This window comes from Ipomoea nil, unplaced genomic scaffold, assembly GCF_001879475.1.
Source record: "Ipomoea nil cultivar Tokyo-kokei standard unplaced genomic scaffold, Asagao_1.1 scaffold3069, whole genome shotgun sequence".
Lineage (NCBI taxonomy): Eukaryota > Viridiplantae > Streptophyta > Magnoliopsida > Solanales > Convolvulaceae > Ipomoea > Ipomoea nil.
The window spans coordinates 3,260,645-3,332,733 of NW_017619497.1; the positions used below are offsets into that span (position 1 = coordinate 3,260,645).

Sequence of the window (72,089 nt, forward strand, 5' to 3'; positions counted from 1 at the left end):
TATGCAAGTGACCCATACAGCCACAAAAGTAGCAAAACTTGTGCAGCCGTTCATATCTGAAATTTACCCATGCCGATGTCCCATCTCTCTTCATCAACCTCATCCTCCTTCTAAGTGGCCTATCAACCGAAATCACCGCTATATAATTAAATATAAATTGAATGTGATGTAAATCTTAAATGAATTACTCCGCATATTTTTGTTTTTTTGAATACTATTAACTTTGTTACAATGTAGTATATGTTTAGTGTCCATACATGCTTTCTCAACCTATTGAAACACAAAGAGTCAAATTATTCCGTATATATAATCGTAATTGTGTAATCTTTTTAAAATGTAAATATATGATATCATCCCTTAATATTTCAATGATGAAAGGAAAGCGTAATCTCTAGTAGCATAATTAATTTTTTATTATATAATAATAATTAAGAAATGTAAAATTAATTTGAAAATATAAGGAAAACGTAGATTCCACTCCCGTTTGCACTTATTGCACCACACAATTATATCAACAATCCAAAATCAAGTAGCAAATTAAAGCATGGGGGGCATTCAAATGTGGTCGGAAAAAACACGCTCAACCCGATGTCCCAACACACAACTCAAGGTGAAAAACATGAACTAACCCACATCACAAATTTTCACCAACCATTCATCTCCTCCACCCACCTATCACCCTATCACTAACATATAGATGAGTTTAGGGAATAATTAATGGAAACAAACCCAAAGAAAAATGTTAAAGTAAAGAATTAAAATCGTAATATTTTGATAGAGTTGATTCTACCGGAGATCCTTGTCTTTAGTAGCAATTTTAAATTTAGTCCCAGATTATTGTTTTTGTCATTTTACATCACAGACTATCGTTTTTTGGACACTTTTAGTCCTTCTCATGATTTTTTTCTATTTTTAGTAAGAGTATTTTTGTCTCTTCATATTTTCTTTTGTTATTTTTCCGATTTCAACCATTTTAATTGGTTTAGGACTTTACTAAAAATTGGTTGAAAAATATGGTTACTAAAAATCAGAGGTTACCTAAAGTTTTAAACCAATTAAACTGGTTGAAACCGGAAAAATAACAAAAGAAAAATATGAAGAGACAATAATGCACTTACTAAAAGTAGAAAAAATCACGAGAAAGACTAAAAATGTCAAAAAAATGATAGTCTGGGATGTAAAATGGCAAAAATGACAGTATGAGACTAAATTTGGAACTGCCACCAAAGACAAGGGACCTCCGGTGAATTAACTCTATTATGATATATAAATATGATATATAAAAATAAGGGAAGTGTTAAGGTATCAATTAGTATTAGGTTCTCTTGTATGTGATATCATCACAAAGTAAATGGTGAATGTTTTGAGTTTGTACTGAATACTCTAAGGATATTGTTTCAATATTATTCGAGATAAACTCAAAGTCTTTTAAAAACATTTGACTTGTACTCAATATCAATTAACACGGTAAAACTTTCCGTAAAAAGAACTATGTTTATAAAAGTGGATAATTAGTGACCGAACTGACTAGTCCTATATATATAATTTAGTGACTACAAGTATAATTTTTTATAATTAAAAAAAAATAGTTATTAGACTTTGAATTAAAACTGAATATAAGAATACTAACTTAAAATGTATTTCGAACCAATATTTATTTATTTATTTTGGATGCATTTGAAAAGTAATTGGGGATTAACATTTCAAGTATTCTCTATAAGACATTAAGACTATTTGAATGAATTGCAGTTATAACAATCTATCACATCAATTACGGAATTTTTAATTAAAGAGATAAAGGTCTCTTTACAAGTATTTCACAAAAAAAAAAAAAAAAAAAAAAAAAAAAAAAAAAGAAGAAGAAGAAGAAGAAGAAGAAGAGAGAGAGAGAGAGAGAGAGAGAGAGAGATAAAGGTGTTAGGGTGTGTTTGGAATTCAGAAAATGATTTTTGAAAATTATTTTTCGGGTTTTCAGTGTTTGTAACCGTCTGAAAATTCGAAGTCAACGAAAATCATTTTCCGATTAAAGAGATAACAGTGTTGTTTTTGGAGAATATGACTTCCACCAAAATTTGGCAGAAGTCATTTTTCACAAACCACAGCTACATCGACAAGCACAACCTTGGTCTGGTTTCCACCGGAAACCAAAGCACTGCTCTGGTTTCCGACGGAGATCGAAAACCAGAGGGTTTTTTTTTTTTTTTTAATAAATAACATTATTTTAAATATTATCGTAAATATTTTTATATTTTAAATAAAACAGTTGAAATGTTTAATCATACAATTCTACTTATTTTTTAGAAAATGAATTGAACCAAAGACATCAATACAGCTTTTCATAATGCAATCAAACACGGAAAATAGAAAATATTTTCTAAAAAATGACTCATTTTTCACAAAACATTTTCTTAATTTCCAAATGCACCTTCAACCACCCATTTTTAAAACCAAATATAAAATCGTTAATCAATCCTAGTCCCCAAAATACAAACTTAGAGCATCCCCATCAGAGGATAATATGGGGATAATAGTACACAAATATGCAGCTCAAGAGATTGGAGAAGGGAAGAATGGAGAATGGCAGGAAAAAAAAAAAAAGCGCAGTTCCACGCGTATCGCGGAACTGAGGAGAAATACTGCACGCGCCTGACGCGACTGATTAGCTTGAATTTTTTTTTGTTTTAAAAATCAGTTTTGTTTTTTTTTTCTCCCCTTCCCACATTCTCTCTCCTAATCACTCTTATATTATCCCCAAATCTCCTCAAGTGATGCGGATGCTCTTATAACCCCCGGACCAAACGACTCCAGAGAAACTGTCAATATCAAATGAAGCTAGCTAGCTAGCTAGGAGCTATGAACAACTAAAATTAGCAGGTCATTTATATAATCAGGAACAAAGAAAATGAAGAAGCAGCAACAAAGGGAGTAATTTAAGTTAATGACGCTTTAACTACCTACTACTAATTAAAGACAATGAACCTAGCTAGCTTAGCATAGCTTATCTATCCTACATTTTTCAAACATTAATTTCCTCAGGTTTGACACATAATCCAAACGCATTTTGTTTTCTATCCCTTGAAAGTTTTTTCTTATTCCTATTCCGTCACTCCAATTATTTTGTCTAAGTATCCCTTTAAGGGGAAGTTTTACAAGAGGAGTGCAAATTAAATATTCCGCCGAAATGAAAGAGTAAAGAAGATAACATTAATTATGGCTTAACTAATATTGGAGAGTTAGGTAATTGTTAGTGTTTTGCACGGTTAATGTAAATAGGAGAGTGTGATGAATGATGATGACACGCCATTGCATTACCTAGTTACCAACCAAAAATGAATTATGAGACATTTCAAATAATTGTAATTAATATAACTAGCTTATTAGCATGATTAAAAGTGAAAATTGAAACCTTATTAATGAAAGAATTAGCTAGGAATGGACATTGTTAGGGTAATACACCATCAAATTATCAGACCATTAGTCACTTGACGTATTCATATAACACATATATCTTCATATTTGATCAATCAACAATATAAATGTTACGATTCAAATCTCAAAGTCAAGGCTCACATTTGTATAGTGAATTTTCTCCAACTGATCAAGGAGAAGAGTAAACTAAAAGGATTGTACTATTATTGAACCACGTACTACAAAAGGCTCTCTAATTCTCACTGTTAACTTTAGAGTTTCACGCATTATTTATTGTTGGGATAAAGTACAAATAAGCCACTGAACTATTTGAGAAACAGCAATTAAGCCATCGAACTCAAATAACCCTCAAATAAGCCATTGAACCCGGAAAAAAAGAGCAAATAAGCCATTGGACCCTGAAAAAAAGATCAATTAACATTATTTACAGGTTAACTCCAGGTTTTTGCTGATTGGATTGCCAAATGTTTATTTTATTTACGTTTATTATTATTATTATTTTATTAATATTATCCACTTGGATAGTATTATATTTTAAAATAATTATAATCAAAATAGTTTTGTCTTGTCGAGATTTGACTTGTTTATTTATTATTATTTTTTCACTAGATCTTTTGTTTAAAATAATAATAATAATAAATAAATAAATTAGATCTAGACAATACAAAACTACTTTGATTATAATTACTTTAAAATATATTACTATGTAGATGAATTATAATAATAAAAAAATGTAAATAAAATAAACATTTGGCAATACAGTCAGCAAAAACCTGGAGTTAACCTGTTAAAAATGTTAATTGCTCTTTTTTTTCCGGGTTCAATGGCTTATTTGTGGGTTATTTGAGTTCGATGACTTAATTGCTTTTTCCCAAATAGTTCAGTGGCTTATTTGTACTTTATCCCTTTATTGTTTTATTACTTTACCGTGCATTTCAAGATTTACAAACAAAATTTTAAAGGATAAAATATTGATGTTACAATTTTCAAACATTCATAAAACAAGTTTAAGACATTCGGGATTTTAAAATTTTAATTTTCAAAGACTAATTAGTTAATAACTCGGCGTATACATAAGGTCGGGAAGCTGGGCTTTTAAGGTCGGGAAGCTTGCCTTTTAAGGTCGGTCATGGTCGGGTTGGGCTCGGCCCGTCCCAAAGGTCCATAACCGACCACAATATAGGCACGATGTTCGGAAAATAATCCCCATCAATTCTCATGGTAGCATGGCCCTATATGTATGTATGTATGTATGTATATATGTAGCGTCGGTGATATAATCTCATTTGTGCATGTCTTTCCTCTTAATTTAAATCTACTTTTTGGCTTTAATTAGTTCATTAAATTATCACTTTCAATGCTCATTTCCTTGCTTTCTAATGTAGATATGGTTTAATGCTTGATTTGAATATTTTTACGGTGTTTGTTAGTGTTTTGAAACCATTGTAGTGCAAATGTAAAAGCAAGGGAAGTCTTTAAAGCATGCATGGAGCCAAAAAGAATTGAAAATGTTGATATTGAAGGCTCGACGCGTCGAGAATTTCCAGTAGCTGTGGCTGAGCAAGATTTCAAGCTCGAAGCGTCGAAAATTTCCAATGTGCAGTTTGAAGAAAGGAAATCAAGGCTCGATGCGTTGAATGTCCGTACTGCGCGAGAGTTCAGCTGTGTAGAAATTCTTGTTCTACCCCTATTTGGCTCCCACTATAAAAGGCCTATCTTCCTCAAACCCTAGGGTCAAGCTGCATTTTTGGAGACAAAAAGAGTGAGAGCATCACTTGGAGAAGAGCGAGGAAAAGTTAGGAAGATTCGGGAGAATCTCTTCCCCTTTTCTTTTACTTTCTTTGTTTCTTGTAAACTCTCTTATATTATTGCAATGATTGCTAATCTGGCCATGAGTGGCTAAAATTAAACAACTTAGGGATTTTTGGGTGAAAGTGTTTATGAACCTATATGCCTAGTTCTTAAATTCATTAATATATTTACATTTGGGTTTTATGACTTGTGTTGCAATTTTGTTGATGCTAGTAGTTAAGGCCTAAATTACTTGTTTGATTGCTATCTTTATGTCTTAATGGGAGTTAGGGCATATTTTAGAGCACCACAATTGCACTTGACTATTGCTCATTGGGAGATAACATATTAATTAAGGATTTATTTTGAATGCTTGTTCTTGAGTTGTTTGAGTTTTTATATCATGGGAATGAATATTCACACGCATTATTTTATGTTTGAATTATGGGAGTAATTCCTTCCCTTGTATGCATTCTCACACTTGTTTGAACCCAAATAGATATTGCACTTTAGATTAGCACTAGGTGATTAAGCACTTGAACACCAAAAATCTCACTTTTACTCTATTGTTTTCATCAACTTGGTCACCTTGTTCCCTTTTAATTAGTTCTACTTTTACAGTCAATCAATCCCCCCTTTCGATAGGATTAGCTTATCGTGAATAGATTAGTAGCTAGTGCTTGATACGTCCCGCTTCCCTATGGATTGATAACCCGATACTCCAGGTATTTATTTATTTGGTAAAATATACTGCAACCAGTCGAGCTCCCATGAGAACACCCTCCCACATGAAAACTATAGACAAATCGTAGCTTTAGAAATAAGTAATCAACGACTATGATTAAAAATCAACAGCCTATATTTATGCGCCTAATAAAAAATATAAACCTGCCATAATATCAATTAAGGAACAATCTGTCCAAGCAAAATTCTAAACTTCCGTCAAAATAGGTAAGTCACCAACAAAATAGGAGTTTCTATTTATTAAATCCTTTCATTTAAACAATAAATTATTGTTATTATTATTAAATAAATATAAGAAAATTGATTGTTTTGTTAATGTTTGTTGCTTTAATTTAGTGAGACAAACACGTAGAGTAGAAGACATCAGAACAAGGTGTTGTGTTATGTTCTGGGTGATTGTGTACACTCCTGTGAGAACTGTTGTCCAGGAAAGAGTTAGGAACTATCGAAGCGCACCGCTGATCTAGAAGGATCAATGGATCATAAGCAATTTAATTAAAAAAAAAAAAAAAAAAATAGTGACATTTTTGTGAATAACTCGAACATTGAAATGCAAGTAACATGTGCAAGTGTGCAAGTAAACGGTGCAAGTAAATCACTTAAAAGTGCAACATTTTACACTATAAAGTACATGTAACTTACATTTCAATTGGTGCAACTAATGATAACGTCAAGTGCGCTTAATATTATTGCCCGGGTGTAAATTATATTGTTGCAATTTACAAATTAAAGTTGTTGCTACTTGCACTTTTAATACATTTTACTTATACTTTTAACACATTTTACTTGCACTATTGTTGCACACAATGAAGCTGCTAATTGCACTTTTAACACATTTTACTTGAACTTCAAACTTCGAGTTATTTACAAAAACACCAGTACATACGTTTTTTTTAAAATTGCTTCCAATCGGTTAGATCTTTCCAGATAGACAACTGTATGTATGTGATTGGTTCCTAATTCTCTCCTGCATGCTCGTTCTCATTTGATTCGGTATTAATGATCAAATGAGAACCACCCCTTAGGTGAGAACATAAGAACCTTCATGAATGACACAATCTATTACACAGATGCACATAAACTACTCCAATATAAATTGTGTGCATTCATGTAATAGTTCGAAAGTTCTCACTGGGGAGGAATTCTTATTGGAACATTAACCTATATATAATTTGATTAATATTTAGTTAAAAACATAATGAATGTGGGTTTCAAAAATTACATTAAAAATTCAGTAGAATTATGGCTTATTAGTTATTATAATAATGAATAGTAAATGTACAATTGGTATATCGTGATCTAGTGTTTACCATACGCACGATTAATCCTAATCCAAATTATATATATATATATATATATATATATATATATATATACCATTAGTATATTATGTATCTTCAATTTATTTATATATAATTTTACATATTATGAATTTAGACAAGATTATTACAAATTGAACTAGGGGCCACAATAATTTGTGGTAAATGTAATTGTGAGTCATTATTATCTTTGAAATTTACCTTGTAAAGTGAGTTGGGGGTTCATTATAAAATAATTTGCACGGAACAAAATGCTGCTTTGAGAATTGAGATGGAAATTCGAAAATATCTCGGTTGACTTAAATAATGACATGTTATTTGTCTTCTAATTAATTATAGCCTAATGGAGCTTTGAGCATTTTGCTTTGATCAAGTAGCAAACTCAGAAGCAGGTCATTTTGAGTTGTTAACCATTGACTTAGTGCACCTAATTAAGAAAACGACTTTTTAAATTCTTTCATGTTTGTGTTTTTACTTTTTACTTTTCAACATGGTTAAAAAATCGCTAGGCACTCCACGATAATCGAGAAGTATTTAGGCGGCAATTAATCGGTGTCTAGGTAATCGTGTTTTTTAAAAAAAAATATATTTTAATTTTTTTTAAAAACTTAATAATTATAAATTATTTAATACTTTAATAGTTAATATTAAAATATTAAATATTAACCCAACAAACATCTAGAGTTTGAACAGTTTTAGATTATTTTGCTAAAAATAATAGTCATTTTGAGTGAAATAACCTATTTTTTAAAAAAAGGGAACAATAGCTAATCGGACGACTGGGCAGCCTAGCCAGCGCCTGAGAGGCCTAGTCGATCCGACAGCCTAGACAACTTATTATGGTGATACGCTGGGCGGCCAGTCGACGCTCCTAACGCCTAGGCGTCGATTAATTGGTGTCTAAACAAGATTTTTGAACCCTGCTTTTAAAATAGATTGGTTATGGTCTGTCAAACATTTCTACAAGTAAGCCATGCAACATGTGTGCATACTAGTTGGCATCTTCATTTATTTCAACATAGCTTGAATTGCAAGTTCGACATATATGTCCTCCCTTATAATATTCTCTTGTTAATCTTTATGAATGTAATTGATGTAACTCATCACCTTATTTTATGTGATTTTATTATTTATTTCTCTTATATATATATATATATATATATATATATATATATATATATATATATATATATATATAGAGAGAGAGAGAGAGAGGATTATTTTCAAATACAAACCCCTCTTAAAATACAAATTGTGTGCATTGCATGTAAGTATGTTAATTTGTGCACGAGCTAATCCGAGATATTGTTGGCCGTGTGCCCAGTGTACATGTAAGTATGTTAATGTGTGCACGAGCTTTGATGGATGATTGCGATTTTTTCCTCCTAGGCGTTGTGTGCATGTAAGTATGTTAATGTGTGCACGAACTTTAATGGATGTTTGTGATTTTTTCTCCTACGTTCTGTGTGCATGTAAGTATGTTAATGTGTGCACGAGCTCAAGTTTGTATTTTAAGGGGTTTGTATTTGAATGCAACCATATATATATATATATATATATATATATATATATATATATATATATATATATATATATATTAGGTCTCCGCTTTGACACATTTGATCTATATATTTGTATTATTTCTTCATACAATTGTTTTAATATAAGTAACCCCAAACTTAAAGGAAGTGAAAATAGTAGGTAGAGAAGATAAATTACAGGATGTGCGACCTATAGGCCTATTCATACCTCCTTTTTTGGTAGGATCCGGATCTTGCACTATGCAACTCTAACAAAGCAAAGCTAGTGAAGTTATTTTGTATTAGTTGATCAATTGAGCTGTGTTGAGATTTGACGGTAGAAATAAACCTTTTGAACTAATTAAATATCAAACTTTACAAAGCCTATAATGATTATTGTGTGGATCATACTATTAAATAATGTACATTTAAGTACACAAATAATATACTTTTAGTATATTAAAATATACATTATATTCAGAAAAATTAAAATATATTATTTGAATGTTGAAAATGTATTATTTTATATAATGTATATTTAACATACTGATAACATATTTTTAATATATTAAAAATGTATTTTTGTTGTACCCACGCACGACAATTTGCCCAAATGCAATCTGCCAAAAAGTGCGGCTATTATCCCATTTGAAATATGACCAACCGGGCACCAGAGTCTTTGTATTAGGAAGGTGATTGATTGAAATATGCAAACCCAATAATAATAAATAGACATAATTAATCAAATGTCCCACTGGTCATACTACGTACTAGACAGACAATTATGTCCACACATTCGATCAACCTCGTCTATTATAGTGTGACAATTATGTCGCATTATATAAAACTTTTGTTTTCAATATTACACCCGGTATCATTACTATATATTGTAATATTAATTTAAATTTGACCTGAATTGTGCAAGCAAAATTTTGACTATTACACAGGAGACCTCCAATTTTACAATTGTATTAATAACCCACTTAAGAGTGTATATAAGTTGAGTCGAATCGATAAATTAAAAGGACCACTACAAGTTCACAACTCAATTGAATTGACTCAACTCGAAATTCGAAATTCAAAGTTCACTTCAAACTCAATTTAGATTTAAGTTTCAGGTTGTATAAACTCATCTGAAAGCTTGGTTGTGAATAGAATTTTTAATGTTTTATTATATTTTAAAGATTATTTTAAAGTATGTCAAACCATTTTTAAAGAATTGAAAATCTTCATTTCTTCATGAAAAATAATTATTCCTTTGATACGTAATAATGCAACAAGGATTGGGCCGTAAGGCAAGTTTTTGGGCCAACAAATACTAGCCCGTATTTAACATGTCTGGCAAAATCTTTCGCTGATTTTTTTAGTGGGAACTCTCCAGGAAGGAGGAAAACAACAATTTGTTCATTGTGCAAATGTCAAAGAGTTTCAATTCTTTGATTCAAAGTCATTATCAGAAATGATTATAAGGAGGTAAATCAATTTAAATTGTCCATAACTGATCGGTTCAAACTAAGAAGACCAATACACAATTCCTAGGGGGGAGTTGAACTTGGAACCATGAAGGCTAATGTACTCTATTACATTTAGATGTCAAAATCAAAATCTAATGAACATATATGCATGCATGTATCCAACCAATAAGGATACAGCAGGGAGAATTAACAGAATGGGAAATCCAATTCTAATATTAACTCCGATCCTGCATGCATAACTGCCTAATGTCTGGTGGTCATTGCTGGAAATTATGAAATTTTCGACCACCTGAAAATGATCTTAAATTAAGTCGAAAGCCTTGTTCCGACCACTAAAAAAACCTTAGTTGTTATTTCACACCATTTTTTGTTTTCTACTTGATATAAGATCACTTTCAGGTGGTCGAAAATTCCATAATTTCCAACAGTTGCTTAAGATTTCCTGATGGAATGGTGGCGAGGCGAAGAGGCAGCAGATAGCATGGAAACAATGGAGTGGAAGGCGTTTGCCGCTATTCTGGATTTTATCTGCCCTCTCTTTGGCAAAGGCTTCATGCTCCTTAACCTTTGAGTTGCTGGTGCAGACACCCTGCAGATTATCTTCTGATTCATGCTTCAAATTAAAGCTCAAAAGACTACTGGAGATTAATTCAGGAAAGAGATGGCTGGTTGAATAACTGTCTGTCTTGCTCTTCATTTGAGTGAGATGGGGGGGTTTATATAGAAGACCTCAACGCAAAACCAGGGAAGAAAAACCATTGATCTGGGAAAGTTGACAAAAGCTAGCGTTTGTTAAACATTGATGTGGATAGGGTGGCATGACAGCAGGACTGTCTGCCCGTACAAGATTCCCTACACACCAACTTGCACCAAATCAAATTCATCCATATGATTTTTTATTTTTTGATACATTATGTTACAACTTACGCCAGACTAATCCTAACACCCAAAAATCCCTGCTTAGGAGTCGCTGTAAAAAGTAAATGGCTAGTTGCCGAAGTAGCCTCCCAGTCAATCCTTGTTGTTGCACACCAGGGATCTGTTGGGCAGAGGCCACTAAAGGGCCAAATCCAGTAATTGGTGGTTAGGAAACTGTTAGGCCTGCGTAGACTTGAAGGATCAAGTCCAGCACTCTGCCTCTCGAAAATAAGGAAATAAAGTTATACATTCATTACGCGTTATAACTTTTCGCGTAGTGGTAAGCACTTATGATCTATTTAGGTGGTTGTAGTTAAACCCCACCCTATATAGTGCTAATTTTAGGTCAGGTCTACTACTTGAGCTAACCCCGCAGTGCTTCATATGATTTATTTACTCAGCGACGTAACTGATGACATGAGATGCATAAATAATATAATGATATGGAACGCGTGCGGGGGTGGCCTGCTCTCCGGTTTTCGCAGGATACCAGAAGACAAAACACGCAGAGGTAATTGAAAAACTATTGACAAGATCGAAGATTTGGTTGTTTTGTTTTTTCTGACATTTGACAGATAGGCTAAGGATTTAAATATGAAACGTGAAGGTTTGCAGGGAGCAGCGCAGCTAGCCAGCTAGGTTAATTATATATGATGGGGTCCTTGTTTCAAGGGTTTGAAGATCATATGATTGGGCGCAGCACATGTTCAACCCAACAGAAAAATCATGCAGCGGCTATCTTGGAAAGGGGAAGCTTAGTACGATGGTTCTTGTCAATAATATTAAATGTTTCCAATTGCGGATATATATATATCTTTTGCAGACCTAACTGGATTTGGAGACACACAGACGACGATGAAGCTGCTTTTGATCTCTTCAATCTTCATTAGTATATGCTACACTTGTCTCTGCAACATGTGCGGTTGCAGAAACATGCAGATTAAAATAAGAGCTGAGGTTGTTTTCATATCCTAATTTTTGTCTTTTGTACAGATTATAATGTACAAACATTCATGCACTTGAAACGGGGGCTTAAGTTAATTGCAGCTCAACTTTGAATTAGTCGAAACTTCATTTTACTATGAAATATTGAGGTTATGGTTCTAATATATACATATATATTTAGGGGTGTCTGGTAAATGGTGGTTAGCTCACTGATAGTTGATTGAATTAATGAGTTTGACTAGTTCATAGCATTAGCTCATTGTAGAAAAGTGTTTGGTAGATTAGCTATTAGCTGTTAGCTAATTACATTCAAAATGACTTTCTCAAAAAAAAAAAACAAACTACATTGAACAGTATTTGAAATTTTAGCATTTTGGAACAATAAATTGTTACAAAAAGCTAATTACTCAAAAACTCATATAGTCAAACAGCTAATAGTGGTCAAATAAGCCAAAGTTGACTGATAGGCTAATTATTTTACCAAACAGGGCCTTAATATGCAAGAGGGAAAATGACATACTTGATCCTTGAGTTATACCACATTATATTAAGTTTTGACTCAATTATATTCCTTAAGAGGACATTGATCGGACAATTGATTTGATAACCATAAAGTTTCAAGTTTAATTATGTGAGAATTGTCCATTGGTCTTCTCAGTTTGAGTTGGTCTGATCATTTGTTGACTAAAATCACAAGATGATTTTCACCCCAAATGCATTTTTAGTAGTGACTATGGACTAGTTATGCTATGCATCCGTATGCACCATTCATGGTGCAGGGTGCATATGGATGCAAAAACGACGTCGTTTTATTAAAAATGCGTGTCTCCCATTTAAAAAAAAAATTCAGGTTCGATTCCCAGCAACAACATTATGTTGTTCATTCATTATGGGATTTTTGTTCATAGATTATAGAATTTTAGTTCATTGATTCTGGAATTATAGTTCATCGATTTTGGAATTTTAGTTCATATATTCTGGAATTTTAGTTCATTCATTCTGAAATTTTTAGTTCACAGATTAGATTCTGGAATTTTAGTTCATAGATTCTGGAATTATAGTTCATCGATTCTGGAATTATAGTTCATCGATTCTGAAATTTTAGTTTATCGATTCTGAAATTTTAGTTCATATGTTGTTGCTGGGAATCGAACCTAAATTTTTTATTAAGAGGAGACACGCGTTTTTAATAAAACGACGTCGTTTTTGCATCCGTATGCACCATACATGGTGCATACGGATGCACGGCATAATTTGCCATGGACTTTCCCTTAAATAAAAAATAGACTCAATTCCTCAATTTATTCCCGAAATGACAATTCTATTTTTTTTAATATTCAATTAGATTTAAACAGAAAACTAATAAAAAAAATTTAATGGTAGAGGTAAATATGAACTCTTGATTTCTTTTTCTTCCTCTTATATGCTACAAATCGTCCCCAAGTTTCATTGAGTCTATTTAACAAGCTTCAAATTTTGAGTAGAACAAATAAACTCGCTGAAGCCCTAAGAATATTTGTCTCATATAAGAAAAAAGTACGAGAATATTAAAGTTTCATGTTTATCTTTTACGATTTAAGCATTTTTATTAATTTTTCACTCAAATTTAACAGAATATTAACAACCAAAACTATTTATTATTCAAAAAAAAAAAAAAAAAAGATTTAGTTTTATACCTAAGTTTTAACTCCAGACCAAATATGTAAATTTCCCATTTAACTAATCAAATAACAAGCCAAATACTTTGTGCTCAGATGACACCCAGGTTGGACTCCCATATGGGAAGTTGTGAGTTCAAACCTCTAGAGGTGTTATTGGCTCTTTGTATTTCAGTAGGTTGAGAAAGTAGTTATGAACAATACTACATTGTAATAGAGTCGGTAACATTAAAAAAAAAACAAATACCATTAATTTCAACATTCATGTCATTGTCAAACCATGATCTGCACAAATTTTTTTTAGCTGTCATGGCACCCCACTGTCTTGCCTACTTGCCTGAGGAACCTAACACTATATATAAGATGGTAATAGATAATCCATTTGTCATTGAATTTTATACTTTTTTTTTTCTTTTTAATTATTTTAAAATCTTTTTTCTTCTATATAAACCCCTAGCCTCAACATATTCTAGCTTCATTCCATGAAACTGCAGATAAGATGCAGAGGAAGATGAAGAGCAAGGTTGTTAATGATGAGCCTTCTTCAACAGCAAGGTTAGTGGGCACTGAATTGTTGAGGACAAGAAGAAGAAGGCTTATCCCCAAAAGAGGGCAAATCAAGATGAGGATTGCAGCAAAAGCATTTCATTCACTTGCAGCCATCATCATCACCTCCACTTCTTCCCAACCTTCAAAACCTAGCTACCTGTAAATCATGCATCATACCACATCAATGACTTTCAACATTCTTAGACCACCACTCTTGTATGTATAGTATTTTTTATGTATGTGTTTCGTGTAATCCTATTCGTATAATGAATTAACGAAATGAAGCCAGAGATGGAAACAACACAATCTCGATTTTTTTCCAACCTGTCTAAAAGAGTGTCACAGTTTGGCAACAAGAAATGTTGTTGCTTTTACATAAATATAGATTCATTGCAACATTATTGTCTGTATATACGAGGAAATACAAAGGCCGACATAGTAACATCAAAACAATGGGAACTACTACCAACTTCACCATATCTTGGACTAGCTTCCAGCTGCAATATCAGGCTATACTAGCTTCCAGCCGGGATATCAGGTTCGCATAACGAGTCCTCTCATGATCTAGCCAGCGACCACGGAAAAGCTAATATATGTTCCCCGAGCAATTGTCACAAATCTTGTACTCGAGAATTGAACAAAGCGAGTTCTCAGTATTTATACGACAGAAAATGCAGGCGTGATAATTGCACTTGCTATTCCACTGGATTTGGATAAAATTTAACGGACTCCTTCCAGATCAGTTCCTTGATGTTTTCTTCATTGAATGAAGGCTCCTCAAAATCAAACCAGAAGGGCCTAGGGCAGATTGGCTCATCGTTGATATCATGAAGAGATGACAAAAACGGATGACTGAGTGCTTCATCAACTGCATGAATATCAACTGCATTAATTAGACGCACTGAACTTTTATGAAGAGTAAATCACAGATGCTTACCTGTAATTCTTCTATTGGGATCAAACACAAGCATTTTTTCTAGCAAATCAATAGCCAAAGGAGACATATTTGGAAATCTTGCTTTAAATTGTTGCCTAGGGTACTGGGGAAGCTGTTTGACATATCTTCGTGCGTTATCGCTTCGCAGAAATCTAAGGCTGGCATCATCAGGTGATCCTAAGAGCTTTTAGACAGATGAAGCAAAAGGAGAAGCATCAGGAACAGGGTAAACAAAATGAATATATAGCTAGATGAAAAGAACAAAAATAGAATCAGGTCTTCTGTAATTCCCTCTATCTATCTATTCACTCATCTCTCATCTCTTATATTGGTCTTTCTCCACCCAAGTATGTCATTCTGTCATTGAACAAGCCAAAAAAATCAGTTAATGGGAACAATAACTGGTGATCCAAGCCAGAATGACTAAAGGGTCTGCATCAGATATTATATTACTGCCAAAAGAACAGTACAGGGAACACAACCAAAATTCTATATTTTGGAACCAATTCAAAAGCTATATGTTTTGCACTACAATTAAAGATAGAACTCATAATGGCACCTAGAGTGGCAATTTGTTTCACTGTCATTATATTAGTCTAATGATAAACTCCAAACACATTACCTCAGTGATAAGTCTCAGCTGATGAACATAATCTTTGCCAGGGAATAAAGGTTCTCTGGTCATTATTTCACCAAGAATACACCCAACAGACCAAACATCAATTGCAGCAGTGTATTCAGAACAGTTAAGGAGCAGTTCAGGTGCTCGGTACCAGCGAGTGACAACATACTCAGTCATGAAATCTGTTTCTGATGTTGTCCTTGCCAAACCAAAGTCTCCTATCTTTAGGTCACAATTTGCATTAAGAAGCAAATTGCTGGGCTTCAGGTCACGATGCAAAACATTTGCAGAGTGCACATACTTCAGTCCTCTTAAGAGCTGGTACATAAAGTACTGCAAAGTTCATCAAATTTTGTCAGTCTCAGGAGCTAATTTGAGCCAGAGGATAAAACCATATGCCAAAATGATATATATTGAAGAAGCAGGTGTTTGAGGTTTAGCTTAATGGTAAACTAAGCCCCATTATAGGCGTTAGTCCTGGCTTCAAATCACATTTCCCCCGTCAAATATAACAAAATTAAAGAAAGAAAGGTGTGTGAGTGTTTATAGACACACACACAATTAAAGAAGCATAAACCATTGATACATTGATAGAGGCTGGAAATTTCCATAACAGCAACAATAGTTTCCTCTATCCATGAAAGGATAACAACAAAATAAGAAATTTCGCTCATCAAATTCCAGATAAGAACTACAACTGTTACTATGATATTGACACTAAATTAAGAGACAATACACATGTTAAATCACCATTTTTCTTACTCCACAATCAAACACATCTTCATTTTGGTTTTTTTTTTTTTCGACCCCCCCCCCCTCCCCCCCCCCCCCCTCCCCACTTCTCAACCCTAAAAAGTCCAACATACAAGTTTTCCTTAGTATCAAGAGCCAGACATTATGATTGTTTCTTATCCACTGCATCTGAAAATCATATTTACATAGCAAAGATGACCAACAAAGAAGAAAATACTTTTTTTCTAAATGTAATCACTTCTGTCAGCTAATAAAAGTGATGAGAAAACAATTACTTGCCATTCAATGCAAATTATTTACAAAAAAGAGTCAAATAACAGGCTAAGAGCCATACCTGACAGTGATCATTTGTTAAAGGCTGATCAGAACGAATGATTTGATGAAGGTCAGTATCCATCAACTCATAAACAATATACACATCATTAAAAGCCTCTTTCTTTGGCGGCCTTATGATATCCTTAATTGCAACAATCTGAATACCCAACAAAAAGTGAATATTAATCCAAATTTGATGCTAAATCGAAAAAAGGAAAGTCTTTAATTATGTCCAATAAACTAATCCAAACAAAAAATAAATGTGTAAAACTCACATTTTCGTGATCCATGTGCCTCAGTAACTTAATTTCCCTCAAAGTCCTCTTAGCATCAATTCTATTATCAAAGGCATTGCCAATTTTCTTAATAGCCACTTCCTCTCGGGTTTCTGAATTCACCGCCGCACTGCAAGATACAAATTATTAATCTACTAAAGCTAAACCTAAAATCTGGCTATACTTAGATCAACCAAGTCAACTCCAGTAGAAAACAAAATCCCTACAACACTATACTTCAACTTCATACTTCATATTAAGCCACCTGCAGCATCTCAGACGCATTTACTTCAACTTTTACAATAAACACACAAACAATCAATGTTTATACATATACTTGTATTGCTATTTGTTTACCAGACAAGGCCATAAGCGCCGCGACCGATGGGGCGAATGGGGGGAACATATTTACTCGAGACTTCGAATAAGTTGCCGTAAAGATTATAGCGAACGTAGCGGCCGCCATGAGTGGGAACGCCTCTAATGTTTGCGCCATTGGAAGAAGCTGAGCTGGTTTCTGTTGCCATGAGGTTAAGCCGTGATGCTAATAACGGTCCGCCGGAGATGGGCGGCGCCGGAGCTGAGATCGTCGGAAATTAGCTGCTGGGATCGGATTTTCTATGAGGTTTGAATTACTTTAGGGTCTGTTTGGTTTTGAACCTGTGATTCTGTAAACGCGGTTTTGAATATCCCGTGAAATAAAGTAGACTGACTTAGTCACTTGGCAAAAAACCAAAAAAGAATTCTTTAAAAAATATACGGCGTACTTAATTTTCCTGTCTCATTCAACTACTTTATCCGTGTTTAGATAAACATAATTTTATATATTAAGGGGAGTTGGTGCACAAAACATGTATTCATAATTGATGTGCAAAACACAAAGAAGTGCATGGAAGTGAACACCACTACTTAATGGGTATGTAAAACACCTAAATTGTCACACAAAGTGTCATATTAATCAAACCAATGCATGAAACATGTTGAGAGATGTGTATCATGCATGCATAAAACTTAAGTGCATAATCAAAGTTTTTACGCATAGAGCGTTACGAGGTCGGTGTGAAAAGCATTGCAGCCAATACCTTCATGGCCTCGTTTGCCTCGGTGCAGTGTTGATGACAAAGCAATTGGGCAAAAGGACATGATTTTTTTTGTGGGATTTTTAATGAAATAACACAAATTGCTCAATAATTAGCGTTAATTATATTATTCAACATACAGTCACTAGTACAGAATAAGCGATTTGGGTCTGTTGTATAATAAATCAAATAACATGTTCAACAATGATACATAATAATGATTTTAACATGGAAGCAATAAATATGAAAACTATAAAACTTTTTAGACTAAATCTAACCACACTCCACTATTATTTTGTTATGTACTCTTGTGGAGCTCTAGAGATTGTAAAGCTTGTAGGTAGGGCTCACTAAAAGTTGTAAGGCTTGGTGGTCATCATAGGAGAAGTATTACATTTATGGTGCTTTCATAATCATTCATAGTGGTTTAATTTGCGAGTCTTCTAATGACTAGTTTAATCAATGTACGTAACATTGTTTTCTAACGTGATTTTACACTATATTCTCCTCTTATCATGATTTATCATGCTTCTTCAAACAAATTACTACTCCAAAAACAATTCTCCAACTCTAACAAGGTAAGTACCTAAATACATGTATTGTATTTTATATATTTAAATATATAATTATTTTTTTTCCATATTTAAAGACTAATTTAGCCTCTATTTATAAAATGTCATCTTGTAGTTCTAGTACTTCATCTTCACCCAAACTTAGAGATAACTTTCAATGTAAAAGTGGTGATGTGTTACACAAAAAAATGTTATGGAGTTATATTTATAAGTCAAGAATTTGTGTTTGCTTCCTATATTACATTATAGGATTATTATAATTTAAATGGTCCAATTTGATGTTTATTAGCATTATATTATTTATACATATGTCCTTATGACATTTATTGAATAAAATAAAATAAAATTATATGAATTTTGGACTTATTAATTCTTTGAAAAAATGACTCAATTGAAAGCATATATCAAATATGTGGGGCCAATTTGCAAGAATGGAAAAATCAAACAAAAAGCCTCAATTCAAACTAAATTTGTGTTACCCAAATCCACACCAATGACCTAATCCATTCCTTCTATTCCTCAAACTAAATTCGTGTTACCCAAATCCACACCAATGACCTAATCCACACTAATGAAAAGAGACAGTCAAATTTGTAATAGAAAAGTTTGAAATTAAAAACTGTAAAAAATTAAAAAAAAAATGTTCGAGCTTATCATTCATTATGTCTTTATTAGAGATAGCGGAAGTTTCATCGTCGCTACTATTCAATATTCATCACTAGATTATTGACAACATCAATGGCAATTCAAAGAAGAATGGCCATAGAGGAGAAGAGAAGCATCGCCACACCTCGTTGTTTTGACTAGAATCTTTAAAACCATTTTGCTACTATGGGTCACTAAGAAATTTGTGTAGCTGGAAATTTGTCCCCTCATCGTTCAGTCTCATGCAATGCAAAAGGAAGAGAAATTTTACGATTATGTTTGAAATCAGAATTGAAATAACTTTCATTTTTATCTTAGCTTGAGGTTGGTTTTTATATAATTGTCATAAGATTTAACCATGTCTATAAATCCCTAACATCAGCGACCAATGGCACCACTTTAAGAATAAGTATGGAATACAATACGAATTACATTATTATGATTATTATAACTTATGACAAAGTGCAATGGTCACTATAAATTTAACTCATGTACAAAATATAAATTTCTCTATTATTTATGAAAATAATTAAATAAAAATATATCCATACCCTTAGATGTCTTTATACATGTCAACAATAAACAATTAATTTTATTAAATGCTTCTTTACAAACAAGTGAAAAACAACTGCTTGATTGTCAAATAAATGATGCATTCATCTCGACAGCCCTCAGTATCCGGCGTTGGTAGAAACTCCAGCCTATAAGAAAGTTCTCTTTTGACTAAAAGACTAGAACGTCAAGTTCATTCGTTTAAAAATTGACTGTTTAAATACAATTAATGAGCTGAAGAACAACACCCCAAACAGATCGCAATGGGTCTTATTATCCACAATTATAAAAGTTTAATGGCCAATTTTAAATCAATAAATTATATTTTTGTTAGGAGATCAGCGAATTAGATTACCCACAAACTAACAAGGGTAATTGTCTCTACTCCCATAATTGGGACAACATCCTCTCGATTGTATTCGTTCATTTTTTTCCTACCCATCATTATTAATAGAATCCTTTTATTGTTTTGTAAAAAAAAAAACAAAAAAAAAATGATGCATTCATCATTAACAGCAGGGCAAAATTGGAATTTGATATAAAAAGAAAGCACCAGAAATTGCAGAGAAAGCGTAGAAAAGTCTAGAATTGACCAGAACGAGATGATGACTCCACTCTATTCCAGTATTTCATGAATCCCGAACGTGCTAACCGCCTTCAGCAAACCCCTACCATATAAATACCCGCCTTCTCTCCGCTATACTTCATCATTTTCGAAGTCTCTGCATATTCTAACGCATTTCAAACCCCGAACAAGCACCTGCTACTGCATTCACTCTTTTGAACTCTACTGTTAATGGCGGACGTTCACATGGGGGAAAGCGAGACCTTCGCCTTCCAGGCGGAGATCAACCAGCTCCTCAGCCTCATCATCAACACTTTCTACAGCAATAAGGAGATTTTCCTTCGCGAACTAATCAGCAACGCCTCTGACGTAAGCGCTACTGCTCTTACTACTTTTTGAATACATGCATACTGAGTATTTATTTTCGTCTTTAATTTGCGCTTGCGAATGTGAATTGGAGTTCATCTATTTATGCTGATTCTGTAAAAATGATTGTGAATTTTCTGTTAGGCATTGGATAAAATACGTTTCGAAAGCTTGACGGACAAGAGCAAGCTCGATGCTCAGCCCGAGCTATTTATTAGGATTTTGCCTGATAAGGTTAATAAAACACTAGCTATCATTGACAGTGGTGTTGGAATGACTAAAGCAGGTATATGGCCTATGAATTTCATTTACAGATGCGTAAAGCGTTTGTATGCTATATTCCTGCTCTCTGTGATTTATTATCGAGGAAAAAAGTCTATGAGTAGAATATAATGCTTCTGTTTCCAATTTTGCTTTGCTTTGAGTCGGTTCGAAATAATTTTGTACGGAGTAAGATCTACATCGTTAAATATGAATCCATGTTTATATGGATCTGTTACTTGCTTAGAACAGAGGAGCGGCATGATTAGTGGATATATTTTTCCAATTGGCAATCCATAATCAGCTACATATTTCAGCTCTTTAGGATATCAAATGTTTAAGTAATTATGTCCATGAAATTCAGTATTGCAATAACATTTGGTAAAATTAAGTACGATCTACATCCTTAAATATGTTGAATCCATGTTTATATGCATCTCTAGCTTGCTTAGAATGGAGTAGCGGCACGATTAGTGGATATATTTTTCCAATAAATGTATTGTTGGCAATCCATGGCTGTGTGCTGTACCTGAAGATGGAATCAGCTAAATATTTAAGCTCTTTAGGACATAAATTGTTTAAGTAATTATGTCCATGAAATACAGTACTGCAATAGCATTTGGTAAATTAATAGATAAATGATATTGTTGCTTTGGTAAACAGATCTGGTGAACAATTTGGGAACTATTGCAAGGTCTGGAACTAAGGAGTTTATGGAGGCATTGCAGGCGGGAGCAGATGTTAGTATGATTGGACAGTTTGGTGTAGGTTTCTACTCTGCCTATCTGGTGGCAGAGAAGGTGGTCGTCACAACTAAGCACAATGATGATGAGCAGTATGTGTGGGAGTCTCAGGCTGGTGGATCATTCACTGTTACAAGGGATGTAAATGGAGAACCACTTGGAAGGGGAACTAAGATAACCCTCTTCCTCAAGGATGATCAGGTATAATGTTTTCTATGTTTTGCATTTTTAGTACTAATGCCATCTGCACCCTGTTCCCCTTTTATGATATCACAAAAAATTTCTGTTAATGACTGCTAGTTTAGATTCACCTTATTGCTTAGGTGAAGCTCTGTTATGAAACTCATGCATAAACATTTTGTGCTTGTCTTATTGCAGCTGGAATACTTGGAAGAGAGGAGGATAAAGGACCTTGTGAAGAAGCATTCCGAGTTCATTAGCTACCCAATTTACCTCTGGACTGAGAAAACTACTGAAAAAGAGATCAGTGATGATGAAGATGAGGAGGACAAGAAAGAAGAGGGTGATGTAGAGGATGTGGATGAAAATAAAGACAAAAAGAAGAAGAAAAAGATCAAGGAGGTGACCCATGAGTGGCAGCTGATTAACAAACAAAAACCTATCTGGCTGCGCAAGCCTGAAGAAATTGCCAAAGAGGAGTATTGCTCGTTCTACAAGAGTCTAACTAATGATTGGGAGGACCCCCTTCACTGGAAACATTTCTCTGTTGAGGGTCAGCTTGAGTTCAAGGCCATCCTTTTTGTGCCAAAGAGGGCTCCATTTGATCTCTTTGACACAAAGAAAAAGTTGAATAACATTAAGCTTTATGTGAGGAGGGTCTTCATCATGGATAACTGTGAGGAGCTGATCCCTGAGTACCTTGGGTTTATTAAAGGTGTGGTGGACTCTGATGATCTTCCCCTCAACATTTCCCGTGAAATGCTCCAACAAAACAAAATTTTGAAGGTCATTAGGAAGAATATTGTGAAGAAGTGCATTGAGATGTTCTTTGAAATTGCTGAGAACAAAGAGGACTACATCAAATTCTATGAAGCCTTCTCAAAGAACCTGAAATTGGGTATCCACGAAGATAGCCAGAACAGGGCTAAGATTGCAGATCTTCTGAGATATTACTCTACGAAAAGTGGTGATGAAATGACAAGCTTGAAGGATTATGTAACAAGGATGAAGGAGGGACAGAAGGATATCTATTATATAACTGGTGAGAGCAAGAAAGCTGTAGAGAACTCTCCATTCCTGGAGAGGCTAAAGAAGAAAGGGTATGAAGTGCTTTTTATGGTGGATGCAATCGATGAATACGCTGTTGGGCAGTTGAAAGAATTCGATGGGAAGAAGTTGGTTGCTGCAACCAAGGAAGGGTTGAAACTTGAAGAGACAGAAGAGGAGAAACAGAAAAAGGAAGAAAAGAAGAAATCATTTGAAAACCTGTGTAAAGTCATAAAGGATATACTAGGAGACAAGGTTGAGAAAGTGGTAGTTTCTGACAGGATTGTGGACTCTCCCTGTGTCCTGGTGACTGGGGAGTATGGGTGGACGGCCAACATGGAGAGGATCATGAAAGCTCAAGCATTAAGGGATAGTAGCATGGGTGCTTACATGTCGAGCAAGAAGACTATGGAGATCAACCCAGACAACGGCATCATGGAGGAGCTTAGAAAGAGGGCTGAGGTTGATAAGAATGATAAATCTGTGAAGGACTTGGTCCTGCTTCTGTTTGAGACTGCTCTCTTGACTTCTGGGTTCAGCCTTGATGACCCCAACACCTTCGCTGGAAGGATCCACAGGATGTTGAAGCTTGGGCTGAGCATCGATGACTATGAGGATGAGACTGCCGGAGAAGACACTGAGATGCCTGCACTGGAGGAAAGCAATGAGGAGAGCAAGATGGAGGAAGTCGACTGAGGCAGATCGAGTCTCTGCTGAATTGTCAACCAAGTGATGAAGTCCTATGAGTGACATGAACATACTAGTATATATAGTACGAAGCATTACCTTTTTCCATGTTTGTAACGAGTCTGTTTCTGTGAGTTGACATCGTTCTGAAATATACGTACTAAATAATAGTTCTGGAGTCTGGACTATTATACACCATCACTCTATTCGTTGAGGCATGCGTTCTGAAATTTTGTTCTTTATTTTCTTCCCAAATTTTTTGACGACTATCTGCTGCCTAATTGCCTGTACTCAATAGTTGGGGATTTTACTTCAGATTTTTGTGGGTCCCAGCATCCAACTCATTATCTACTATCTCACCCAATCACAAAATCTCTTCTTCCCATTAGAGCATCCTTATCAGTTGAGATTATTTCTCAGTTATTTGTGGGTCCTAGCATCCACTTCATCCTCTATCATCTCATTCAATTACAAAAAACTCTTCTCCACATCAATTTTGAGTTATTTTTCAGTTTTTTATGCACCCACCATTTAACTTACTATATTTTAATTATTTCTCTTACTTATTGGGACCACAAATATACCATACTTTGCATAAGAAAAATTTTTGAAATAACTCCTCCCCACATCAGCTATTAACTTTGAGTGGAGAGAATTCATGTAGAAATAACTCCTAAATAACTACTAGTGTGGATGCTCTTAGTTTTAAGTTTTTCAAAACTTTTTGTGGACCCACCATTTTATCTCAATATTTTATTTATTTATTTATTTTATAATTGTAAAATAAACATAAATAATTAACATACATAACGTGTGTGTATATATATATATATATATATATATATATATATATATATACTTAAAATTGCAAACTTTCATTTGTTGGAAACTTAATTAAAATAATATTATAAAAATTATTATTACAATTTTTAGCAAAATTAAAATAAATTTATAATTATAAACTTTTTAATTTTTTAAATTATAATTTTATCATATACAAATTTAATAATAGAATTTAACAAAACTAAAAAAAAAAAAAAAAATAGAACAAAGAAGCTGGCCTGGCCGTTGGTTGGCCAGCTTTAAAAACAAAGCAAAAAAAGTACAGGTTTTTCTGACATGAATTCGCAAATAGCAGAAGAAAAATTTTGTTAAAGTTTTGCCTTCCCATTTGTCAAAATCCAACCCATGGAAATTTTACTATTCTAAAATGTGGTGTCGAACCCCTTATTGGGTTATAATATATTTTCAAAAGTTATAATCTTTCACTTTTTACTTTTTCATTTATCTATAAATGTTAGTAATAATTATCAAATAAATTATAGTAATAAAATATTCTGTTAAGTACTTATTATTCTGAACTTATTCATTATTGTAAAATATTATTTAATTTTTTAATAATAATAATAATAAATAACAACAATAAAATGGAACTCGTGTAAATATTTTTTTTTTAAATTCTTTTTCTATTCTATTCTTCTTTGTAGTATGAATTAAAATATAATAATATTTATTTTATTTTTATTTTTATTTTTTGTAAAATAACGATTTTAGTTCATTAATTATATCTAAATTGTACGGTTTATGAATTATTATCTTATACAAATTTTTCTTTTAATTATGTTAAAAGTGGTAGTTTTAATCTATTACTTATAAATTTTTTATTATTAACAATTTATTTTGAATTTTAAACTATTAAAGGAAATATTGGTCATTTATAAAAAAAATTCAAATTCCCTCGATGAATCTTCATATATACAATACTCTTTCTGCAAAGTCCTTGCTAAATACTCGTCTATTTGATTGATAAGGAATCAAAGAAACAAGAAAAAATAAATAAATTACTTAGGATTGAAGATAGACCTTAATTTTGCACCTTGGCTTTTCAATTTATTTTGCTAACTGCAATTATATTAAGGTGTGTTTGGCAACCCAAAAATTGATTTTTAAAAATCATTTTCTGAATTTTCAGTGTTTGATAAAGAGTGAAAACGTGAGTCAAAGAAAAATGAGTGTTTAGTCAAAGAAAAAAAACACTCAGAACCCGTTTATTAACTCTAAAAAAATTTCAATTTTCTAAAAATGAAAAAATTAGAGAACAGAAAACATATTTACTAGCACAATTTTCCATTTTAAAAACAGGAAATAATTTTTTAGTTTTCTAGAAAACTCGAAAACTATTAAAAATTATTTTCTAAATGGAAAACAAAATCATCTATCATCTATCTGGCTATATGTATGTCACTATAACCATATTTTCACCACTATCTACTTACATATTTATTTATTACTATAATTACATTCATTATCATATTCTTTTATTTATCACCATCTTATATATATATATATATATATATATATATATATATATATATATATATATATATTTATTTATTTATTTATTTATTTATTTACTTGCATTTATTATTTAAACATAATTTATTTGTTCATACTTAAAGTTAGACATTATTCACATTATCAAAATTAAAAATTAAACTTTATACTAAGTTTTATATTTTGACGTAACTTAATTGATTATTGGTTCAAATATTTTTAGTTATGTTATATCGTAATACAAGTTTGGTCAAGATATCAGATATTGAAATTTCACATATATTACTATATTAGAATTAGAATTCGAAGTAAAAATTATATATTTATATACATGTCATTCAAATGAATATATCCAAAAATATTTTAAATATTAGCTAAACAAAATATTAATATTATCTAAACTAAATTTTAGGTGAACTTAATAGGTTATTGGTTCAGATATATTTTTAGTTATATATGTTATATACGGATATAAATTTAGTTCGGATATCAAATGTAAAAATCTTATATATATTGGACTTAAAAGTAAAAATTATATTTATTCTATTTAAATCAATTTTATATTTTAAAATATTTAAAATGAATGTTTAAAAATCACTCGAAATTAAACTTGTGTTAATTTTATAGCGTTAATCTAGAAAATAAATTTTAAAATAAAAGTATTAGTAAACAAGTTTTCTCAATAGAAAATAGAGAATGGAAATCAGAGAATGAAAATTGAAAATTAAAAAAAAAAAAAAAAAAAAAAAAACAGAAAACAGTTTCTATGAGTAAACGACCTTCATTTTCTTGAAAATTGATTTCTCCTCTTTTTTGGGGAAAGTCACTTTTCAATTTTCACACCACTACCACTACCACACTACCACCACTGTTGCCGCTGCCACTACATACTACCACACACCATCATCACCACTGTAACCACCGCCACCACACCACCACCACCGTCGCCACCACATCACCACCATCACTATTTTCGATTTGTGTTGGATTAAAGTGAATTTTAATTGAGTTTAAAGGAATTTGTCTCATTTTTAAAAATCATATGAATTTGTAGTGGTAGAAAGAATCTCCCTTCTACACAATTTTCTTGGTATATTATCCTTTTCCCCAACATTGCTATAAAAGGCTAATTTTTGTCTACTTTTCCTATTACACAAAAAAATAAAAAATAAAATAAATTAAAGTGATCAAAAATTTATGATTTCTTTTACTTCTTAAACCATCGCTCGTATTTTTGTGGTTCTTTTCTTCGTCTATCCAATGCGGATTGAGCAAGAGATAATGAACCAAAGTCGATTTAATATCGCAAAATAATATTTATATATACACACGAAAGTATATAAAATATTATATATATATATATATATATATATATATATATATATATATATATATATATATACCAGGCCAATATATATAAATCAGATCCCCACGGTTATATACATTTATATTTACGAAAAAGATATATGTATATCAACCAAAATGGAATTTATAATCCTCAGATTATAATTCCAACCAAAAGAAACAAGAGTGGCTTGTGTTTGGTGTAGGGTTTTTAGCACGAGTTGAGCGATCACTCTCTCCTTAAAACCTTATTTGTCACCTCCCAAAAGTGCTAGGAGCGTTGTGGCCTAGGCTTCTTAGGATAAAACATGCTACAATTCGACGTTTGAGCACTCAAATGAACGAACCTGGCGAACTAGAGCAAAACTTAGAACACAGTAGGCTAAGAGAGAAGTAGAAGCAGAGATTTTGAGGCTGAAAAATACTATTTCGATATATGGGTTTTACCTCATTTCTTGTTAATATTTAATAGTTTTTTTATACTAATACTAAAACATCTACTATATATACATATATGCATACAAATATTATATATGAAGTGGGGTGGGGCTCCGTCTCTGAATGTAAGGCAAGTTGATCAACACAATATATACACGCATGCATGGTGCAGGAGAATGCATGGAGAACAGACATATATATATATATATATATATATATATATATATATATATATATATATAATAATACATACAATTCTCAACCGCTACCTTTGCTGATATCTTGGCTTATTCGTTCACTTTTCTTCACTTAACAAGTTAAAATCTGTCCAGAAATATATATTTATTTATTTAAATAAACACCACTCATGACCCAACTCGATCACTCCTCTCAAATAAACATTATATTAATTGAATTCCCGGAATTAAAAGAAAAAAAAAAATAAAAGAAAGAAGTTAATAGTGAATCAAATCATCATAAAGATGGAGGAAAAGAAGATAGCATGGGTGATGTGGTTGGGACCCCAATGAGTTCTTCTTCCCCACCAAGATTCCCTTCTGTGACGTCATCCCACAACAGATAACTGCTGCCGGCCGGACATTGTTGCAGTTGCTGACGTTGTTGTTGTTGTTGTGTCGGGTCGACGCCCCATTCGCTGACTTGATTGTCACGCGCCGCTTGCCCCTCGTCAAACTGCAGGTTAGTGGGTGGCACATTATCCAACGGCCCCAAATCATCCATCAATGGCGGCAAAAAATAACCCGAACCCATGCCGCCCGATCCAAACGACGTCGTCGTAGTCTGAATCTGTTGCTGCCAGAACTCATCAGAATCTTGGAACAGCGGGTCGACCCGGTTGGCGCTGCAGTCTCCCAGCGAGGCAATGGCGGCGGTGTCGAAGGTGAAAAATGGGGCGATGTTAGTAATAATATTAGGGGTGGAAAATAGGGTTTCTTGGAATTGCAAGGGCTTCGTCGCCAAATCTTGAGTGAAGAACCTTTGGTCATTATTTGCAGGATTAATATTGTTGAAAGGGAACTGAATTTGTTGCTGGGTATCAATGTTATTATTAGTACCAATTATTGATGTTGTGGTTGTCTGATGATGATGATGATGATGAGATGTTGATTGAGGTTTCTTTAGCTTCTTTTTTATCCAAGAATTCCAATAGTTCTTTATCTCATTGTCTGTCCTCCCTGGCAAGTGACTTGCTATATGTGCCCATCTGCAATTTTCACATGTATACACACCAATACTTATCACAAACTAGTTCAATTCATACAACAATTTGCAATTTTGAGCAATAATCATCACTTATACTAAGGTTGAAGTTTAGAAATTCGATCTAATAATAACATTAGACAAAAAATAGAGTTTATAATATCAGGGTTAGACTAACGTAACTAATTTTTTAATATCCCGTCTTTTTAGTGTTAGTTCGACTCATGTGTATTATAACCTGATTTTAATGTTCTCTTACAATAAATTGTATCATGACTTCAACTCGGGTATAAGAACATATTTGGTCCAGCATTATGAACTCAACTCGGAGTGAAATATAGACCATGTTTGGTAAAATAGTTAGCTTATCAGTCAATTTTGACTTATTTGACCACTATTAATTGTTTGACTTGATTAAAAAAATCAATATAAGTGTTTGATTAATTAGCTTTTGTAACTCCAAAATGCTAAAATTCAAAAAGCTGTTCAAAAAATTTTTTCAATTAGCTTTTTGAGAAAAAAAATTATACCAAACAACTATCAGCTAACAGCTAATTTACTAAACACATTTCTACAATCAACTAATGTTATCAGCTAGTTATACCCTCAAATTAACCCAATCAGCTAACAACTATCCGTTAACAGTCATTTACCAAACAGGCCATATAATGTTTAATCATAAACTAAGTACATAACCGGATGTGATATTCTTAGGATGTTTGCAATGAAATTCTACAAAACAATGACAATCCCTCCTTAACACCCTACAAATGTAGGTTGATATGGTCTACTCTATCCGCAACTAATTTGATAGCAAAAGCTTAAATATTGTAAATTCAATGCTTTGGCTGAAAATCATCTATGTATGAAGTAATCTTTGATTATATTCTTTGCTTAATTAGAACCTTAATTTTAAAGTGTAAATAATTATATTCCACAAAAACGTGAAGGAAAACCTAATAATTAATCATTACATTATTAACAAGGAAAGTCCTTTGCTTCAATTAAGTTTGGCTTCAATTCAAAGCAAGCCTTATTAGCACCCTACACTAACTCCACTTGGACCACTTCTTTATAGCATCATTATTGTTGTATACCTTTTTGGGATGTGAATGTTTTGCTCGTGCTCAAATCTACATTTCGAAATTAAACTAGCTTCTAACATATTTTATACCCCTAACTCCACAGAGTATTTGGGAGAATATAAATTACACCGGTGCACACAAGAGATATTGTTCACTCTGGACATAATCCCACATTGTCGTTGCTGAGGTTCAAACCTTAATATCTTCTTTCAAATACTGCCTATTGAACCAGTGAGCTAAGCCCGTGAGGGCAACATATTTTATTTCTTGTGTGTATATCTGGATAAGTTTGGTAGCAGGAGATTCATCAATATTTCATTCTTGCCAAGCAAAATTATACAAATTTCAAAAAGAAGTGTGTGTATATATATATAGTCATGTAAATAACTATCATTATTTTATTTGCAAAAGTACCACTACACCTTTTTAATTAAGGGTACGTAAGAAACTTTATACTACATTTTTTATATTGAAGAATTTCCTTCTACGTTATATATAATGGTATCTTATGACACATTAACGGTTCAATAATGGAAACAAAATTCAAATAGAGGCATGTTTGGTAAAATAGTTAGTTTATAGGCCAATTTTGACTTATTTAACCACTATTAGTTGTTTGAATTGGTTTAAAAATCAATATAAGTGTTTGGTTAATTAGATTTTTGTACTCCAAAATGCTAAAATTCAAAAAGCTACTCAAAGCAACTTTTTTAATTAATTTTTTGAGAAAAAAATTATACCAAACAACTATCAACTATCAGCTAATGTTATCAACTAGTTATACCATCTAATTAACACAATCAGCTAACAACTAATAGCTATTCGCTAACGGTCATTTACCAAAGAGGGTCATAATATAAAACATAACTGTCTTTTCAAGAATTTTATACACAAAGGATATAAGATGTGTATAATATTAACTGGAGAATGTTTTTTTTTTGAAGAAGAAGAAATTAAATTAAAAAAAGAAACAGGAGAATTTTTTTAAAATAAAAAATTAAAATCTGAAAATTGGAGAATTAAAGTGAATGCAGTCATAAGCTTGTAGTCTAAAGTTTCAAACGACTCAATACATTTTTACAATATATATATATATAAGAAATTAGCATTTAAAGAATTTGAGTGATAATAGTTTGTGTTACCTGTTGCCTACAGCTCCATGAAGGTTTATAATCAACTTCTCCTCTTCAGGGGTAAATCTCCCTCTTCTAATATCTGGCCTCAAGTAATTGATCCACCTGAGCCGGCAGCTCTTCCCACACCTTTGAAGCCCTAATATCATCACCCAAAACAAGAAACCAGAGAGACACACAAATTTATTATTATATGCTACTGCATGTAATTAATGTAAGTAATTAAAATGATAGCAGAGATTAATTAATATATATATATATATATATATATATATATATATATATATATATATATATATATATATATATATATATAATGACGAACGTACCAGCTTTCTCAGGGACTTCACTCCAGCAGCCATAGCCATGAGTAGAGATATATCTGGTGAGCTTTTCGTCTTCTTCTGGGGACCAAAGCCCTCTCTTCACCTTTTGCTGGTTGCAGCATGAGTGGTGCCCCATTTTTTACTTTTATTTTTATTTTTTTCCTGTAATATAATTTTCAGCTAGCCCAAGAATGTTTTGTTTTAATTTGTTTTGTTGTGCTCCTTATGATTGGTAAACAAGAATATTTGCAGTGATCGATGAAATATATATATCTCGATCTGATGAGTAGTGTTTGTCTCTCTCTCTCTCTCTCTCTTTCTCTTTCTCCTGCTTTCCTAATATATACTAATTTATAAGTGTGTATGTATATATATATAGTATATAGTACATGAAAGGCCGACAGTGGGCGGGAACAGTGGGAAATGGACATCCATAGGGCCCCATGTTTGCATCTAACCCTAAAATGACGTTCCATCAACTTTCTGTATCATAAAGTCCTTCATTTTGTTCCATCATTGGTCACTCTCTGCTCTGATCTACGTCCTACGTATACCCTACACATGTACTACGTAGTAACTTTATTTCACGTACTACGACGTGAACAGCAGCTAGCGCTAGCTGCCGGTTGTGTAACGCGAAAGACCTCACCGCGCCACACACGGCGGCAGATCGGGTGCCGGCCGGGATTGGATCGTGATATGTGCCCTTTAGATACTTGTGTGAATTATATTCAAAGTGTACTAAATATTAATAATGTTGTTGTTGTTGTTGTGAGTAATGCAAATTAAAGGACTTCATAAATACATTTTGTCCCACATTAAAGAATGATGAGTTTACCAAGGACTTTGTGGTGTAAGGGTATCTGATTGCTTCTCTAAGTGGGAGGTAATAGGTTCGAGTCTTCGTGGAGGCGATTAGTAGTTTGAGTATCATTTTCCTTTGGAATAAAAAAGAAAAAAAAAAGAATGATGAGTGTTTCCTTAGAAAAAAATCATTGATGGAGATGTTTTACATCTCTTACAATTATATATGTGTGTGCGTGTGCACGACAATGCATGCACCTATCTCTACATGATTGTCCTTCACAAGTCCGCTTGGGCAGCTCAACTGGTTATAGAGGTGAAGTTTAGGAAGAATGACAAGAAATCGAGTAGAGGTGAAGTTTAGGAAGAATGACAAGAAATCGAGTCTCACCAGCGGCAGTGTAGAACAACCTCTAAAAGTGAGGGGGCTGCGTAGTAAGCAAAGGTCTAGCCTCTATCATTACCATGATTTACATCCTCCCAGATGCTCTGTCGGGTCGGGGTTGGGGATTCAACATTTTGGGAAGAATAATCGTCCTTCACAAATTAAGTTTTCGCATTTACTTACGTACATACAAAAATTGAGAAAATGGTCAAATAGACCCTCGAACTTTAGCTGAAAAGTCAATTAGCCCCCTAAACATTTTAAATGTGCAATTACACTCATCAACACTTTATTTTGGTGCAATGAAGCCCAAAAACAAGTTAATGACCTGTGATTCTGAAAAGTCAATTAGCCCCCTAAACATTTTAAAGGTGCAATTACACACATCAACACTTTATTTTGGTGCAATGAAGTCCAAAAAGAGGTTAATGATCTCCTATCACAGGTCATTAGAGTTCTGGCCACCTTCCAACAAAAAATAAAATAAAATGACCGGCGACAATTACAAAATTTCCAACCAAAAAAGTGACCGACGACCGACGAACAGTCACCGGTCATGGAGAAGACACCAAGGTCGCCTTCTCCATGGAGAAGCGACCCACATTTGGGTCGCCTTCTCCTGTTCTCATTTCATCATTAATATATATATATATATATATATATATATATATATATATATATATATATATATATATATATATATATATATATATATATATATATATATATATATATATATATATATATATATATAAGGGTTCATGTGCGGGTATAGCTTCCTTAAGAAGAAAAACAACGCACCTTAAGAAGGAAAACTACGCACCTTAAGCTTCAGGTTGACACACCTTAAGTTTTAACAACTACTTACGTTAAGCACACAAATCACGCACCTTAACAACAAAACCACGCACCTTAAGCACAAAAAATACGCACCTTAAATTTAACCTAGATGCAAAAATTACCAAAATGTCACTGCATTTTTTTTTTAATTTTGTTAATCCTGGACGTTGATTTAAGCAAGATCAATGGCTCAACCGCATGGGAACCCATATATATATATAGGGGCACCCTCAACCGTCCACGTGTCCAGATCAACAAATCAGATGTCATTTAAACAAAAAAAACAAAAAAGGACACGGTGGCATTTTCGTAAATAACTTAAACTTTTGTGCAAGTAAATGTGTTATAAGTGCAAGTAGCTGGTGCACCTTTGCAAGTAAAAAAGCACTTACAAGTGCACCTATTTTCACTTACCAGTGCAAGTAATTTACCTTGTTAACATTCGTGCACCTAGGTGCAACTAATTATAACGTTAAGTGCACCTAGTTATAACGTTAGGTGCACTTAGTATTAATGATCAGTGTAAATTTTACATGCACTTGTAATACATTTTACTTGCACTGAGGTGCACTATATGAAACTGCTACTTGCACTTGTAATACATTTTACTTGCACTTCGATGTTCAATTATTTACGAAAACACCACCGCGTTTAAAAATAAATAAAAATCAGTATTTCTCATTCGTTAGATTTGGACACATAGACAAATAGCATGCGTTCTCATTTCTTTCCTGAGCGGGCAGTTCGCACCTGAACGTACTCCTCTATATATATATATATATATATATATATATATATATATATATATATATATATATATATATATATATATATATATATATATATATATATATATATATATATATATATATATATATATATTGAATCCAGTGAAACCCCCTAGCCAGGTGAGATCGTGAGACCACATCCTGTGCGTTTATTTTTGTTTTTCAACGGTTTAGATTGATTTCACTTGGATCACAGATGCTACTGATTTTAGATGAAGCCAGGGGTGTTTTTGTCCTTAATCACTGTATTTATTACTTTTCATTTCATTTATTTCCATGTTTATAAAGATTTGTAGCGTTATTTTTTGCCTCAATCAATTTTCAATATTTATCTCTCTCTCTCTCTTACTGTCACTCGTGTGCGCACACCGCATATAGTTGTGAAATATAACCTACTTAGCAAATACCTACGTGCTCATTCCTACGCATCCACCTACTTCATTACGTGCACACACCAGTTTAATGTACACGCCTTTATTACTGTTTTATTTTAAAATGCAATCTTACAACGGTGTGTGCATTGTACTGGTATGGTGTGTGCGTTAATTCTTATTGCGTTTTTTTTTTTTGATATATAAATCATGATGTTTTTTTTTTGCACACGCCATACCACACAAATGCACACACAAGCGTAATAAAAAAACGGCATGATGTTAATTTCCTTTGCCAAAAATTTGCAAACGCAAAACCATACAAATTTCACACACCATCGTAAAAAAATAAAAAAAAAAACAAAATGACATGATGTAAAGTTCCATTGCGATAAATTTGCACACGCCATATCATGAAAATGCATACTCCATCTTAAAAAAAAAAAAAAAAACAAACAAACAAACAAGCAAAAAAAAAAAAAAAAAAAAAAAAACAAAACAAAACAAAACAACACGAAACAAAAGCAACATGATGCAAAGTTTCACAAAATTGCACACACCCTACCACACAAATGCACACACCCTACCATACAAATGCACACACCACCGTAACACATACAAATCTTATATTACTATTTCTTCTTGGCATGTTTCTTCTTCAAAATCTCAGAATACAAAAAAAAAATATATATATATATATATATATATATATATATATATATATATATATATATATATATATATATAATTAATTAATTAATTATTACAATTGATATGATCCCTTAGATAAAGATTCTATTTTAATTATAACCAAAATTAAACAGCATAATAGAATTACTCTTACACCATTCTCATTTAAATCTATCCTTAAATAATTGATATTAGACTTTGAATCCTATCCATCCATTAAAAATTTATTAATGGATGAGATGGGATCTCATGTATCATAGGGGTTGCACAGGATCCCCATATATATATAAATAAATAAATAAATAAATAAATAAATATATATATATATATATATATATATATATATATATATATATATATATATATATATATATATATATATATAAAAGATCATATGAGAACATGTGTTTAGGTGAGAACGTGAGAACACATCATGTGCATCCATCTAATATTTTTTAATGGTCTAGATTAGATTAAGTGTGTGTGAACGCGCATTAACTGTGTGCAAACGCGATTTAGTGTGTTTGCGCACATTTAATGCGCGTTCGCACACACTTAATCTAATCTAGACCATTAAAAAATATTAGATGAATACACATGATGTGTTCTCACGTTCTCACCTAAGCACATACGTGTTCTCACTGGAACCCTACCCTATATATATATATATATATATATATATATATATATATATATATATATATATATATATATATATATATATATAGGCTTCAAATCCGGTGCAACCCCTATTATAGATGAAATCATGAGATCTCCTAATAACCATTGATTCTTATTTCATGAATGGTGGAGATTAGAAGAGAATATTCTAGTAAATAAGGATATATTGAAATCAAAAGGGTTAATTAGTAATTGTAGATATTTGTTTAATTATGGTTAGATTTGAATTGGAATCTGTGGGATTATTTTAAGGAGAAATTGAATGGAAGGGGATATTAATAAATATTTGACAACCTGTGTTGAACCTTAAATGTGCATGAATAAGGCCACCAAAACAAAACTCATCGTTGGGATTGTATGAGTAAATCGAGAGGCAGGAGCTCAGATCAAGAAACTATAATGACTTCTAGCAACTCTGGTATGTGCGAAACTTTGTTTTGGTCTGTGCGTTTTTCTGGTATCATTGTTTTAGGTGTTGTTTAGAATGCATCGTAAGAATACCACCGTAAAATGGGGTGTGTGTGTGCGTGAGTAACCTATTTGTTAGAGTGCGCTATGACAGGAAATGATTAAAGAGTTAGTGGTATCGTAAATTATAGATTGTGATGTTGGGTTAACGGTTTTGGATTGATTGGTTATGGTAGGTGCGTAAACATGATTGTGGCCGAATGAAAGGTATGGGATAGCCAGTGCAGGAGTAAGGGGTGTTAGGGTTTTTGAAATAGGATGCATATTATGAAGGACGTTTGTGTGTATAAGTTTACCGGACTGTGCGTGAATTTCCAGGCTTGATGATTGAGAGTGCTCATGTATAATATTATTAAAAGGGCGTATTTACATTAATCATTTGGGTGTTGTTTACGTGAATACGACTGTTTGCTTTTATGAAGTTGGATGAAAGGATGAACTTAGGCAGGTGTGTAAAAGTCAAACAGCGTGTGCGTATGGGTTGGTGTGTGTGCGTTTTAGTAATGGAAGCGTGTGCGTATGGGTTGGTATGTGTGCGTTTTAGTAATGGAAGCGTGTGCGTATGGGTTGGTGTGTGTGCGTTTTAGTAACAGTGCACCCCCCTCCCCCACCCCACCCCACCCCACCCCAATTTCGAACAACAAAGGCTCGGGCAAACGAATGCGGTCTGCTAAGGAGTTGGCAATGAAAGAGCAATGTAAGAAAAAACGTACTTGCAAAACATGTGGATTGGCAACAGGACACAACAGCCAAAGCTGCCCGCAGAAGTAGAAATGATTGCATTAATGTAACAGTACACTTACCAAAAGACGTTCATTCTACATGATGGGGTGTGCATAGCTGCTTTAAATAAATTATTTTATGTTACCATGACTAAGAGGTGTGATTTTGCTACATTTTCATCCAATAAATTGATGGTTATATTCACGGTGAAAATTGTTGCATCTGGACTAAAGTTACAAAAATAACCATAAATGGCGTACATCTATAGCACGTAACATTTGAATTGAAAGCAAATATGTATTGCAGTGTGCACAGACTTCGGGCCTAGGACGCACACATGACCGTATGTAATTTCCTACGTCCTAGAAAAGCCATGCATGGATTGACAAAATAGTATAGGAATGCAATACTATTGGCAGACCGTTTCCTCAAGCAGAAGACATAAAAAAGACCATGACATACCCATGATGTTAACGCACACACCAGACTATCCACACACATGCATACAAAGTACTACGTACATACCACCCAACAGCAATGCACCTGCTCACACAGATGTTTAAGTAAAGGCGCAAAAAAAAAAGACCCATGCATGTGTTTATAAGTAAAATACGAGTGATATCAGCCTCGCGAACATCGATCACCGACTCATTTTCCACTCGCAAACACATGTTCACGGGGTCGAAATTTGATAGCAACCACCTCGCCATTCGCTTGGGAATGTTATGGGTCCGTAAATTCAAGAGTACCCCTAACCCCAAATCAATGACAGCTTTCTTTTGGCACGCGTTAAATCACTTAATTGGATTCACCAGATGCTTAGGGGACGCACGAATCTTAAGGGCGGGAAATAGTGCATCGTCAACTGCGCCAACACTATTATCCGATTCATCAGAATCGCACCCATGTTGGTCAGGGCGAGCGGGTATTCACATCAACGGGGGGTGGTGGCAAGGGGACTACCACATCTTCAACCAGTACCGACACACCAGCAATGTCCCTTGACAACAACAACCATTAACACAAGGAACAAAAAACACCACAACACAAATAATTAAAACGCAGTACAATATAAACTATTATAAAATTCGTACACACATAGCCAAATCCAAGACGCACACACATAAACTTTATACAACACACCAATGAAATTCACAAAATCCAATTACAAAAAAAAATGAAAAAAAAAATCTTAAAACGACTAAAAATAATAGTACGAATCACAAAATCACCACAACACAAATAATTCAATTCCAGGGCAGCAAAAATATACTAAAAGAGTCCTACGCACAGACTCTCAACCCATTACGCACACACATAAATTCTAATCACCCCCGCTCACAAGTCCAAAGAACACAAACGTAGGTACCCCATCTCAACCAAAAAAAAAACTAAATAAACAAATACGCACGTTTTACGACCAAAAATAATAGAAGGATTAAGAATAACACCACAACAACAACAAAAAAAAAAAAAAAAATCACATTCAGGACATCATAAATGTAATAGGAAATACCTACGCACACATTCTAGACCCATGACGCACACACGTAAACATTATTCAACACACCAAAGCAGCACACAAATCAAAAGCACAGAAACATCAATACCCCATGTCCAGAACAAAAACACAAAAAAAAAAAATCCAGAATGAACTAAAAATTCAAATACTTTTGCATGATGCCATAGAATTGATTAGAGCAAAATGCCCCTCATTTATCCGATCATAGTCATCATATCCTCCATGAGTTAATAAATATGAACCCAGAATGAACTCCCAAAATTCAAATACTTTTGCATGATGTTTGCTCACCATCTAAAATATAAATGGCAAGTGGAAAAATGAAAATGTTGAGTTCTTTCATGACATTGTTGACTGAACTACTTTCTTTAGTCCTAGAACCTTCCCAAAATGAATTTCAAACATAAGAATAAAATAGATGCACTGTAAAACACAAAGAGCTCACTTTTTTTTCTCTCTATTATCTAATTTCCAGACTAAATCAATCCAAGCCTGCATTTTCATACTTCTATTCTTTTTGCACACTCAATCAATAGATGAATGGCTTAACATTACCTATTTAAAGTTGAATGAACCTCAACAAGGATTCTCACCACAATCATTTTAGCACTTTTCAACATGTCACTGTCTCCAATTAAGATTACAGTAGTTAAGTTCTAGAGCCACGAAGATGTATCTTACAGCATTATCCCAAGTAAGAAAAATTTCCAACGGCATTGAGAAATTTCACATCTTTATGATCCACCCCCATCGCCGAACACTACGACCACCATCCCCACCATGCATAAACCCCATCCCCTGGAGAAAAAACTACCGACAACTACACATGCATGTACAGCGAACAAGAATTTTGAAACCAAAACCGCACCAACAAAATTGAAACGCTAAACAAATCGAAAAAAAAAAATCAGCCACCACACCGCCGATAAACAGTCAACCCTACCGCCCCCTGACCTCCGAACACAACATCCACACAAAACCCCCACCAAAAATCTCACAGCCATCCGAAAAACACAAATACAAATCAAAAAAAAAAACATACAATAGCCACCACACCGCCGATAAACAGTCAACCTATCGCCCCCCTGACCTCCGAACACAAAATCCACACAAAACCCCCACCGAAAACCCCACATCCCTCTGAAAAACACACATGCACAATAACAAACTGGAATTTTGAAAACAAAAAAAAAAAAAAATCAAAGAAAATTCTCCGAAGAACGACATACCTGGCGTTGAACCAGAAGAGTTGCCTCTCAGACGTTTAGAAGCCCTTGTAGAAGAACCGGCCATGAGGAACCCTAAGAGAACACACTGGACGGAGAGAACAACCCGGGCAAGGAACGTTTGCACAGAGAATTGAATGGCGCAGAGGGAAACGAAGAGACGGGAATGAGAGAGAAGTTGATGCAGATTCCTAATATATCGCCCCAAAATATCCGCCATCCAATATCCTTGACGTAATAAATACCCTAAAAAGACAAAATAGCCCCTAATTACATAAAGCACATGGATGCATGCGGATGAATGGAATTAAATCCCTCAATCTCGCACGTTAAAAAAAAAAAATCAAATAAACGGTGTAGATGAGTGCTCACGAACACACCGGATTAGGGGGGTTGCACCGGATTCAAAAAAAAAAAAAAAAATATATATATATATATATATATATATATATATATATATATAAATTGTAACTGCTAATCAATTGTCATCATAGTTTGATTGACGTACTTTTCCGGGTTAAGTGGCCATGCCCTTAATTGCTTTATAATCAATCAATAGTGCTTTAACCTAATCGCAGAAGAAAACGTCCTTTAGGAGCATGATTAACGTCACTCGAATCTTATTAATTGATTGACAAATTTCTTGATTATTATTATTATTAGACTCCATAATAATAGCTAACTATCATATAGTGTGATGATATTCGAGTTATTATTTGATGGTCATAGATTTAAACTTTGGTGGTGGGGCTTTGATTTTTATACTACCTTGTAAATTTTTTAGTCTAGTAAAATAAAGTTGAAAGATCAAAGGTGATAAGATTTTAAAAGTCATGGAACCAAATATAAAAATTTAATAATTGATGACCAATATAAAAAATAATACAATAGTCATTCTAAAATTAAGTGAGGATCAAATGTGATAAATTTTTAAAAGTCGTGAGACCAAATGTAAAAAAAGTAATAGTCGAAGGCTAAATATAAAAATAATACAATAATCGTGGAACTAAATAAAAAATAATAATAATAATTAAAAAAAAAAAAAAAACCTCCATTTTCAAAACACATTTAATTTTTATGAATTAAACCATTCTAATTTAAACAGTCCAAATTAAAGCGCATATTAATTACACATCCTTAACTCTCATACATTTAGTTTTTCGATTTGTTGGTCCAATAATTATTACGAGCCTCCCAATATTATAGTCATTAATTTTAAATTTAATACTTTTAGTGCACAACTCGCATTTTTTAATTAATGGTTTTGTTCTTCCAAGTATATTTTTAGGTAATATAACCATGGAGTTAAAGGCAAAAACTTGTGTGAGGTCGTCTCTCGGATTCTTGTCTGTGAGATGGGTCAGGTTAATGTAAAATATAATACTTATACTAACAAATGTAATACTAAATCAGGAATAAAATGTTTATTACTTATATGGAAAAATGTAATACTTTGGTGTAAAAATATTAAAATTTTCATCCAAATTATTACATTTTCTTTTATAAGTGCAACATTACTTATAAAAGTATAATACTTTAAATCAAAATATAATACTTTAGATGAAAAAAGTAATACCTTAAATCAAAATACAAAAGTATTACATTTATCCTCAAAACTATTATGTTTTCCCATATAAGTAACAAATATTTTATTCCTAATTTAGTATAGTATTATATTTACTAGTATAAGTAATACATTTGCATATTACACCCATCTCACGGATCCCCTCACACAAGTGTGACCTAGAGTTAAATATTTTGACTATTTTTAAACCGTAAATTAAAGTTATCAATACAAGATTTGTAAACATTCTTCAATCAAGTTAAAGTTCTTTTACCTTCAAAAAAAAAAGTTAAAGTTCTTTTAGGATTAAACTCTTACTGCCGCTCCAAGTCACTATTGTGATCAAATAAACAAGAATTATACCAAGGACCTTGTGGTCCAATGGTATTTGGTTGTTCCCTTAAGTGGGAGGTGGTAGGTTCGAGTCTTGATGGAGGTGATGATTAGTAATTTGGATGTTCCCTTTCCCTTAAAAAAAAAAAAAAAAAAAAAAAAAACAAGAATTATGAATATCGGGCGTCGGCGGCGAGTTGACCGAGTTTAGCTCCTGGTATTGTGGTGAGTCAAAAAATTATACAGTTAAGCGTGCTTAACTAAATAGAAATTATGCAATGAGTGGTTACGTGCTAATGAATGTTGCAAATCAAACATTAACAATATACATGCACAAATCCATCATATTATCAAAGAATCCTATATTAGGAATTCTATCATTTATGCAATAATCACAAATAGAGCATCTAGATAGATAATACAATATTAATTAACCTAAGCGCATAAACTAATTTTTTTTGAGTACTATTGACTCTATCATAATGTAGTATCTATCCATACATACTTTTTCAAACATATTATGCATAAGAAACACAAAATCACAAGAATGATATATAAATCGCTAGAATTGAAGAGAGATAAAAAAAAAAAAAAAAAACTTATATATTAAATGAGAAGAGTAATCTTCAAATCCGTACATGCTGGTCTATCGAGTCGCATTCCCTGCTTGTAGGCTCCTTGGGATGCCTTCCTTGTGTGTAAGCTCATCTGACTAGTCTTTTTTTTTTTTTTTTTTTATAGGATCGGGTCTATCATAAACAAAGTATAGATATATAAAATGGGGGTAGAAAATAATAACAACATATTACTTGGAGCCCTAGGCCCAAAAGAGTACATACAAATGCAATGACCATAAAAATAAATAAAATAAAAGGGCTATGATTAGTGTGGACCTAATGAGAATTGAACACAAGTCTTTGGATTGAAAGTCTAAACAAACACCCACCAAGCTAAGAGTGTGTTAGTAAGACAAGATGTGATGCAAGATTCCCATTTTATAGGGGGACCTCCTATTCTTGTTGCTAAGTGTGTAATCCTCCTTATGCATACTTCTTCACCATGTCCACACCTCCAATACTTGCCATTCCCAACCCCCTTTCACACTTCTCATCCCCCTCCCCATACTTTACACTTCTTCACACCCTTTTATAGCTTCCAATCTTCACTGGCCCTATTGATGGGGCGCTGCCTACGCGACGGGGCTCACTCGACCATCATCGTCCATGCCTAAGCCTAGGGAGTCAAGTGGGCCCTCTTGCTGGTCAAACACCGGCTGCCAGTTCCCGATCAGGACCTCTCCATGACTGATAAGTGGCAATGCTCTTCTCATTGTTAATTAATATGGCTATTGCCTCCAATTAACCAAGAGGTAAAGTAGCCTAATTGAGTGTTTCTTGTGTAGCCATCTAGTAGGTCGTGAGTTTGACTCTTCATCTCCGCCGCCAGTGTGACGGGACTCGTCGACCATGCCTCGTTTTGGGGAGTCCGGTGGCCGGTCATGACCCTTCTATCATGGCCCTAAAATTCCCCTTCCTTCCTACAAGCCCAATATAGTCATGATCCTTCTCTTGTGGGCCTACCTATCCCCTCCTTCCAAGCTCAATATCCTTCATCTTCATCTTTATGGACCTACCTTCTCCCTCCTTCCACCCCCTCTTTATAGGCCTGCCTTTCTCCCTTCAAATCTAATCCTCCCTTTAAGTTCAATTGTCTTGGGACCTATGTCTTATCGCAAATTATGTTGTGCATCCGTATGCACCATGCATGGTGCATACGGATGCAAAAACGACGTCGTTTTGGTTAAAAAACGCGCGTTCCACTTAAAAAAGAAATTAGGTTCGATTCCCGGTAATAGCATTTTTATATATCCATAAATTCATAACTATATATCCATAAATTCATAACTATATATCCACAGTGAATGAATGAAGTAAAAATCCACAATGAATGACTAAATATCCACAATGAATGAACTAAATATCCACAATGATTGAACTAAATATCCACAATGAATGAACTAAATATCCAGAAATTCATAACTATATATCCATAAATTCATAACTATATATCCACAGTGAATGAATGAAGTAAATATCTACAATGAATGAACTAAATATCCACAATGAATGAACTAAATATCCATAAATTCATAACTATATATCCACAATAATACTATTGGCAAGAATCGAACCTGAATTTTTTTTTTTTTTTAAAGTGGGACATGCATTTTTAATCAAAACGACATCGTTTTGCATCGTATGCACCATATATGCATGGTGCATTCGGTTGCACAGCATAACTATTGTATGTCTTATGGCTCCATCAATATCATATCAACCATTGTAATTTTTACTTTTGCTCATTAAATTCAAAATCAACTAATTTTGAAATTTACTATTGAAAATATGACTTTTAGTCAATTAGATCAGAATTAATCTTTTTTGTTTTAATTATTATGATTAATGATTAATTCGGAGTTGAGCATATATATATATATATATATATATATATATATATATATATATATATATATATATATATATATATATATATATATATATATATATATATATATGGATGCACTCAGGTGCGAATAAGTGCTCAGGAGGGAAATGCGAACGAATCAGCACGCGCCACGTGTCCAGATCTAATAACTTAAAAAAAATGCGGTGGCATTTTCGTAAATAATTGAACATCGAAGTGCAAGTAAAATCACTTACAAGTGCACCTACTTTCACCTATAAGTGCATGTAATTTTGCTTTGTTAGCATTCACTTTCCGCAAACATTCATGCACCTGGGTGTGCTTATAACTATATGTGCAACTATTTATAACTATATGTGCAACTACTTATAACTATAGGTGCACCTACTTTCACCTATAAGTGCATGTAATTTTGTCTTGTTAACATTCATTGATCTGAGTTCAGCGGGTAGTAATACCCCTGAAAACCACTCGCAAACATTCATACACCTAGGTGCAACTACTTATAACTATATGTGCAACTACTTAGAACTATAGGTGCAACTACTTAGAACTATAGGTGCAACTAAGTATTGATGCTCAGTGTAAATTTTTACTTGCACCTATAATACATTTTACATGCACTTGTAATACATTTTACTTGCACTTCGATGTTCAATTATTTACGAAAATGCCACCGCGTTTTTTTTAAAAAAATCAGTGTTTCTCATCCATTAGATCTGGACACGTGGACGAACAGAATTCATTCCTATTTCACGCCTGGGCGAAGCATTCGCACCTGAGGGCGATTCTATATATATATATATATATATATATATATATAAGATGTATGAGTTTAAATATATATTTCTGTAAAATCTATGGTTGATCAAAATGAAAAAAAAAAAATTGCAAAGCATAAAATATTTGTTATAAGTTGTGGTAATTAAGAAAATTCGGCAGCAAGTTTTTTTATTTTTATTTTTATTTTTTGAATGATGAGAAAAATCCACCAGTAAGTAAATTTATTTGTAGCTAGTTGGTTTGTATGGTCATTGCGCGAACTTTAGATTGAAAAATTGAGTGGAGTCGTATTCTCTTTTGTAGATTGAAACAAGTTGTCCCCAATAAGCTTCCTTGATGGATCCATTTTTCACAATGTCGTGTGTAAATCATTGTTGCTAGCTACATAATCAAATTAAAGCATTATTTTAAATAAGAGTTAATATATAATCTCATTTTTACTACTTTATTATAACACCAATTTCACATTTAGTGATAATCGTTTAATATTGTCACATTTAATTTTATATTTTTCATTTATAGTATTCCATTTGTATACTACGAACTCACTGTTAATTATAAGAACAAACTTATAATTTCTCTTTTCCATGCCATTTAATTCCGACATGAGAACTCCATCTTTTATAAAACACATGTTAGAAATATATATAGTCATTTGACTATGAGTTAGATGTCTTGATAAAGGGAAGAAAATTGTAAGTTTATTCTTACATTTGACGATAAGTTCAAAGGAGAAAAATGAAGAATTAAAAATTGAGACAAAAGACGAAATGTGACATGTTTGAAAGACTTAGAATAATGTAAAATTGGTGTAACAGCCAATAATTAAAAATAAAATTAACTCTTTTAAATAATTTATTAAATTTTTATCATGTTGTGTATAACGATATCACTGTATATTTTGTATTTGATAATATTATTTTTTACTCTTTTTTATGTCACTAACAAAGTATATAATATAATTTTACTAAACATATGACATACCATCACATATAACATTATAAAATTTTTGAATTAATTCAAGTTCAATCATTCCTAAATGTTGCCAAACATATTGAAATCCATTCTTTTCCCATATTGTACTAGGTATCTTACGAGATGAAACTAGTCTAATTACGCAAATTATGCTGTGTACTCGTGTCCTCAATGTATTGTGGACACGAGTCCAAAACGACGTCATTTTTAGGAAAAACGTAGCATTTCAGTTTAAAAAAAAATTGATTTTGTCTCGCCGTTAACGGTGTTATTCGTTTGTGACATTATGAATGTATAGTTATGGAATTATGAATGTACAGTTATGAAATTATGAATGTACAGTTATGGAATTATGAATGTAAGTTATGGAATTATATATGAACACGGAGCTCTGACATTATGAACATATAGTGATAAAATTATGAACATAGAGCTTCGAAAATTATGAATGTACAATTTAGGGAATTATGAATGTACAGTTATAGAATTATGAATGTACAATTATGAAATTATGAATGTACAGTTATGGAATTATGAACATAGAGCTCTGACATTATGAACTTACAATATGAACATATAGTGATAAAATTATGAACATAGAGCTCTAAAATTGTGAACATAGAGCTTCGAAAATTATGAATTTACAGTTATTGAATTATGAATGTACAGTTACGGAATTATGAATGTACAGTTATGGAAATATGAATGTACAATTATGGAATTATGAACACAGAGCTCTGACATTATGAACTTACAATTATGAACATATAGTGATAAAATTATGAACATATACTCCTATAACAAAAAGGTCTGAAATTAATTTAAAAAAAAAAAGTGAAAGATAACAGTGCCACTGACGGCACCGTAATCGTGTCCACATTGCATGCTGGACACGTGTCCATAGCATAACGATTGGTCTAATTAAGTACTCGGTATCAATTAGGCCCATTCAAAAAGCAACCCTTTCAAAATAACACATGGATTAGAATTTTTATATGGAAAATACCTTCTACCTGTCCTGAATTTTTTCTCCCATATCTTTTCTTATGATGTGGCTTTAATTTCATTTATTGGATGCCTATGAACAGACCCCATTATTAATTTAAAAAGAAATTTAATTAATAATCAACCCAAATTGTTCTAGTGACACCAAGTTGCTCTTAAATATGGAAGGTTGTGGGTTCAAGTCTTAGTGGAAACGGTATTGACTTTTTGTGTAATGGTGACACGTCAGGAGATAAAGAATGTAAGAAAAAGAAATGAGTTTTTTATATTTTAATTTTTTTTTGAATACTATTAACTCTATTACAATGTAATATCTATTCATACATACTTTTCACAACCTATTAAAGTACAAAGAGTCAAAGTCCCCGCTCTGGAATTCGAATATGAGACCTCTCATTTGAAGAGTCAAAGTTATGTCGTTCGACCACAAGCCCTTTCACATCACTCTTTTTTATATATTAAGTTTAAATTTTAATTAATGATTAATGCATTGTACAAATTAAAGATGAGAGGGAGGGGCCCTTTCACTTGACTTATGAGTCCTTTCACTTCTTATCTTTCCGCATATCATACAAAATAATCACTTTATTGATCCTATCATATCTTATAAAGGCAACAATTTGTTTCTTCCTTAGCTTGCATAGCACAGACATCAATAATCATGATTTGTGTTATGAAACTTTCTTTAGCGCCATTAGTTTTAAAAAAATGAAATTAATTATATTTTCTTTTACTTCCACATTATTTTATTGGCGAAGTAAGACATATAACTATTATCTTAGCCACAGTATTTCTATATCTTTGTTTATGTATTTTTATTATTTGAAAGATATGCAAAATGATGCTAGATGTATAGTAGAACAAAATTAAATGCTATAATCTACCTAGTAATTCCAAGTACAAGGAATAAAGAATGTTTGAAGACTTAAAAAAAAAGAGTTATTGGGCACAATGATCAAGATATGTGCAATTGTGCAAAGGTCTCTAACCACAAAACAAGATTTAAAAGGTAGCAAAAAGATTTTTTAAGATAAAGTAAAGTCTTATAAAAAAAAGGAAATGGGTATTATTGAGCAAATAAAAGGTTCTCAACATAAATAAAGGAGATGATAACTTTTGGATCGGACACTTACCATCTTAGTGAGCACCAATGGTCAAATTCGAATTGTTTTTGAATCCAATTTTAATGCACTTCATGCTCTATGGATCGGACTATAAATAGAGCACTCATAATGCTTAGAAGAACGAATATACGCACAAAGCAATCAAGTATCAAACTCTAGAGGCCAATGATTTTATGGTCGAGTGGCATGAAGTGACTCTCCCAAATGAGAGGTGTGAATTTAAACCTGGTATTGACTCTACCTTCAATAGGTTGAGAAAGTATATTTGTACAGCAGCATCAAACACTTTTAAACATTATATTCTAGAATCATCTAGGTTTGGTTCCAATCTATTTTTCCAAATTGAAAGACAAAAATTTCATTCATGTGACCAAAGGTTGGAGATCTTCCACTCAAGGTAACTTTGGGGGCTACCATTTTAGAGTGAGGCGATCTAGGCAATGAAGAACGAATAGCTCTGTGTTCAACTTAGTTGAAAGGACTATTAAGGGGATAGCAATTAGCTAAATAGCACAATAACTTTGTGTTCAAGTTGTGTGAATGGTTAATATTACTTTGTATTTGTATCAGTACTTAATATAATTCTCTTTGAGTTTTCTCAAACCACTATAAATTATTATTCTCTATACTCTTTACTTTTAAGTTATTATTTGCAATTATCCAAAATTACACACTCAAAATTATGTACAATTTTTCAATAAACAAACTAAGCTACAAATAAACTTGCTGGCAAGTTAAATCCTTTCACTATGCAACTCTGATTATTTTAAGCAAATTAAACTAAGTGAAAAAATTTTAAAAGTCTATTCAACTCCCCTGCCCTCCCCTCTCTATACTTTTACTTGCACGGACCAATAATACTTTGTACTAAAACGCGATTCAATATGTGCATTATGTTAATGAGCTTGACTCATCAGGTCTTCTTTGAATAAGAAGTAAATTTTGTGGGCACATCATATATACTAAATCCATATTAGTTTATGGAGGGGATACCGGATCTTATACAAAGAAAAAAAAAAGATTTATAGAGATTAATTATGGCGTGAAAGGTTCTCGTGCGGTTGAATGCTTCCCGTGCGGTTGTGCGGTTATTAATGTGCGTGAGATTTGTACTCAATGTGCGTGAGTGTTATGTCTAATGTGCCTGAGATTTGTATTTAACGTGCGTGAATGTGTAAAATGCAGCAGAAAATATGGATATTAGCTTCTTTCCCATCCCCAGTACCTGCACTCTGTGAGTTGCTTCAGAATAACTTCGATTATTGGGTTGCTCATAATGTGGTATGGAATATGTTGACCTGTGCTTATTCGACATCTGAGATGGTTGCTGATGCTCTTTTTGTTCTATCCAAGATGAAAGATTTGAATCTTCAAGTTTCAATAACGACATATAATAGTGTGTTGCTCTGCTTTACTGATATTTACAATGAAATAAAAGCTTCCCAAAGTGAATACACAAATTCTATCCTTATCAATGGTCTATGCAGACCGATCTTGGTGCGAGAATCTGGAACTTCTGTTGTTTGCTTCAATTCCAGATTGTTGAAAACTCTCTTATTACTCACGCACATTAAGCACAAATCTCACCCATATTAAGCACAATACTCTGGCACATTAAGTACAAAACTCACGCATATTAACATGACGCACATTAAGTACAAATCTCAAGTATATTGAGCATAACACTCACGCACATTAAGTATAAACCTCACGCACATTAATTCACCGCACAGCCGCACGGGAAGCAACAAATGCACATGATCCATTCCCTAATTATGGCTTATATTTTTATTTCTTATTCAAATGATTAATGAATGTTTTAGTGAGCAAACAATGAAAGAATACAGAATCTTATGTGAAAACATCTAACTATGAGGCACAATTAAAATATGTAATTTTTTTAGTGAAAATATAATATTTTTTATGGGATAACAAATGTTATATATTTGTACTAAAAAGTAATACTTGTTATTTGAAAAATAATAGTGAAAATGTAATAATTTTTTTTATGAAAATTAATACTTGTTGATACATAGAAAATTATTACATATATTTGCAATTGATCTCACATTAGTAGGATGGCAACGGATCAGGTATTTCGGGTATATAACCTACCCGTATCTAATAGGACTTATTCGAATAGAGAAAAAAATACCGGTCATAGGTTTTATTTGGGGAGTAGCGGTGTACTGGATGGTACCTTATTAATGTTGAAGGAATAATTTGCATGAATAGCTTAGGCAATCTTAGCCCAGAGAATTTGGCTCGAGCAGTACATACATAATCTCATCCTAAATAAAAAATGACTCAATTTGAAAGTGGCATCCCACTAACACTCATAACCGTAGTTGAACAAAGGAAGGATTTGCATGAATAGCTTAGGCAATCTTAGCCCAGAGAATTTGGCTCGAGCAGTACATACATAATCTCATCCTAAATAAAAAATGACTCAATTTGAAAGTGGCATCCCACTAACACTCATAACCGTAGTTGAACAAAGGAAGGAGTTATAACCCGGGGTGATAGCTCAAATGGTAAATGAATTCTCTTTGTATGGAAAAATTTCGGGATAACCTGAGTTTAAGCGATGATTGTGAGTATGTGCTCCAACTTCCTGTATTTCCAATGGGGTGGGGGGTGGGTGATATTTTGTTTTCCATTGATGGAAGTTGGAAAAAAAGTATCACATGGTTGGACAATTTTACCCTTATTACTTTTATTATCATTATCATTGTGTAGGGACATTTTAGTTTTTATACTCATCATTTCTTATGTGGGAGGACCAGTGTTTGGTGCCAACAATGAGCCCATCATATTGAGTGCAAATTCCACACTGTGATTATCAGGACTCGATCATGCGTCATTGCCCATAATTTATCATTTCAACCCCAACCAAACAAGGGAATCAATATTCTTAATAATTTCTTTTTCACCAACCAACCAATGGACTCACATCTTCATGGCAATTTCTTCTCCATAGAATTTTGATCAATTTCATTTTTCCTCAAATATTTTTTGTGAACCAAATGGACCTATATATACTCACATAGCTTGTTTTAGCCCTTTTATGATAGACCGAATTCACTCAAATCTCATTGACAATTTTCCTACTATCGAATGCACATTGGTTAAGAAATTATTCATATATTTTTTTTCTTGAAGAGGAAGTATATGTATCCAATCTTCTTCTATTTTCTTATAGGGATAAAGTACAAATAAGTCACTGAACTATTTGGGAAACAGCAATTAAGCCATCGAACTCAAATAAGCCATTGAACTCGGAAAAAAAAAAAAAAAAGCAAATAAGCCATTGAACTCTGAAAAAAAGGGCAATTAACATTTTTTATAGGTTAACTCCAAGTTTTTGCTGATTGGATTGCCAAATGTTTATTTTATTTACGTTTATTATTATTTTTATTAATATTATCTACTTGGATAGTATTATATTTTAAATATTATAATCAAAATAGTTTTATCTTGTCGAGATTTGATTTGTTTATTTATTATTATTTTTTCACTAGATCTTTTGTTTAAAAAAATAATAATATATAAATAAATTAGATCTAGACAAGACAAAACTACTTTGATTATAATTACTTTAAAATATATTACTATGTAGATGGATTATAATAATAAAAAAACGTAAATAAAATAAACCACTACTGGAAATTATGGAATTTCCGACCACCTGAAAGTGATCTTAAATCAAGTCAAAAGGCTTGTTCCGACCACTTTTGGTATCCGGAAAAACCTTTGTTGCTATTTCCGACCACTTTTTGGTATCAACTTGATTTAACATCACTTTCAGGTGGTCGAAAATTTCATAATTTCCAGTTGTGAACATTTGGCAATCCAGTCAGTAAAAACCTGGAGTTAACCTGTTAAAAATGTTAATTGCTTTTTTTTTCCGAGTTCAATGACTTATTTAAGAGTTATTTGAATTTGATGGCTTAATTGCTTTTTTCCAAATAGTTCAGTGGCTTATTTGTACTTTATCCCTTTTTTATATTACTATTATTTTATGCTTTTTTTTATAGAATAAATTTGCATGTTTTACGTGTGCGTAGAAATGGTGATTACAAATGGGCAGACAAGATACGGGGAGGGGATGGAAAATGAAAGAAAATCTGTTGTCTTGATGCAAATCATTCACCACATCCGATGTGAAGACATATAAATATATATTTTTGGGATTGACAGGCCGGAAGCTGAACTCCAAAGTAATAAGCAAATGATTTTAATAAAGACGCTTATGAAAGAGGGATTTGAAATGGAGAATCATCATTATTCTTAGCTTTAAGGTGGAGCAATGCACTGCCATTTCATTTGGCCCTACCATATATATATATATTATTGAATTTGAAAGATCCAAATGCTTGGCGGGTGGAGACTTACAATCACCCGCCAATTATGCTGAAGCAGAGATGAAGAATCAAGGGATGAGAAAATATATATTGTATGAAAGTGAATAGAAGTATTATATACCTCTTTTATAGAAAAGAGAATATAGAGCCCTATAAATAGGTGCTAGAAGACTACAAATAGGAAGCAAGTTTCCATATGCCTTACCTACCTAAATTCCTAAGACTGTCTAATCTATAGAGATTCCAAATATTATATTTATATTCCATAACACTCCCCCTCAAGTTGGAGCATAGATTTTAATCATGCCCAACTTGTTACAAATATATCACATGAGTCATATGACTTCACATCTTGAGTCATAACCTTCGAGATCAACACCCATGTCTCGAAATGTCTCGAACCACTTGATCAATCTTCAAACCACGTTGTGCCAAATCAGTCCACCGTTCAACCTGTTGCACCAACTAAGCTTCCACGAAGCCAAAACCATGACAAACACCACAGCGCACCTGCCACTCACACCCCACACCGTTATCAACACTGCCTAACATCACAGTGCTCCTGCCTCTCGCACCACAAACCATTATTAGCTTTGCCCAACACCAGTGTTTTCCTGTTTTCCTGGTGCACACAATTGGTTCATCTCGAACCAATTCTTCAGTGTTTTCCTGTTTTCTTGGTGCACACAATTGGTTCATCCCGAACCAATTCTTCTTCAACCATCGGCCTCCCATAACTGCCGTGGCATATGCCAGGTCCGTATCCCTCCTAGCATCCGTGCTGCCCATCACTGCAGCACCCCGGACTGATTCACATTGAACAAGCTACACTGACTCAACTCATACCAAAATATGAGACTAATCCTATGGACCCACAATAATTAACAAAACAACACAATTCACAAGATATAATAAACCTAAAGCTCTGATAACATATTGAATTTGAAAGATCCAAATGCCTAGCGGGTGGAGACTTACAACCACCCGCCAGTTATGCGGAAGCAGAGATGAAGAATCAAGAGGGATGAGAAAATATATATTGTATGAAAGTGAATAGAAGTATTATATATCTCTTATAGAAAAGAGAATATAGAGCCATATAAATAGGTGCTAGAAGACTACAAATAGGAAACAAGTTTCCATATGCCTTACCTACCTAAATTCCTAAGACTGCCTAATCTATAGAGATTCCAAATATTATATTTATATTCCATAACATATATATATATATATATATATATATATATATATATATATATATATAAGTCTGTTCAAATGCGGTATCGCCTTCTCGTGCGGTTGGTGCAGACGCTTGAAAAATGCACCAATAGTGTTAACAAAAGACACCAATAGTGTTAGGAAAATGCATAACAATGAAATGCAAAAATACACCAAAAAACGCATACATAATTGTGCATTTCCGAACTCTGTGGTGCTTTTATGCATACCTAATGGTGTATTTTTGGTGATGCGTATCTAATGGTGCATGTTTTTTATTGTGCATTTTCTAACATTTTTGGTGCATATTTGTATAACTATTGGTGCGGCCGCACTGACCGCACGGGAAGGCATGGCCGCACCTGAACTCAACTCTATATATATATATATATATATATATATATATATATATATATATATATATATATATATCTAATCTAAAATCATAATAAGTCTCAATCAAAGTTATATCCCTAATTTATGTCCATGTTTTTAGTGCTAACCATTTTGTACATTGTGCTTTTAGAGTTGAACTATATAATTTTTTGGACAAAAATACCCTTACCATTATAACTTCCGTTATCTTTTCTATTACTTTTACCATGCACATGCATCCACCATATCTTTTCTTATATACTCTTTAATGATTATAATATTTATAGACATTATATATTGGATTAATATAATAAATAAATTTTATCTAAATTTTTAATATAATAATTTTTTAATTAGTAAAAATTTGTTAGTTATTTTTTAAAATATAAATATTAGGTATATGTTTTTGTGCCGCATAAAAAATAATAGTATATATATGTGTGTGCGCGCTTTTATTTTTCATTCCTCAAAATATTTGATGTTTATTATTGTTATTGTTGCTGCTGTTGTTTGATTTAATTTTATGCATTATATGTGATTAAAAAATTTCACTGTACTCCACACTGTTTTATATCTTTGTTGGGCAACCTTGTTTGACCTAATTACCACATGTTAATGGGGTTTTTTCTTTTGTTTTTGTGTAAGCTTTTTTTTTTTTTTTTTTTATTAAAAAAAAAACTCAATACAAGGATTATAATTTTAACTTATTGAGTTAATTCTAGAAATGATTCATCAATTATTTACATTTTTTAAGTTTTAAATTCGAATTGTAATTATACTATAATTAGTCTTCAAACTATCAATTTTGTTTTAAATTTGATTCTCCAATCCATTAAGAAATATATTTGAGAGGTCAATTATGAGGATATAAGTGTAAAATTCTACCTTCCACTCATTTCCCTCCGAACAAAGAAGAATGATCTCCCATTTGGTGACTCTTATTGCCTTTTCCAAGTTCCGATCTTCTTTAGGTTCTGTTGCATGTGTTTCCTTCCCCTTTGATTCATCATATGCAACAAGCTAAGAGCCACTTGATTCTTCTTGTGAGCAACCTTGAGGACATGCAAAAAGGCATGAAAGATAGGATTTTATACTTTTAATTACTTTCAAAATTAACGCCACCCCAAAGGATTTTTTTTTTTTTTTAATGGAAGACCAAATTCGATAGTCTAAGGACTAATTATGATCAAATTGAATATTGATCATAAATTGAAAAATGTTAATAGTTGAGAATTCAATTTTCAAAATAACTATAACTCTAGTGCATAAAATTACAACTATTAAAACTAAACTTACATTTTCGACAAATTACACCATTGAACTATGTTTAGATTGGAACAATTGGACCGCTCTAATTTCATTGTCACTACTTTAACTACTTCAATATCACTACTCTCTTAAATGCACCATAAAATATTCTCAAACTCAATTCGGGTCCTTTCTTTTGATCATTAGAGCAGTCAAAATGGACCGACGGGGGCGGGCTAAAAAGCACGCCAAAATACGAGCCTAAGGGAGGTCGGTCCGCCCCGCCCCGCCCCGCCTTAAGCCCGCAGGCCTTGGCAGGGGCCCGACAAATTGTAATAATTGTAAATTTAAATAAAAATTAATATAAAAAAGATAATAAGTGTATAATAAAATAATTTGGATAGTTTGAACATATATTAATACATTTGTAATTTTTTAAACACAATAATAACTACTCCGTAATAAATAATCAAATACATAATGTGTTAATCCATAAGTCAATAACAAATCATTTATATAATATTATCATTTTTTTGAACCTAATATATATATATATATATATATATATATATATATATATATATATATATGTATGTATGTATGTATGTAATTCAGTTCCCGTGCAGTTAAATCTGAGTCATTGATCATGCTTAAATCAACGTCCAGGATTAACAAAATTTTTTAAAAAAAAAACGCGGTGGCTATTTGGTATTTTTTGCATCTAGGTCAAATTTAAAGTGCGTGATTTTCCTTCTTAAGGTGCGCGATTTGTGTGCTTAAGGTGCATGGTTTTTGTTCTTAAGATGTGTGGTTTGTGTGCTTAAGGTGAGTAGTTGTTGAAATTTAAGGTGCGTAAACCTAAAGCTTAAGTGCGTGGTTTTCCTTCTTAAGGTGCGTTGTTTTCCTTCTTAATGTGCGTGATTTGTATTCTTAAGGTGCATGAGTTGTTGAAATTTAAAGTGCAACATTTTAAAACCTTAGGTGCGTGGTTTGTGTTCTTAAAGTGTGTCTGCCTAAAACTTTAGGTATGTGTGGTTTGTTTCTTAAGGTGCTTTGTATGTGTGCTTAAGGTGCGTGGTTTGTATACTTAATGTGCGTCATTTTAATGTTTTAGGTGCGTCAACCGCACGGAAAGTTATACCCACATCTGAACCCTTCCCTATAAATAAATAAATAAATAAATATAAATAAATAAATAAATAAATAAATAAATAAATAAATATATATATATATATATATATATATATATATATACACACACATATATACATATATACACACACACACACACTATAATGTTAGTAATATAATCAAGTTGACAAGACAATAAAGACATATTTAATGTTATAAATTTACTATTCTAACATTTATTTATTTTAATAATTTTTTTATTATACATTTGGCGGGCCCCTGCCGGCACACCAAGCCCACGGATTAAGTAGGGGCGGGCTAAAAAGCCCGTCAAAATATGGGCCTAAAATATCAAAGTCCGTCCCACCATTTGCACGGGGCACGCCGGGTTGACTAACCCGGTGAGCTAAGCTCGTTTTGACAGCAAATTACATCAAAAGATTAGATGACTGGGTAATGTAGCTCCCTTTTTTTTGAAACAGGTAATGTAGCTCTTCTCTCTCCCCCGTTTTGTAACGGGCCAACCTCACCCAAAAAAAAAGTAATGTAGCTCTTAATTATTAAGATTTGGAGAAAAGAGTGGCCTACAATGGTACAATTAAGAAAATAATAATTGATTAGTGAGAAAAGATGCTGAGGATTTGGCTTAAGAGTTGGTTTAAGTTAATAACACAGATGGAATGTCTCTACCAGAAGCTCCTTTAATCAAATGGTGGTCCTATTGACATTTGCTTTACTGCTTTTAACAGTAATCTCAATTAGTGTCACAAACACTGGCCAATTATTGGCCTCTCATTACCTATCAAATGGATCGGCATGGACCCATCTTTCTATTATTAGAAGTTTAACTTTAATCTTCATTTTTTCCTTTTTGGCTCCTAATTTTCTCTTGATTTCTTTGTCAGGTCCTACGTTTTCGAAAACTTTAGACCTCATCAGTCGGGTCGCGATCGGGACAGTCACACCCATTTTATTCTCTTTAAATATTATTTTGGCACATATTCTTCCAAAAGATTGAACCTCAACCTTAAAGGCTCCACACATCCCATGGTAACTCAATTGAACATGAATCACAGAGGTTAGACTTTTGCTCACTGCGCACAAAGAATCCCCTCACTTTGAGAGGTAGTTCCTACACTGCTGTTGGTGAGACTCGATCTCTGGTCATTCTTCCAAATTTTTACCTCTATGACCAGTTGAGTGCCCATGCGAATTATTTTGCCAAATATTGATTTAGTGAATAAGAAGTCTCACTTAAACGTGCTTCTAACGACATTGTATAATTCAATTTTTGCTATGAATAATGGGGGTTTGGGTTAGGCTCGTTGTGTGCAAAATTGTATAATTTGGTGGCCGAACAAAAATATGCAAACCAAAATTTATAGAATCAAAATTGATAGCTATTAATTCAATCTGGACAAGTATTTGCTTCTCTATAAATATATCAAATCTCACAAGTCCACCATTGCTTAGATCAACAGCCTTCGAATGACGATGATGACATGTAAATGTTGGCCGTAACAAATGGAAAAAAAAAAAAAAAAAAAAAAAAAAAAGTGTTAAAGAAAACTCAGAAGCGAGTTTGTAATACCTTTAATTTGGGCCATATATATGCATATATGGATCATTTAGACATTTACACTTCACAAAGCTTTGAAGGCCTCATCAATACTAGAAGAGGCTATGCTTAATTAGTAATATATATATATATATATATATATATATATATATATATATTGTTATAGAATATTCTGTGTTATTGAGTTTCTTATATTTTACGAAACTAGAATATTAGCATACCATATCAGTCTAGATCAAGCTAGTATTTAAGGGGAGGTTGACTAACCCTAAAGACACACAGAAAGAAGAGAGAGCTCTCCAAGGTATTCTTTTTCTCTTCCAGTACTATAACATGGTATCGAGCCAGTAGAATAGGTTTTTTTTTTTTTTTTTCCGGCGTCTCCGATCGTCACCGCCGGTCCAGGGCCTCTCGCCGTCGTCCGGCGACCTCACCTGGAAAGTTTCACGGCGAACTGACCTGCGCGTGAGCTACACGCGCCTCCGTCGACCGCTGCTTCCGCTTCACGTGCCGGCGCGTGCGCCGTCACCGGCGACCGGAATTCTTCCCGGTCGGTCTTCCCAGGGTCACCTGAGTTCGAGGGTTTCGGTTCCGGGCTCAGTTTGGACCAGTTTCGCGTCGGTATTTTCGGTTCTAAGGTCAGGTTGTTTCGTAACCCTTCGGCTCAGTTTTTTACGTGGTTTGTGATTTGTTTGGGGTCAAATATTTGTGGGTATGGCTGAGAATAAGTCTGTGGTTGTCACTGATATAGTTCCTGTTAGTTCTAAAATCACGGATTGTAAGCTTAATGACTCTAATTACTTGGAATGGATTCACGTCGTTAAACTTTATCTTACTAGTTTGGATAAGAGTGACCACTTGTCCAAACCTTTGGCTGACCAAGATGCTTCTTGGGTTTGAGATGATGCCCGTTTGTTCCTACAAATCCGTAATTCTATTGATGAGGGTGTTGTTGGGTTCATTAGTCATTGTGCCTCTGTTAAGGAGTTAATGGAGTATTTGGAATACTTGTATGCTGGAAAGGGGAATGTCACTCGAGTCTATGATGTTTGCAAGTCTTTTTTCCGTACTGAAAAACGTGATTTGTCTCTCCCTGCATATTTTATGGAATTTAAGAAGACTTTTGAGGCACTTAATCAGCTTATGCCATTCACTGCTGACATTAAAGAGCAGCAAACCCAACGTGAACAGTTGGGTGTTCTGAGTTTTTTGGCAGGTCTCCCTTCTGAGTATGACACGGCGAGGTCTGCAATTCTTAGCAGCTCTACAATCCCTTCTCTTGCTGATGTTTTCCCACGTCTAAGTCAATCGGTGCAATCGCAACCAAATGTGTTTGAGGCTACTATCCCGTCAAACAGTGCTCTTGTTGGCCGTCATCCTCGCAGTGGGAATGGTAAAAATTCTCAAGGATACACTTCTGGTGGTATTGTGTGTCATTATTGCCATAAGCCTGGCCACATAAAAAGGGATTGTCGGAGATGGTTGAGGGAACGAGGAAATCCGACTGCTAATGTTGCATCCACCACTAAGGCGTCTTCCAAGACAGTCACTGTCTCTGCTGATGAGTTTGCTGAGTTCTCTCAGTATCGGGAATCTTTAAAGCGGTCATCCTCCTCTTCAGTCACTGCTATTGCTGACTCAGGTAATGCAACTACGTGCCTTCTCTCATCCTCCTCCAAGTGGGTTATAGACTCGGGTGCCACGGATCATATGACAGGTAACTCTAGTTTGTTTTCCACTCTTTCTTCTCGCCCATATAGTTCCCCCGTCACCTTAGCAGATGGTTTTACCTCCCATGTTCTTGGGTCCGGTACCATTAAGCCCATCCCCTCGCTCCCCTTGTCTTCTGTCTTGCATCTACCTAACTTTTCGTTCAACTTAATTTCAGTCAGCCAGCTTACCCGTACTTTAAACTGTTCTGTTACGTTTTTCCCTGATTATTGTCTGTTTCAGGATCTTTTGACGAAGAGGGTTATTGGCAAGGGGCGCGAGTCTGGGGGCCTCTACGTTCTTGACACCACGAGGCGAGAGCTTATTGCTTGTTCAGGTGATGTCACTCCAGTAGAAGCTCATTGTCGTTTGGGGCATCCTTCCCTTCCCTTGTTAAAGAAATTGTGTCCGCAGTTTTCCAGTTTGTTTTCTTTACATTGTGAGTTGTGTCAGTTTTCCAAGCACCATCGTGTGCCTTTGAGTCCTAGAGTTTACAAACGAGCGTCTGCTCCTTTTGAGTTAGTACATTCTGATATTTGGGGTCCGTGTTCTGTGACCTCCAAACTTGGTTTTAAGTATTTTGTTACGTTTGTTGATGATTTTTCCCGAATAACATGGTTATATCTAATGAAGTCTCGTTCTGAACTTTTTGAGGTGTTTTGTGGATTCTGTGTTGAAATTGAGACTCAATTTGGTGTTCCTGTCAAAGTTTTACGTAGTGACAATGCAAAAAAATATTTCTCTTTTCCCTTTGTCTCTTATATGCGTAAGAAGGGTATGTTACATCAGTCCTCTTGTGTTGATACACCTTCCCAAAATGGGGTCGCTGAACGCAAAAATCGGCATCTGCTTGAAACTACAAGGGCCTTGATGTTTCAAATGGGGGTTCTCAAGCAGTTTTGGAGTGATGCCATTTCCACAGCCTGTTTCTTGATTAATCGGATGCCCTCTGCGGTCTTGGGTGGGAAAACACCTTTCCATACTCTGTATCCTTCAAAGCCTATGTTCCATGTTGACCCGCGTATATTTGGCTGCGTGTGCTTTGTTCGAGATGTTCGTCCCCATGTCACCAAGTTAGATCCTAAGTCTTTAAAGTGTGTGTTTCTTGGATATTCCCGTGTGCAGAAAGGGTATCGGTGTTACTCTCCTGAGCTTGGTAGGTACCTTGTTTCCATTGATGTTGCCTTTCATGAGGACGTCCCTTTCTTTCCTTCATCCCTAGATGCTGTTCGTAAGGGGGAGGAGGATGATATATTGATGTATACGGTAACGTCGTCTGTTCTTTCCCTTGTTCCTACCCCTGTTCCTACCCCTCCTGTCTTGCAAGTGTATTCTCGTCGACCTCGACCTGACACACTCGTACCGGCACTGCCTCCCATTCCAGCCTCGGTACAGACTCCGTGCCCTGACACCACCTCTATGTCATCAGATCCAGTCTTAATTGATGACCGTCCGATTGCCACCCGGAAAGGTAAAGGTACCTGTACTTATCCTATATCCTCTGTTGCATCATATGATAGGCTGTCACATGCCTCGTGTTCTTTTATTGCTTCCCTTGAGTCTATTTCCATTCCTAAGACTGTTAGGGATGCCTTGTCCCATCCTGGGTGGCGAAATGCCATGATTGAGGAGATGAACGCTTTGGATCACAATGGCACTTGGGAGTTGGTCACTATGCCTGCGGGTAAAAGATCTATTGGTTGTAAATGGGTGTTTACTGTCAAAGTTAATTCTGATGGGTCTGTGGCTCGATTGAAGGCTCGTCTTGTGGCTAAGGGATATGCCCAAACTTATGGAATTGATTATTCTGACACTTTTTCTCTTGTGGCTAAGCTTACTTCTGTCAGGTTACTCATCTCAATGGCTGCCATTCATGATTGGCCTTTGCATCAGCTTGATATCAAGAACGCCTTTTTGCATGGGGATCTTCATGAAGAGGTGTACATGGAGCAACCTCCTGGGTTTGTTGCTCAGGGGGAGTCTGGGAAAGTATGTCATCTTCGGCGATCGTTATACGGGCTGAAACAAAGTCCACGTGCATGGTTTGGAAAGTTTAGTCAAGTTGTTGAGAAGTTTGGAATGGTGAAAGGCAAATCGGATCATTCCATGTTCTACAAGTGGTCCAAAACAGGTGTCATCTGGTTGGTGGTTTACGTAGATGACATTGTCATTACAGGGAGAGACACCGAAGGGATTTTGTCTCTCAAGTCATTTCTTCACAGTCAATTTCAAACGAAGGATTTGGGACCACTAAAGTATTTCCTGGGTATTGAAGTTATGAGGAACAAAACAGGTATATTACTCTCCCAACGAAAATATGTTATTGACTTACTCTCTGAAACAGGGAAACTAGGTACGAAACCATGCAATACTCCTATGATACCAAACTTGCAATTGTCAAAGGAAGGGGAATTGTTTGAAGATCCTGAGAGGTATAGGAGATTGGTTGGGAAGCTAAACTACTTGACCGTAACCCGTCCAGATATTGCATACCCAGTTAGCGTTTTGAGTCAGTACATGTCATCTCCAACTATTGATCACTGGGCAGCTGTAGAGCACATCTTGAGTTACTTAAAGGGAGCTCCTGGACACGGAATTTTGTATAAGAATCACGGTCACACTCGGATTGAGTGTTTTACTGATGCGGATTGGGCAGGTTCCAAAGAGGATCGTAGATCAACAACTGGATATTGTGTTTTCTTTGGAGGTAATCTGGTTTCCTGGAAGAGTAAGAAGCAGAATGTAGTCTCTCGTTCGAGTGCAGAGTCTGAATATAGAGTGATGACATAATCAACGAGTGAAGTAATGTGGATACACAACCTGTTGTATGAGTCTGGTTTCAAAGCTCCAATTCCTGCAAAGTTATGGTGTGATAACCAAGCTGCTCTTCATATTGCATCAAACCCGGTGTTCCATGAACGAACTAAGCACATAGAGATTGACTGTCATTTTGTACGTGAGAAGATACAACACGGGTTAATCTCCACAGGATTTGTGAAGACAGGAGAACAACTTGGGGACTTATTCACGAAGGCCCTTACTAGAACCCGAGTCAGTTATTTGTGTAACAAGTTGGGCATGATCAATGTCTTTGCTCCAACTTGAGGGGGAGTGTTATAGAATATTTCTGTGTGATTGAGTTTCCTATATTTTAGGAAACTAGAATATTAGCATACCATATCAGTCTAGATCAAGCTAGTATTTAAGGGGAGGTTGACTAACCCTAAAGACACACAGAAATAAGAGAGAGCTCTCCAAGGTATTCTTTTTTCTTCCAGTACTATAACATATATATATATATATATATATATATATATGTGTGTGTGTGTGTGTGTGTGTGTGTGTGTGTGTGTGTGTGTGTGTGTTTCCACATTGATTTTGATGTTCATATTTTTGAATTAGTATGAATGAGTGTAGTACTTGACTTTGTGTGTGTACGTGTGTGTGATTTTTTTTATTTTTTTTTATTTTGTAAATTTTTGTTGTTGAATTGATACTAATCTTGGAGTATTCACTGGCCACTATTGCTACCTTTTCACTACAATACATGCAATTAAATAGTTTGTCACTTTATGCTTAAATTTTTTTTAAACAGTGGCTACATCCTATATACCAAGTGTTTTTTGTTATCAAGGTTTATGCTGATTTTGCTATTAATCCAAGTAGGTTGAGTCTAGAAAATGAAATTCATTATAAATTTGCGGTTGTTCTAATATATTTAAAGGATGCACAATAAGTATTTTACATACAAGATCAATGAATGTTGCAACGAGCTATTTTTGAAATTTCTTCACTTTCTGGACTTGCAAGATTGATTGTAACATTATTGTAGTCTCGGTATCTTTTCAATGCGTCAAGTGTGTCACGATGTTCTATTGTCCTATATGTTCATAATTTTTGAACTATACATTTATAATTATGAACAGTTTTGGAACCGTGTCCAGAGGCGGACCCACAGTGGGGGCAACTGCCCCCACTCCCCCACCCCCACCCCCACCCCATACTATATATATTGTATGTATAGGTCCTTATATAGATAAAAAAACGTTTATATATTAAATATACCAAGTTTTAAATAGAAGTTAATCTAGCTTAGATGGTAAGGCTACTTATTCCTATATGGATAGGCCAAGATTTGAATCCTGTAGAGTTACTAGTGTGATGAGTAATTTATAATGTATTTTCCATTCGAACTATTTTATCTAATTAATTATGTTTTATATTTTGTTTTAAATATTTTTATTGTGATGTATTTTAAGTTTTCATCTTTAATTAAGGCTATGTCTCTAAGTGTTTTAATTTTTTATGTTTCAAAATATCTCGTTAATAAAATTCTCGCCCCCACTGAACAAGATTTCTGGGTCCGCCACTGACCGTGTCCACCTTAATTGACACGGTTCCACAGCATAATTTGTCTCTAATCATGTTGTGCCAAATAATAAAATTCTTGACATGGATTGGCTTGACCCATAGCCCAAAACATTAAAAAATATTTAATTTACTTTTTCAATTTCTTTAGTTTATACTTATTATATTTATTAATGTCCGATTAAAATATAGATTGCCTTGTGTCACCTAAACTATAAAAATCTTGATCCGGCCCACAACTTAAAAATTTAAAAATAATAAATTTTGGTTTTCAACTTTTTAGTTTAGATTTATTAAATTAATTAATGTTTAATTAAATATGAGTTTGACTATGTCAAACCAAACAATAATAAAAATCTTGGTATGACCATGCCGACATCCCAAACAAATAATTTTTAAAATAAATTTATAGTTCAAAATTATTATATTTGTCAATTTATGTATTTATTTTTATCATAATAAGTTACAAGTTAAAAATATTTATTACATCTTTTTATTATAATAATTATTAATCTTTATACCTTTTTAAATTTTAATTTATGATTTTATTTTAAAAATAATAGTAATCATAATGATAATAATAATAATAATTAGAATTAGTAATCTTTAAAAAGAAAAAACTTTTACTCCCTCTGTCCCATTTTGTTAGTCTGATTCGGTTAACGAGACTTGACTGAAGCTATTTTTACTTCAATTTTTCATAGTATTAAATTTATTTTTAGTATATAAAATTTATATATTTAGAAACTACATTAAAAGTACTATTTTACATGAAAAAAAATTAAATTTAAAAATAATTAAAAATTACTAAAGAAAATAAGCAATAAAAAAAGAGTTGGATTGACCAATAAATAGTAAACAGGACAGGCAAAATGGAACAGAGGGAGTAATAGATTTATGTTCATGTTTTAAATAAAAATCAACCAAATAGAAAAAATATAATTTTTTAAATTTTAAAGAAACGTTATTTTGTTTTAATGTGATAATAGTTTCTGGAAAAAATGTCAAATAGGCGACTGAACTTTTTACACATTGTGCAATTGAATCATCGAATAAAAAAGTGTGCAATTGAAACATTAAAAACTTAAAAATTGTGCAAATAGCATTTTTACAAATTACTTCTAAGTTTCTCTTAAATATAATATCTAATGTTAAATTATATATACAAAAAATTATTTTAATTATTATTTTCAGAATAAGGTAAAAGCAACCATGACAGAACAATTCCGATTCCGATTAGGTGTATGCCTATCCCATTACTTGCGAGGCCAAAATTGGTATATTGAAATTCGACGCCGGTGGACTAGTGGTAGGATAAAAGACTGAAATGTGTAGGGGGAAGTCGAAATTCCGTAAATGTGTGCTGACTTTTTTTTTTTTGACATAAATGTGTAAAACTCACTTCCGACTTGCGTTTTTGCAGTTGTCCCGGCTGTATTTTTTTTTTTCATTATTTACTTAAAACGCAAGTAGGAGTTGCGTTTTTCGTATTGTATACGTAAAACGCATATGCCAAATGCGTTTTCATGAGACGTATCGAATACGTTAAAACGCATTTGGAAGATGCGTTTTACGTATAATACTGTAAAATACGAAAAACGCAACTCCCAAATGCTGTTTATTTACCGGCGGCAGTCCGCCAGAATTTTTTGTTGTAGCAGTAGCGTTTATGTTCCATCTCTTTACCTCTAATAGGCCATCTGTATCTAATCAAGAAACCACTTCATCGTACTTTAGCCAACATCTCCCACAAACATGGTCCCGTGCTATTTCTGTAATTCGGGTCACGCCCTGTTCTGCTAGTTTCTTCTCCTTCGACCGTGGAGCAATGTTTCACCAAGAACGATGTTGTGCTCGCCAACCATCCCAGGTTGCTTGCCGGGAAGTACCTCGGCTACGATTACACGACGCTTGTTTTGGGCCCATACGGCTACCACTGGCGCAACCTAAGACGGATTGCTTCCACGGAGATCTTGTCCGCTCACCGGATTCAAGCGTTTGCCGATATACGCAGAGATGAGGTCCGTTCGCTGATCAAACGGCTTCATAGAGACTCTGGGTATCAAGCGGTGGATATGAAATCGGCGTTCTTTGAGCTGACTTTGAACATCTTGATGGTGATGATTGCTGGGAAGAGATACTGTGGAGGATCTGCAGAGGATGTGTGCGTATTGCGTTTTGTTGTTTTCGCAAGTCGCCGGAGAGCGCCGGTGTGGCGCCAGTGTACAAAACCAGTAAACGCAACTCACTATTGCGTTTTACGTATAATACGTAAAACGCAAAATTAACTTGCGTTTTTAGCGATACCGTATCTCCTTCAAAAACGCATTCCGGTAATGCGTTATACGTATATGAATACGTAAACCCAACTCGTGTTTTACGTAAATACAAAAAAAAAAAAAAAAAAAAAAAAAAAGGACCGGGACACAAGCAAAAACGCAACTCCCAACTGAGTTTTGCACATTCATGTCAAAAAAAAAAAAAAAAAAAAAAAAAAAGCGACACATTTGTGAAAATAGGGGCCTTTGACCGCATATTTCAGTCTTTTATCCCCCGTGGTAATGTAGTTGGCAAAGGGAGAAGGGCAATTCTGGCAGAGAAAGAAGAAGTGTGCGCATCTATCGTTGAAGAGTGGACCAAAGGCAAGCAACGAGAAACGGTCTTCTTTTTTTTTCCGATAACCTTAAACTGATTAACCACCCAACCATATATATTATAACTTCCTCTACGCGCTCTGAATAATAAACGCTCTTTCTTCTTCCCCAATATATTCCCAGTACCTTCTACGCGCTCTAATGTTAGTTCTCTCTCCTCACAAATCACAAAATTCTTAACTGAATTCTCCACTCAACAACAACGTTAGTTAACCATGACGGATCAAGGTTCGTTCTTGAACCGCATCAGCATCCGCCGCAACCAGGTGGTATCCGTCGAAAGCAACAACCATGACCAAGAGCTCGAAGATCTCGAATTCTTCCAGAAACACGTCGCCGACCGCTTCTCCGAGCTCCTACCCAAAACCGGCGGCGCAGGCGACGGCGACGCGGCTGATTCGCCGGCGTGCGACCACGCGCCGCTCCTCTCCATCTCCTGGTTCAGGAAACTTCTAGACGCGTTCCTCCTCTGCGAGGCCGAGTTTAAAGCGGTGGTTCTTATCGGGCGTGACCCGTTGCAGTTCTCCAAGCCGCCGTTCGATCGGCTCATTCCGATTTTGGAGCTTAATGCCGGAGACGTCTTCCTCCCTGATTCACAGTTTGGGGAGGGTGAATTCACCTTTTGGGGAGGGCGAAGAGATTTATAATTTCTGTGAATTTTGTTGTGGTAGATGTTGGTGATGATGAATTTAATTAGAAGACCATTCTTGACCACTCGATATACCATCATTAATGATTTTGTGTTATCTTAGTGTCATCCCGCACCCTAAACTATACCGAATTCTTCATGCCGCACCCTGATTTTTCATAAGTGCTGTTTGGATCCGCAAACCATTAAATTTTGTTCGCCTAGAACTTTTTACAGGTTACTTATCGGTTACAGGTAATCTATGCTGACATGGACTTTTTTCTTCTATACACCTAGGCCATTGTCGAGAGCTCCAGCTGCCACTACTTCTTCAATCTTTCAAGCTCTGTCTAACTCCCCTACGTTTTCCGACGGGTTCACCTTCCATTGGAAACTTCTTGGTCGCACATTGCAACAACACCATTATACGAAGATTCTTCGAAATGTTCATGTTCCCGGTTCGGAGGATCCGACGAGGTCATTGTATATAGTCGTTGGCAATTGCTTAAAGCTCACGTTCACTTCGGAGTGTTCGCAGTCGTGTAGTGTCCGGTCGTCTAACAACTCAGCTCCATTCACCCGTTATTCTACTCACCGGAATGCAGTCCGGAAGAGTGGACGTTCGGCGACCAAGCCATGTACCTCCTTGATCAAATTTCTCTGGCTTAACATCAAAAACTATTTTTTCAGCCTTTCTCCTCGGCCTTTGATGCTCCCGCTCCAGCTCCAGCTCCAGCAACACCAAAATCTTTACCTTATACCGAAATAGATTTCTTCATGGGATGCTTCAGTCTCTCTCGAAGTGCATGACCAATTTGGATTATAATATAATGGAGAAAATTTGTTCTTAAAAGGCAGTTGAGTTAATGCTTTTTGAATCAAACTTTAATAAATAAAAAAAAAACACACCATTTGATTTAAAATCTAATTTATAAGAAATCATAATATATCTCATTTATAAAAACAAAAACACCTTAATTATATTACAACTTGAAAACGGTCTCCCATCCACCAAGAAAATACATGCAGAATCAAGATAGAAACGAAATGAGAAAAAAGAACTTAATTAGGTCTCTAATATACCCAATTCAACGAACCACGTACTCATCATATATACTCTGTAATTCATAGTTACTACATAAACGACTCCGGTGGTGCAGCATAGGCGGACGGCAAGATATGGTACTCGCACATTGAGCGTTTAACAATTCCTCAATCCTCTCCTCGCTCAATCCAAGAGGCAAGATATGGTACTCGCACATTGAGCGTTTAACAATTCGTCAATCCTCTCCTCGCTCAATCCAAGAGCGGCTGCTAACTCTGGCCCTCTTAACAACTGCATCACTGAACTCTCGGCCACCAAGAATTATGGCTAGTTGTCCTTGGCCGACATGGTGAAGCCGAAGAGCACAAACTTCCTATTCCTCGACGCCATCTGGCAGAACGAGAAGACGCTATCAGGTCCTATTATTCCACGAAAAGCCATAGACGATCGAAAAGTTGCAAGAAGTTTCATGGCTTGTTGCCGGAGTTACAAGAGAGAGTTCATTTACTTGGAAGCAATTATTTGATTTTGCAGCTCTACTTCTTGCCTAAGTGTCAAAAGGACGGCAAGGATGGCAGCAACGACTAGTCGTTGGCGACAGATGGCGAGGTGAGGCAACGCTAGGAGAGGGGCTATCGGTGATCGGCGATGCTGGTAGACCGAGGCTGGGACGTTGAGATTTCATAAATCATAATGGTGGATTGCAATCATGGCGAGAGGCTGGCTGCAATCTAGGATTCTATTGGGTTGACTTAAAAAGAAGGTCTACATCAGCTAATAACCTGTGACATGTCATATTAACTTGGTAACCTGTTAAAAATTCTAGGCGAAAAAAATTTAATGGTTTGTGGAGCAAAATAGCACTTACGGAAGTTCAGGGTGCTGCATGACAAATCCGATATAGTTCATGGTGCGGGATGACAATTTAGCCTAATTAATTTAGTTTACTAGTATTTTTGTCATTTTATTTCTAAATTTTTAGTGATGAGGTTGAAATGGATCTCATCATTTTATCAGCTATAGTGGGATCATTTATTAAAAAAAATTATGAATTGGTAATATTATTCATACATATATATATATATATATATATATATATATATATATATATATAGCATTTGTATTATTAGTGGACATATAGGATTTACTTGATATAATACAACAGATTTAACTTTGTAAAATGTTTTAAGAAAACTTATAATTATTTAATATTCTGTTAAAAAAAACCTTCTAAATATGACTACTTTCCACAGTGCCAAACTGAATTTGACCACTTCACATCTGTCAATGACATTGAAAGATGATAGTGTGTCTTGACTTGATTGGCATGATCACCATCTCCACTTCATCTTCAGAAAATACGATGGACATGGTATAATGGGTTCAAAGTTGCAACGAGCTATTTTTGAAATTTCTTCACTTTCTGGACTTGCAAGATTGATTGTAGCATTATTGTAGTCTCGGCATCTTTTTAATGCGTCAAGTGAGTCACGATGTTCTATTGTCTTACATTGACATTTTTATAATGAACTTTAAATTTAGGTACGTAAGATAATGATATAATTACCATTTATACATTATTATCAGCATAAAAGCATACAAGTCCTTTAGGTGTATAATAAATATTAATAGTTTATTCAATACTTCCACATGAAACATGTAGGGAAAAAAACTATCAGTCAACATGAGCTTGCAAGATCAGGAGTTCATAGTACAACTAGGATCTCAATCATATACACAACAAGACAAATCCACAGCTTTCTACATCATAATCTCATTGCATACATATGTCATCTATGATACAACCAATAACTCAATTGCAAATGACACACTACCAACAAAAAATGCCAAATAGTGAAGATGAAGACAATAACAATGCTACACAAAAAATAATTAAGAAGACTTAGATAAATTCAAACCAAAAATAGTATTTATTTAGACTATCGTTTTTAGACTAAATATTTAGCATTTTAGCCTATCGATTTTACAAAGTTGCAAACATTTATTGTAGTGACAATTATAATGAATCTCCTATATTATCTTGCATTCATATCCTTTGAATTATCTATTTAAATAAACAAATTCAACATTCAATTACTTGTGTATGAACTTCTTCTATATAATATTGCATTGATATACTTTGAAATACTTATTTAAATATAAACATTGGACATTAACACATTCGCGCAATGCGTGTGTAAAACTAGTTGTTACTAATGAAAGACATATTAATAAAAGATTGTATGCTATATTTGGTAGAGTTATTTTAGATCTTATAGCTTACTTTAAACTACAAATAAGTTATAAGTTATGTTTGGTAAAATATAAAGAACTTAAAATAATAACTTTTTCACAAAGAGCCAATAACACTTCCACTGAGGCTTGAACTCACAACCTTTCATATGGAAGTCCAATCCAAGTGCCATTAAACCACAAGATCTTAGCAAAATAATAACTTATTTTAAGTGAATTGAAATACATTGTGGTTTGATGGGATCTCTATTGCTTTCCATAAGGAAGGTATTATGTTTGAATCTCATCCTAATCAAGTGGGAGATGCTATAACTAGGTTAGAGTGTATTAAAAAGAAAAACTTATTTTGAAATGCTATTAGCTAGTACCTGCTATTAGCTTTTAAGCTTCTAGGTTTAAACTAGCTTTTAAGCTTGGTATGTCAAATTTATATAAAGGCAAAAACCTATGTAAGAGTGTCCGTGAGATGAGCTAGATTGTAAACAACTGGGTGTGTACGTAACTATAACAATAAGTATTATAACATCCATCATTAGTAATAATCAATTTTAACATAAATAGTATCACAATTTAACATACAAGTATTACAATATCTATCATAAGTAACAATTTATTTTTAATTTAAATTGGTATTAAATTTTCTATAATAAGTATTACAATATTTACATTAGAATTACACTTTGTAAATATTACAATTTTAGTTTATAAGTATTACAATATTTATCATTAGTAACAATCATTTTACCCGGCCTAAATAGTATCGCAATTTCACATATAAATATTATTATAATATTTATTATAAATAAGAGTTTATTTATTTCAAATTCGTATTAAATTTTCTATATTAATTATTATGATTTATATAATAAGTAACAAACAACTATCATATATTCGACCCGTCTCATACATGTGTGACTTTAAT

The 72,089-nt window shown here is 33.8% G+C and overlaps 3 protein-coding genes across 3 annotated transcripts; 1 reads left to right on the plus strand and 2 right to left on the minus strand.

Annotated features, from left to right (window-relative positions):
- Nucleotides 1-14,640: 14,640 nt before the first annotated feature.
- LOC109165851 (mitogen-activated protein kinase homolog MMK2-like) lies at nucleotides 14,641-17,948 on the minus strand. Its single transcript, XM_019314809.1, has 7 exons — nucleotides 17,608-17,948; nucleotides 17,251-17,380; nucleotides 16,995-17,132; nucleotides 15,908-16,240; nucleotides 15,286-15,469; nucleotides 15,043-15,216; nucleotides 14,641-15,009 (listed from the first exon to the last, which is right to left on the minus strand). The coding sequence occupies exons 1-6, from the start codon at nucleotides 17,775-17,777 to the stop codon at nucleotides 15,044-15,046; spliced, it is 1,128 nt and encodes a 375-aa protein (XP_019170354.1). The 5' UTR covers nucleotides 17,778-17,948; the 3' UTR covers nucleotides 14,641-15,009; nucleotide 15,043.
- A 2,828-nt stretch (nucleotides 17,949-20,776) lies between these two features.
- On the plus strand, nucleotides 20,777-24,163 carry LOC109164595 (heat shock protein 83-like). The gene is made up of 4 exons (XM_019313110.1): nucleotides 20,777-21,032; nucleotides 21,174-21,315; nucleotides 21,954-22,234; nucleotides 22,412-24,163. The coding sequence occupies exons 1-4, from the start codon at nucleotides 20,895-20,897 to the stop codon at nucleotides 23,954-23,956; spliced, it is 2,106 nt and encodes a 701-aa protein (XP_019168655.1). The 5' UTR covers nucleotides 20,777-20,894; the 3' UTR covers nucleotides 23,957-24,163.
- Nucleotides 24,164-28,453: 4,290 nt separating this feature from the next.
- On the minus strand, nucleotides 28,454-31,964 carry LOC109164762 (transcription factor MYB35-like). Its single transcript, XM_019313311.1, has 3 exons — nucleotides 31,832-31,964; nucleotides 31,512-31,641; nucleotides 28,454-29,288 (listed from the first exon to the last, which is right to left on the minus strand). Exons 1-3 carry the CDS (start codon nucleotides 31,962-31,964, stop codon nucleotides 28,538-28,540), a joined length of 1,014 nt encoding a protein of 337 aa, XP_019168856.1. The 3' UTR covers nucleotides 28,454-28,537.
- Nucleotides 31,965-72,089: the final 40,125 nt, after the last annotated feature.

Bases quoted from the DNA above. Each gene is read 5' to 3' on its own strand.
- LOC109165851 (XM_019314809.1), bottom strand. From the start codon at position 17,777: ATGGCAACAGAAACCAGCTCAGCTTCTTCCAATGGCGCAAACATTAGA. The intron at 17,133-17,250 runs GTGAGTTTTACA...TTGGGTATTCAG, and splicing joins GGCACATGGATCACGAAAAT to ATTGTTGCAATTAAGGATAT. The intron at 15,470-15,907 runs GTAATGTGTTTG...TCTGTCTAAAAG, and splicing joins AGCTGAGACTTATCACTGAG to CTCTTAGGATCACCTGATGA.
- LOC109164762 (XM_019313311.1), bottom strand. From the start codon at position 31,964: ATGGGGCACCACTCATGCTGCAACCAGCAAAAGGTGAAGAGAGGGCTT. The intron at 31,642-31,831 runs GTACGTTCGTCA...TGATGATATTAG, and splicing joins TGAAGTCCCTGAGAAAGCTG to GGCTTCAAAGGTGTGGGAAG. The intron at 29,289-31,511 runs GTAACACAAACT...TGAAAATTGCAG, and splicing joins CATGGAGCTGTAGGCAACAG to ATGGGCACATATAGCAAGTC.
- LOC109164595 (XM_019313110.1), top strand. From the start codon at position 20,895: ATGGCGGACGTTCACATGGGGGAAAGCGAGACCTTCGCCTTCCAGGCG. The intron at 21,033-21,173 runs GTAAGCGCTACT...ATTTTCTGTTAG, and splicing joins TAATCAGCAACGCCTCTGAC to GCATTGGATAAAATACGTTT. The intron at 21,316-21,953 runs GTATATGGCCTA...TTTGGTAAACAG, and splicing joins TGTTGGAATGACTAAAGCAG to ATCTGGTGAACAATTTGGGA.